This window comes from Mytilus galloprovincialis, chromosome 3 (genome assembly GCF_965363235.1).
Source record: "Mytilus galloprovincialis chromosome 3, xbMytGall1.hap1.1, whole genome shotgun sequence".
NCBI lineage: Eukaryota > Metazoa > Mollusca > Bivalvia > Mytilida > Mytilidae > Mytilus > Mytilus galloprovincialis.
Genome location: NC_134840.1, coordinates 28,755,244 through 28,827,332, shown reverse-complemented (window position 1 = coordinate 28,827,332; position 72,089 = coordinate 28,755,244). Strand labels below are relative to the sequence as shown.

General features: G+C 31.9%; 2 long non-coding RNA genes across 4 annotated transcripts; one reads left to right on the top strand and one right to left on the bottom strand.

The window, feature by feature from the left end:
* The first annotated feature begins 8,588 nt into the window (after positions 1-8,588).
* On the top strand, positions 8,589-10,314 carry LOC143067628 (uncharacterized). Its single transcript, XR_012975991.1, has 3 exons — positions 8,589-8,728; positions 9,329-9,460; positions 9,921-10,314. It is a non-coding gene; the product is annotated as an uncharacterized LOC143067628 (long non-coding RNA).
* Positions 10,315-34,310: 23,996 nt separating this feature from the next.
* Positions 34,311-50,212, bottom strand: LOC143067627 (uncharacterized). 3 transcript variants are annotated; one of them, XR_012975990.1, is made up of 4 exons: positions 50,117-50,212; positions 46,703-48,703; positions 36,817-36,958; positions 34,311-36,139 (listed from the first exon to the last, which is right to left on the bottom strand). It is a non-coding gene; the product is annotated as an uncharacterized LOC143067627 (long non-coding RNA). The 3 variants fall into 3 exon arrangements; XR_012975988.1 differs by lacking the exon at positions 50,117-50,212 and having other exon boundaries at positions 46,703-49,860; XR_012975989.1 differs by lacking the exons at positions 46,703-48,703; positions 50,117-50,212 and adding an exon at positions 41,040-41,169.
* Between the last annotated feature and the right edge of the window lie 21,877 nt (positions 50,213-72,089).

The window sequence follows — 72,089 nt, the reverse complement described above, 5'->3', positions numbered from 1 at the left end:
CCTCGTTGCTCGAAGCTTATGGTTAAGCTTTTTGCTTGTAACACCTATACGAGTTAATGTTTTATGACATTTAAAACTGCATTATAAGTGTTCTTTTTGTGTTGAATAATGGTGCACATGCTTAGAATAATACAATACCATTATTGACCAAAAGTGTAATGGAGGTTGACAGTTACCTGATATGGAATCAAAAATGTACTGTATGCGTTTCGATAGCCGAGGATTATAAAGTGCTGTGAAAGTCTACATTTAGATATCTTATTTAAAAAAAAAAAACGAACCTATTATGAGAAATATTATTCATGTCTTTACTATTAAACTTTATATGTATTTCTACTGTTCATAAAGAAATGTTCAAGGTTTTTTGATCTCATACTAGATAATATTGAATTTGATCTCATTCTAGATAATATATATTCGATCGACCTTTATATTGTAATCCAAATGTGTTGTATGGTTGATAAACTACTGTGTGATATCATTTTATAAATGCTGAAAATTTTATTAATTTTAAACTTGTGACCATTAAAGTTATTAATGTATATATAACCGTATAATGTACTTCTAAAATGAAGTATAAGTATCACGTATTTATCTTTATTATTTGCTAAACTAGTAGATTTTAATCCGTTCGTTTTACAATCGATTTGGTTATATTTAGGCATGAGAAATGTTTTGTAAAAAACTTTACAGTGGATACCTTTGAAATTAACTGAAGGTGTTATTGCATTCAATATTTTTAAAATTATTGTTTTGTTGATAAAGTATGTATCAAATTACATTGTTGTGTAAATGTTCTTGTGTTATGTTATTATTTGTATATAAATTTTGAATATTTGAATTAAGCTGAAAGAAGTAGCCCATTTACTCAGTCTATCACTAGCCTGCCAAAACAGGGTGTGTGGTTTCTCCCCAGACACTTTTGCTTTCTCCGCCAATGAAAGATACCGACTGCCACGATATAGCAAATAGGGCTGAAAAGGCAGTGATCTGTTGTAGAGTTTTCACTGGCTCAGACGTACTTATAACTATAATTATTTTCTGTGACTGTATCTTGCATTAATTTGTAGGATTCTTTTCTATAGACAATTGAGCTGATCTGTAACAATAACATCTCCATGCCTTATCTATCATGTACTGTAGTACGACGCTAGATTAAAACTGACGAGGAAAGGTAACATACGGCCACCGAAAGCTTTATTATTGTGAAGCCCAGGTGGTCGTGTGGTCTAGCGGGACGGCTACAGTGCAGGCGATTTGGTGTCACGATATCTCAGTAGAATGGGTTCGAATCCGGGCGAGGGAAGAACAGAAATTTGCGAAAGCAAATTTACAGATCTAACATTGTTGGGTTGATGTTTAGACGAGTTGTATAAGTTATATATACAAATACAACAATGAAAGTCAAAGTCAGTCGTTATGTAAAACTCATCAGAGATATACCTTTATATTTTAGTAAGCCAGATGTGTATTTGTTATATCATGACACTCGAATTAAAACAATTGGTTTTTATTTTACGGATACGAAGTTGAATAGCTCTAAAACTTAAAGGCCGAAAAGTTTGGCCAAATGTGGTCAAGGTAATCTTTGCTTAGGGTAGAAAACCTTATATATAGCGCACCGAATAACTCGTCATTTTATGCACAGTACAAAAATGAAATGTCAATAATTTGTCCCAGTGTCAACACAGTGTTGACTAGTGGGCTGGTGATACCATGGAAGACGAACCCGTCCAACACCATTAATTGTAAAAATTCATATAAGATATACCAGTGCTTATATCTTAGTATGTAAGCTAAAATGTATGTGTGTTGTAACAATAAATGAACAAATGTATAATATCTTTTATTATACATTGTATTAGATAGATCTGCGATTGGAGGTTTCACAAAATGACTGACTTGTAGACACAGTTTACATAATAGTGCTTGTCTTTAGTTATATCTTATATTTATTTCTCATAAAGGGAACTGGTGTTGATGGTGGATCTTCGACTGTCTTATTTTGATATATTCACAATATTTTGACACTTGGGGCGCCAAGTGTAACTGTTTATTGTTAAATACTGTATATTGACACCTAAATGTCCTTTGGTTATTATTTTGTCTCATTGGCGTATACCACACATCTCCCTTTATTTATTAAATTGGTAACTTTTTTGTCAATTTTTACAGCGGTGTATAAAGTATGAACAACATTTCGCCGAGGCCACGCTTCATCCAATATGGCAAACATTCAGGCAAAACAGTGGTTTTGTATCAAACCCGAAACTATCCATAACATATTTATTTTCCTTTCTTATAATTTTAAAATTTAAAAATATTACAAAATAAATAGGGACAATAGAAGCACTCAAAATAATTTCCTCGGAGTTCAGAGGAACTCAAGGTTAAAATAACCTCTCCGCACTGATTAGCTGACCTTCATATATGTCGTCAAATTTGTTTACCGGGATTTAGTACTCTGAACAGAATAAACTTTCAAAATCAGCATATAAAAATTAATATAATCGTATGCCGATAGCTCATTCGGTCTAATACGTATGGTAATTTATACTTCGTAGGCCATAAAATCAAGTAATCGTGCGATTAGACAAATCAGTCATTACCATTGACGTTGTTTGTAATGCACCTCAGAAATAGATATTACGTACATCCAAAATTAATCTTATTCTAAAAAAATTAAAAACTTTTAAAAATGAATTCACTCAGTACGGTTAGCATTTCTCTCTGAACTGTAACAGTGGAGAAAAAAATATTTATGAGTCATTTAAATTATAATAATAACCCTTAACATGTCGGTTAAAAGCTGATGGACTCTTATAATATGAAAATTTTGAGATGTTAGAATATACGAATATCAGATATCGGAGAGGTTTGCATTGTGTGTGATGTAAAATGTTGACTAGTCAGAGATATCTTCAAGGCCGCCTTGTTTTGTTTGGCTATGTGAGACATACAGTTATACGCAATCAATTTTTGGTTGGATTTAAGCATATTTTTCAAAAAACTCACGAATACAATTCGTGTACATGTGTTATTATAATATTTAAAGGAGACAAAGTAAGACTTGTTCTCCTTGAAAGACCAGTTTTCAGTTTTACAAGCAATACTGAGCTACAGTACTGTAAAGTAGTGTAGAGATATTAAATTGACAATAGTATAGTAGAATCAGGCCCGTAGCCAGGAATTTCCAAAGGAAAAAAAGGGGGGTATTTGGATTCACGAACTCAACTTTAACAGTCACAATTCGAATAGAACGTTGACTTTAACAGTGCTTATTTGTTTTCAAAGGGCCCCGTGACTACGGGTATGAGATGAGAATAGAATAGAATAGAATAAAATATTTAGTTTTCCAAATTACAGGGCTCATAAAGAGCATATTAAATCAAGTTCAATGATTTAAGTAGTATACATAGACTGCAAAGCTAAACACATACAAATAAATTGAAACATTAATATTACAAATTATCCTTACTTTTTCTCTATAATTTCTATACTTAAGGAAAATAAAATGCAACATCTATGGACATAAGAAAGCAAACATGCAACTGGTCATCTAGGATATCATAGCATATGCATCGTTTTTGAAAAGACGATCAAACTCGACAATTAGAAACCTGTGTTCTCGGCAAAATTTGGTATTCCAAATTATCCATAAGCGACGTACAATCAAAACGTTAGTTAACGTTATGACCAAATACTTTTTTTCGTATGTTAAATTAAAAATCACATATTAAAAATTGTACATAGAATGAAAGCTAATTTCCTGTAATAAATGACTAGAATTGTGTTGATTAAAATATATGTGTGAGTAGTTTATGGTGAGGAAAAACAACAATCCCTCATTGTAACAAATTTTAAGACGAATCATCCTTTTATCCATCCTTCCTTGTGAAATCTACGGTTTATTTCTTCCTCTTAAGGGGCTCTCCAAATGACTAACACGTCTATTTTCGTTTCGGTGAATTAATTGCCTTATATGAATGTCGTAAACGTAGATCTAAAATATGAATAACTTATAATAATATAATAATTATCATATTATGTAGGTGGCTGAGTAATGTTTTAACGAGAAAAGGTGTACTTTTACATCAGCAAAATAAAATTAAAATCATTGATAAAACGGATATCATATAGCTTGAATAGTACATCTTATATTGCAACCGTTAAGTCCTTTAACCGGCACAAGTCGTGGTATTCACTCTCATTTATTTAAAGTTTAAAGAAAACGCTTTTCTCATATTTTGACCATTTACTTTTTTTATATAATTCAATATAATACCGTTATTGCCTTCGGAATAATTTAAAGCTAGTCGAGTCAGCAAATCTGAATTTCATAACCGATTCCTATCAAGTATCTTATATATCTTCAGGCTATATGGTTTAATAGTTATTTTAAAGTGTTTGATCTTTTTAATTCTTATTTGTAATTTATAGGTGAGGTGACCGTTTAAACACCTGTATTATGTTAAAAGTCAAAGTTTCTATAAATCTTTATTCGACGTATTCGAACGACAATTTTCAAGATCACACAATTACTGTCAACAGTTTGGCCTTGTATATTTTATTTACGTGAATTGTTATACTTGTTTATTTCAATAAACAGAAATAAACAACTGCATATGAACCCACGTATACCCTTTGTTTATCAAATATTTTGTTGATAGCATACCAAGTAGAACTGACATGATTTTGTTTTAATTTAAAATTTTAAAATCGAATGTAATTAGAATTTCGAGGTTATTTTAATTTTGTTCCATACAAAAACATAAAGCATAAAATTAGGATTTTTTTTCAAACCAAAAATTGAAATGATTATTGCATGCGTTGATAACATTTCAACTGAAAATACTCTATAAAACTTTATATATAATCAAACTTTAATTCATCTTTTGTTAATACCAAGGATGTGTATAGTAACTATACATATCCTTGTTAATACACACAATTTAAAAAAAAAATTTGAAGATAGAAAATATTGTAAATAACCTGTCACAGTCTCAACTTTTTAAGAAAGTAAAGAAACTCGAGCTCGCCTACAAAGAGTAGGGTTGAGGGTTACATTGGTGCGACATGTTTTCTAATATCACTTACATTTGTGCTGAAAGGCCGACAATACACTATCTATCGAACCTCATTTTAGTTCATCTTTCTTTCCCACAAACCATTTCTAGCCATTTCCATCATTTGGCACATGTCCGTCGTCCGTGAACTTTTACAGAATAAAAAGCTACAACCAAGCTTGGCCATAATAATCTTTATGTTATCAAGTTTTGAATTGCGTTTGATAAACCCACCTAACCAACAACCGTTATAGATAGAGAATACTAGTACCTGACTGGACAAACGTATTTGTTCTGGTAAGCTCTATCTACTGTGTGTTTTAACCCAAGAAAGAAGCAAAACGTATATAAAAAAAAAGATCAAGATCTACAAATAATTCAATTAAATTGAAATTGGCAATAGACTCCAGTAGTTGCGGCTCTTAAATCACAGGGTAAACCATTTTGTTTCATAATGGCTTGTTATTTGAAAACTTTCAAGGATAGACAATTCTCTGACCAGTCAAAATTATCAGGAACAAGATTTAGTTAGAATTCCTAAATGCATTGTACAAGTTTTATGCTAAATTGTCAGGTGTACGATAGATGCTCCGTAAGCTGTTGTTATGGCATGTTCTTTTATGCATATGACTACCCCTTTAATAAACATCTAAGGTTATATTTTATATCTGCAGTCTTAAGTGTGTGTGCACTGAATGATAAGACGGGTATTTTTTCAGATCTCTGAATATTTTATGAAGGATTTCCATTTATGTCTCTGATACTTTATTTCAATAAAATTTCAATTAAATTTTAAATACATGTATCATTACAGAGAGCCTTCTTAAACAAACATATTTACCTATTGACAATGTATTTGTTCAATATATTATTTTTCTTGCCTTTATTTTCATAATTTTGTTCCCGTTTCAAAGTCATGCGTCGCGCTTTCGCACTGAAGTTGTTGTTCGTATTCTATTTTTCTAGATTGACTGTAAATCAATTTATTTGATAAAATTGTTAATTAAACGACTGAATTAAACAGCAACTGAACATCATAAAATCAACAAGATAGCACTGAAAGTTTTCTAGGATAAAAGGCCGGCGCAATTATTTATTTTTTTGTATTATCGATATTACATTTCTTCTCTGTCAATATAGTGTACGAATTGCATTATAACTACAACTTTGAAACTACAAACGAAATTGTCTTCAAAAGAAGGCAACATAGAAGACATGTGCATGGATTTAAAATATTTTGCACCTACCCCATTATGCATATTTTTTGTGGGAGCAATATCCAAGAAACATAGAATTTGAATTGCTGGGTATAGGAATTAATTATTGCACTGAAAATTTTCGAAGAATTCTATATTACTATATTTGGTTATATGAAACCAATAATAAATTTTACCACAAACATCGGTTGTACTCTGTTTATATTACGAATTAAAGCTTTAAACTCACGATAAGCCCAGTTGTAATACATTGATCAGAGTTAAATCTTAACCAGTTTCATCTACCTTTAACCAGTTGCATTTCATTTACAATTAAACTGACATAACTCAAGACTGCGCTTTTTTACAGTGCAAACTTGTCTATTACGAGCTAAATATATCACTTAAATATCTTTTTTGGGGTCAAAAACGTGTGGTATTGTTACGTAATTTGCACATCTTATAATGACAAATGCACATCATATAATGTCGTTTCCATGCAAATCATATGACAAAAAGTGCACATCATATAATAGTGTTTCAATGCACATCATGTAATGTCGTGTCCATGCACATCATATAATGCCAAGTGCACATCATATAATTACAAGTGCACATCATATAAAGGCAAGTGTACATTATAAATGACAAGTGCACATCATATAATATCGTTTCCATGCACATCCTATGATATCGTTTCAATGTACATCATATAATGACAAATGTACATCATATAATGACAAATGCACATCATATAATGACAAGTGCACATCATATAATGACAAGTGCACATCACATAATATCGTTTCCATGCACATCATATGACATCGTTTCCATGCACATCATATAATTACAAGTTCACATCATATGACAACATTTCCATGCCGACATCGTATAATGACAAGTTCACATCATATAATGACAAAAGCACATTATACAATGTCGTTCCAGGCACAAAGTGTGCAGGAAAAGATACACCATATATTTGGAACATTACATATTATAGTCGTAAAAGAACATCTTAGTGTGATACTGGATATAATAAGGCACTTCTAGCGTAAAACATTACTAAGTCATCGATATGTAGCATGGGTCCAAATCTGCATCGCTATAAGTATAGACGAAAAAGATGCGGACGATAACAAAGGAACGTTCGAAATTCGTTAGTTGAATGGAAGTTTTAAACGACGAAACGACGATAGTCCACAAAACTCTACACAGAAAACTAAATACTGAGCAAAACGATCGCCACCAAAATCCTGGATGAGATCATGTACTCTAGAAGGATAAGCAGTTCCAGCACCACACATGGCACCCGTTGTGTTGCTCGTGCAAGTACATATCCAATGATAAGTCTTCGGTAATGTCACAATGGATGAAAAGAGGACAGGATTGTGGTTATAACAGTTGGCACGTATCCGTAGGCATATGCTACATAAATATGTCAGAACGGTCAATTAACTCGTGATGGCTTCCGTAAAACGAAGGGATTGACAATATGATACTATCAAAAATCTACCATCAACACCAAATTGTGATGGATAAAACACTAATTAACGATCATTAACCGGCTCATCAACAAGTGGCGAAGACGAACTAGTATTGTTGATCTGTTTGATTGTAGACAAGCATTGCGTGTTTTAAAATGAGACAAGCAACAAAACACGGATACAAAATAAACAACTGAACCAGTTTCTATCTAATAAAAATGTTTTAGCAAAACTTTTCTTCATAGTTTAACTTATGTCAGCATAGCAGAACTGAAGTTTAAATGCAAGAACATATGCTCAAAATACACGTTAGAGTTAAATGTTCATCAAAGATTTTGTATATATGTATTATAAATGTAAAACTGCGTTCTGCATAACTTGAAATGAAACCCAGTTACCGGGTGCATGCACATTTAAAATAAAACATGAATGAAAAAAGTAAGTGATATAATTTACTTAAAATGAGTCTATCAAATATCGTAAACTGTACGGTAAGTACAAGTATAATGGTAAATGTCACTAACTTTTCATCCTTGAATAAATCTTAAAAGGTGAAAAAGGTATTTTTTGACATTTTCTTTACATTATGTAAAGTTAAACAGCTGTTTCGGACAACAATCAGCTGATTGCCGCGGGTGTGTTCATTACCATTGTGAATAAACCAATCAAATTAAAGAAGGCTCATATATGGGCGAACATTAAAAGTTAATTCGGCGTAGTAAGTTTTAAAATTGTCAGCGTTTTGATACAATGGAAAGGTGTGCGACTATGATTGACTACCCATGGACGGACCCCACTTTGGTTAACCTCGTGGCCCGGCTTCGTAGTATATAAGCCATGTGGTTTCAGAAACAGCTGATCCGGCCAAGAACTAGCTGATCCAATGCGAAACGACAGCTCGCATATAAAACAAAAGGACTTACAATTTAATGAACTGTTTGAATTAAATTATACAAAAAGTGATTAAACATAAAAGGTACGTACATATTGTTTTAGTTTTCGATTTCGTCCGAAATTTGAAGCCGGTAAATATATTATTCTTCGATTTCTATATTTTCTTAAGTATTTCTTGCTTGATTTGAATCAGTTGATAGTTACTTTCAAAACCACTGTCTGCTTTTTAATGATATTCAGCTTTAACTTTACTGAAAATCTGATGTTTTAAGAATACATACGAGCTTTCTTATTTTTATGTTATTTGAATTCATATTCGTTGAGGTAACACAACATTGAAAAAGTTCCTCTATCTACTGTAACATATAACATTTATATTATACTTAACTATACTGTATTAAAACAATACAATGCACTTGTTGTCTGCTCTATGGTCGGGTTGTTGTCGCTTTGACACATTCCCCATTTCCTTCCTCAATTTTACTTGCCATTAATGATGCTTTTATAGCAGGTCAGTTTACTGTACTACTTCTTCAGACATTTACCGATAGTTGGAATGGAAATTAATTACGCAATTTATGCTTGTAGCACCATATATATTACCGTTTAAGCTTTATAATATGTGTATGTTTCTATATTTAGCCTTCAATGTGTTAATTTTGTATATATTTTTTAATTTCAGAAATGGAACTTATCAAATTTGTAACATGTTGCTGTCTTGCTTCCATCTTATTGACAGATGTCATACTGGCATCTCCAACTAGATCACGTGACATAATTGAAGCTGAACGTCTAGAATATGCTATCGAAGAAGGTAAATAATCTTTATATATATGTTTCATTATTGTACAATTTAAAATGTTGCAATAGAATTTTATTTCTCTTGAATAAAGACGGAAATAACCTAATTGATCATTGTCGTTTGTCATGCAACGTATTGTTACTGAAAAAACAAAAGATATAACATGCATTTGTCAATGAGATAGCAACCAAAAAATTTTATAAAACTAAATACGTCTGGTATGTACTTTGTGAACTGCTTTTTGTCTCCAAGTCGTTTCCCGAGTTTTGCCACGGTATTGTCGCTTGTATTCGACTTTGAGTTTGAATACTCGCTACATTCGCATCTCTTTTATACCAGTCGTGATGCCAGTTTTTACATACCAGTACGATTAAGTATGATTACAGGCAATTCAATGTTCATTAAGAATAACGCAAGCACAAATTCCGTATTGTTTCTATTAATCTTTATATATATACATACTTTTTTTTAGGTTTATCAGTATATAGGACTGAAAAGAAAAGACGACGAAGACACCGTCGCAGAACGAATTTACTCATTGAAGCAATGCGCATGTGCCGTAATTTCCGACATTACCCACGAAACAGAATACCTGAGCGATGCAGGGACATGATTTTTAGGCAAGACGACCGTCGGAGGGGTCACAATGGACCAACAATTGTCATTATAGAAAAATAGATAAATGCACTGACACTTTTTGGAATAAACTCAGGAATTTTATACCAAGTCGGCAAAAAGGATCAAACATCAAACTGTCGAAGATTTGCATCGGAATATTACAATGAACAAAAGTGCGATTAAAGCTGTATTATAACAATGATATATAAAACAAAACGTGGCAAAGGAACAATACATTTGTTTCAGTTCCTCTTGCTTGAATGCCTGTATGTATGAATGTATTTTTACGAATGAATGCAGGATCGAGATTTCTCTACTTTCTTATGTCCTCTTGTCGGACTTACTTTTGGGCCCAAAGTAAGTTCAATTAAAAACTCACCAAGTGATGAAAAAATCTCGATCAATGTATGAATGGGTTTGAGTTGTAATTTATTCAGGAACAGAGTTGATACGAGCATGTAAGTATATGTTTCAGGAGTTGGTACAAGAGATGTAGTGGTATGATGCATGAAATTGATACAAAGATTTGGTACAAAAATGTTCGGAATATTATACTTTTATTCCTTCAATGTAAAATAAGTAAACCTAAAAAAAAAATCATGACTTTTAATTGCTGATCTCGATCAATTTGAATGATAGAGAAGATAAAATGGTCAGATTTCAAGGATTGAGAATATTATCTGGTAGTTGGTGCAAATACGCACATCATTTTATATTCATAAACTTTCTGTCTCTCTAGCATTTTACATCAAACATTTGTGCAATATTTTTCTCATGTGAACTTTTGAGGAGTGTATTATATAATTGTAATTTCTGCAATATTTGCAGTGATAAAATGGCCAAATTTTATAGATTATTGATATTTTGATATCAAAAATCATATTTAATTTATTAATAAAAGTTTTTTGAAAACTGCTCTTGTGATTGTATTATTCCATTTTATACAAGCATCATTTCGACAGTGGGTAAACAGCAACAGCGAATTGCAATATCTTATCAATGTAAATATACGGAGATATAATTCACAATGAGACAGCTGTCGATCAGAGACCCGATGAATAGGATGTTACAATTATGGGTCAGGCTACAGATTTCAATATTGAGCAAAACCATCACCAAAGAGAAAACTATGAAATTTTCCCGGATGACAAATATTAACAAAACTTATAGAGAAAGACAACGGCTTTATTAATGCTAAAAGAAAACACATTAACTATCAACAACCACAGGCTCCTGATTGGCACCTGACCTTAAAACATATTGCGGAAAATAAGGCTCAGTTCTTACATGGAATACAGTTATAAAAGCACAACATAATAACTTTAAGAATCTGTTGGAAAAGAAAAAAAACACAAAAATCTTTTCTTTATTTACCGTGATTTATCGCGAACGCTCAAATACAAAATTCGGAAAACCAGGGATGTATAAATCCTCAACGAACTATACCAACCAAAAGGGACATAAAAAGACGAATGTGTGTGGTAGGAGCAAAAGAAATGACACCAACGTTCAAAAAAATACTTGGCTTCTATATATATATATATATATATGAATTTATATAAGGCAGATGTGGTGTATTAAGACGGCACTAAGACGGTACCCTAAACGAAACAAAAACAAAAGACATCTCAAAATCAACATAGGATCTTGAACTCGAAATGTCTCCATAGAAACATCAAGGTTCGATAATGAAATTAAACAGAAAATAATAATTATGTTTACTTATATATTATATATATTAAGAAAGAGAGAGAGAGATTGTGTATATATACATTCCGCATACATTTAAGCACCAGAAAATGAATTGGGAACGAAATAGTTTGCAATGTGTCAGGCAAAAGTTTGAATGTCCTTATATTACCTCCAATGTGTTTGTGAGTCTAGGCAGCCTTTTCAGTAACATACCATTGGACACAAGGGGGAGATTTGTTACAAATAAGCCATATCCACCAGTTTTTGTGATTTATTTTGTTTCATTATACAGTTATATATGTATAACAACTTGGTCATATCTTTTCTATTCGACAAGAAGATATATTATCATGGTATACTAGGACTACATAGATATGGGAAGATGTGGTATGAGTGCCAATGAGACAACTCTCCATCCAAATAACAATTTATAAAAGTAAACCATTATAGGTATTGATAGTATTTGCTCCAAAAAAACGAGTGAAGGACCTTTCAAACTTGAATCTCAATTTTGGTGGAAACATTGTTAGTGATGCTGAATGCGTAAAAAACCTAGGCATTTATTTTGAGAAAACTTTGGCAATGGACAAACAAATTAGTGCTGTTTCAAAATCATGTTTTAATCAGATTAAAAACATTGGACGAATTCGACCATATATTACCGAAGAAGCATGCAAAACGTTAGTATGCTCTCTGGTAACCTCTCGTTTGGATTATGGGAACGCATTACTTTATGGACTCCCAGCAACGTCTATTCAAAGATTACAAAGAGTCCAAAACACAGCAGCCAGGGTCATTACACGGAAGAGGAAGTACGACCACATAAGGTAGCAATACACAGTTAGGAGTTTAGTTTCGCATTATGGCCCCTGTGGATTTTTCAAACAGGAAAGTTAGTGTGTAATAAAATTCATTTTTAGACAGCTGAGTACTAATTTAGCCTTCAAAGATGGTTTATAAGAGCATCAAGATTGTTTTTAACATGTTTTATGGGCTATTTTCTGTTTGACAATCCGTATTTTCATAGCTTGACCGGCCATCGGTCCAGAAATTAATGTAATGTTTACAAACACTTTTTTTCTACACGAAGTTTTTGACGCAATTTTACAAAAAATTGAGACGAAAGACATATGATTTTCATTGGATCTACTGAATGCTATATGTACACAGTTTCAGAAAAGGCATCACTTCAAGCGATTGAAATTCTACTTTTAGCCAAATTTTGGGGAAATATGTGACATCTTTTCCCCCCTTTTTGCAATATTTTACAGCAAATAAGTGCAGATTGTTGTCATGGATACACCCCAAAGAAATTATATTTTACCATTTTATATACTGGATATAAAATCTATGGAAGATTCTGATTACATACATATGCACATATATGACACAAACAGTAAGCTTAGTATTGCAAAAAAGCAATGAAAAGGGGATGGTAAAATTTATGAGGGCAAATTTTAATATTTTTTCCTAACTGTTTATTGCTACCTAACACCGATCCTCAAGTCTCTCCATTGGCTGTCCGTAACATATCGATGTCAGTATAAACTTTTGTGTATGTGTTCAAAGCTTTGCACGAGGAGGCACCGGTCTACCTTCAAGAACTCGTTCAATTATATAAACCAATGCGAGCACTTAGATCTGAAAATTCCATGACTTTAACAACGCCACGGGTAAGAACTATAACATATGGGGAAAGAAGATTCGACAAAGCAGCAGCCGTTCTGTGGAATGTTTTACCAAGTGATCTACGGAACATCCATTGTGTGAACGTTTTTAAGAAAAGCCTGAAAACTCATTTATTCAGACATGCTTTTCATAGTTCTTAAAATATTTCTATATCATTGTAATTTTGTTTTGAATTTTTAAGCAATTACTTTGAAGTTTTAACTTACTTTTAATGGTTATTTTTGCAATTATTTTGAAGTTTTAACTTACTTTTATTGGTTATTTTTGCAAATATTTTGAAGTTTTAACTTACTTTTAATGGTTATTTTTGCAAATATTTTGAAGTTTTAACTTACTTTTATTGGTACGGATTCAATATCTCCTTTATTTTATCATGCCCGTTTTATATAAATCTTAATGTTTATCAGTGCTATATTTTTAAAATCTGTTTGTTTTAGAATTTTTAACATGGGCTTTCATATTTGATTGTAAATACTTATATATGTGAATTGATATATGTTGTAAAGCGCTTAGAGTAATTTTAGTTTTATATAATGCGCTGTTATAAATACTGTATAATAATAATAATAATAAATAATAGGTCAATGTACGGCCTTTAACGCGGAGACTAGGCTCACACCGAACAACAAGCTATAAAGGGCCCCAAAATTACTAGTGTAAAACCATCCAAACGGGAAAACCAACGGTCTAGTATGTATAAAAAACGAGAAACACGAATAAATTACATAATCAGACGACAACTACTGTCAGTGGCGTAGCCAGGGTTGAAATGATGTGGATGTTTTGCCGAGCGGACCGAGCCGAAAAATGTTTTACACCTTTTTGTGCAGAAAAATATTTTGTATTCAAGCACATGTACTCCCCCAGAACCCGACACTAGTTAGATGTTTGTTTAAATTCAAAATACCCACCAATTCATATATTTATATTTTTAACCAAATTTTATTGTTTCCTTGAAACTACCATCATTCAATTCATAAATATTTGATGTAAAGTTTCCCACCCAATCTTATATTTGACATATCAAAAATCGTTTAAACGGATCCCTTTACAGCGGCACTTCTGTATAATTTAGGAACTTCGGAATATAGGAACTGAAGTGACTTCTCTTTCCAGGAATTTGTGTCTACAACCTTGGGTTTTTTATTACTGAGCTAAACGCATGCAGCAGACATAAAAATACCGGTCGTCCGATCGTCCGGTCTTGTTAGCACTCTCATGTGTACAATTCTTGTCAGATTAAGTGAAACTCATATCATAAGCAATGTCTTTGACAATTTGGAAAATAAGTCGTAATCAAATATTTTTAACCAGTAACGACCCTTTGAAATATAAATTGTAATGGAAATCCCATTTTATTTGATGTGAAGCTTTTATTTCTCTTTAGATATTGAAAATAAAAAAGAAAAAGAAATAAAAGGTTTATTTTTAGTTATTCCCTTGTGCCTTGCCCTTTGTTAGATAAAATATGACATGTAATGTGCATGGCGGGGAACATAGGATCTTTGTTCTTTACTGATTGAAAATAAAATTAGTAGTTGAACCTAGATAGAAACGGGAATTTATAAGCCTAGGACTTATCACGATCTATATTACAAATATATTTTTTTATCACGTCGTTTACAATGTCGCAAGAAACGATATCAGATATGGTGTTTTAGTTGTTAGTTGCTATAGTCAAATGAGAAGCCATCACTCCACTAGGTTCAATTTTCAAATGAAACATGTCCACGGGTCAGCGTATCAGTCCTCTCCGCTTGCCTTAGCCGATGACATACACTATTTTTACGAACAAAAGTTAACTTGAAACACTATTCTGCGATTCAACTATCAAACTAAATGATCCTAAATGAAAGACCAGGCATACTGCTTCGAAAATGACTGGACGTTATCCTCATATCCTCAGCCTTGTTACATTTGGATACTTCAGAGTTAAACTGCTGCTTTTTTTTTTATTTTTTTTTTTTTGTTGTCAAAATGATGTGGATGCTTGAGCATCTGAGCATACATGCAAGCTACGCCTCTGACTGTACATTAGATTTCTGACTAAGAACAGGTGCAAACATTTGCAGCGGAATTAAACGTTTTAATGGTACCAAACCTTCTCCATTTTTCTTAAACAATAGTATATTAACATCACAACATAGAAAAACACACGATAAAATATCAATTGGAAGGCTACATGTACATATGTACAGGTTTTGGCTTCTGTACCTCTGTTCTAGCGTCTTCATTATTATGTAAAACAAACAATTAATAGTACCCCATTCCGGTATGGTGTCTGTGACAGCAACACACATGAAATCTGAACATACATGTAAGTTTCAAAGGCCATGATCTTTTAGGGCAAAATAGAAGATGCACAATTTCATTAAATGCTATAAGTATGCCTGAAAGTTTTTTTTGAAATTAGTTTCATTAGCTTCCAAAAAGCAATTCGGACGCACGAAATTTACAAAGTGTTTATATTCAATTAGAGGAGCTAACAAAACAAAGTGTGGACGGATGACAAAGCGATCACTGAAGGATCAAACTGATGGAAATAATATGACTATAAAGTATTCAAGTAACAATAATTTGTTGATTTAATATGCAATAAAACCGTCGACTCTGATATCAGTTTACGTCATAAGAACTGCCTATTAACCAGGTCAGATAATTCAAGTTCTTGGTAATTAATTTTAGATTAAATTTGTTACTCTATTTGAGAATTTAAAGAGGCTTAAAGTCAACGCATTAGCTTATTTTTTGTTTAATTACTAGATTTCAGGTGAGAGAAAAAGAATATGGCCCATACCTTAAATGGAGATTAAAGAATTTATTTCAGATTAGAAGTGTCTTGAAATAGGACCATACTATAATTGTTCTCCGATTGCAGAGATGATTTGCAATATAATGACATTTACATGTATTAAAAATAAGTTTAAGCTTTTCATACAAACATACGAATTCCTTGGCAAATAACATTGTATATCGTTGCTCTGGAGGTCAATTAAGTTAAAAGAAACCTATAAAAAAGAAGATGTGATATGATTGCCAATGAGACAACTATCCACAAAAGACCAAAATGACACAGACATTAACAGCTATAGGTCACCGTACGGCCTTCAACAATGAGCAAAGCCCATACCACATAGTCAGCTATAATAGGCCCCGATAAGACAATGTAAAACAATTCAAACGAGAAAACTAACGCCTTATTTATGTAAAAAAATGAACGAAAAACAAATATGTAACACATAAACAAACGACAACCACTGAATTACAGGCTCCTGACTTGGGACAGGCACATACATAAATAATGTGGCGGGGTTAAACATGTTAGCGGGATCCCAACCCTCCCCCTAATCTGGGACAGTGGTATAACAGTACAACATAAGAACGAACTATAAAAATCAATTGAAAAAGGCTTAACTCATCAGATGGACAAAAATACAAGTGGTGTGGCCGGGTACTTATACATCCCGACACAAAAAGACGCAATGAACAGATCTGAGAGTACTCGCAGTTATCTGACAGCTAGTTCAAAGCCACTAACAACTAATAAAAAAAATCTTGCATCTAAGACCAAACTATCAATCCGTACACATCCAACATCCAATGGATTTAGTGTAAAGACGTCATAAACAGTCAGAGAAAAACATGACCTTGTGCAATGCCAAGTTACAGGTATCGACAGATTGTAGATCCATGAATATGTATATAACATACTAGTAATATTTAGTTAGCTTTTAATTTACTGATAACAAAATCAATATTTATACCAATAAAAGCCGTTTACGGTCGCATAAGATTCTGGATAAAACTGATAGCCGATTTTACCCCGCTCACGATATAAGCGAACGTGAACCTTATGGAAAGGTGTAAAACATGTAAATCTGTGTAACACTTGTTTCAATCATATGATATAAACTCCCTTAATTTGTATAAAACGTTCTTTTAAATTGAAAATGTATAATGGATATTCTTAATAAAAAAAAAAGTTCCTTGTTTTAGATTTTCATCTTTAGAAACAACGAAATTATTAAACAAACAAAAAAGATTTTCTAATCAAATTTATCAAGTATTCTAGTAGGATAAGTACATTAGAGCAATAGACAGACCTTAAACTTGAAGACATATTTCTCCGCTGAAATTAACCTAAAAAGTTTTTTTTTGTTTTTCTTGGCATTTGTAAGTTGAAAATGTATTTTACCTTTTCTCTGCTAAAGGTTGATTATTAATTTGTGAAAACATTTAAAGACAAGAGATGAATACAAGTAGTTGTTGGTTGGTATACGGGGATTTTCTTTCTCTGTAACTAACTACATGCATAAAAAAAGAGGCGATACCAAATGGAAATTCTAACTCATAACTGAGACGCATGCCGTCTTTTATTAGTTGTTATTGGCCTGAACTAGCTGTAAGTAACTGCAAGTTCTCTTGGATCTGTCTTTAAAATTGTTGTTTTTGTTGTGGGGATATATAAGTACCCATCCATTTTTAGATGTATTTCTATTTGTATCAATCTAATGATTTACAACCTTTTTCAACTGATGTTTATAGTTTGTTCTTATGCTGTACTGTTACGCCACTGTCCCATGTTTGCGAGAAAGGTTGCTACCTTCAAACTACTTTAACCCCGCCACAGTGTGTATGTGTCTGTCCCAAGTCAGTATTGTTTCTTACATTTCTTTTTCGTTTATTATTTGGCAGTTTTGTACCGTAAAACCAATTTCAAATGTTAGAGGGAGAGTTTTAGCACCAAAAAATACACGTCATTTATTCAAAAATAGAATCTTATATTGGTTAAAGAAGTTTGTTCCGGTTAACATTTTAATATTTGATTAATTGTTTTAAAACAATTATAGATTATAAGCCACGTGATATAAAAAAAATAAAATATGATTTTTTTTTTTGTTCAATCATTACTGAAAGTTACGTAGTGAAATGATATTTCACTATAAGTTGTCAGTTAAGTTAAATTTTGACGCGGGAATGCCATGCGATAATGTTACGAAAAGGAATGCCATACCAGCTGGAAGCAGTTGATTATGTTTTCACATCAACCCGCAAAGCACCATTTCGTAAAATATTGAACTCTCATAAACTTGATGCTACTAGTATTATCATACTGTAAACATTTATAAGCTTTTTGCTCTAAGTATTATCTCACTAAATAATTAAAAGTTTGGGGACTTTGTATTTGGAGGTGAAACAAATGAAACAACAGACACAATTAAGTCTATCCCATAAATTGACTTACGCTTACAAATTGATTGCACCTGTCAATTGTGAACTTTCCATTTTTATGCAGCAATTTTCCAGAAGCGCCGGCATAGGGAATATATATATTAACGTTGATATGATATTTCAGAGCTTGCGTTTCCAATCATGATTTTAATGATACCTGAATTTTTCCCTTGTGCTCTTTGAGATTCCATCATCTACACGCAAATGTCTGATGGTGCAACAGTGAATGCATAGTTTAGATCTGCGAAACATGCAAGTCTTGTAACGAAGTCAGTTTCATGCTATGTTAAAGGCATAACAAGACAATAACCACTACGAGAAGATAATGTTTCAAAAGTCTTCTAATTGTTGTGTAAACGAAATTAATGTTTGTTAAAGGAAGTTAAAGGATAATATCAGCTTCTTTCTAAAACGTCTGAGTTTCAGCATGAGGGGCAATACACATTTGTTTCTTTTTTCCTGTGTACAGTAGTAAAAGCTTTACATACTTGACCTTGGTGAGGTAAACACTTGTGATATGCCTTTAGATAGTGTTCTTTCCTGTGTTTAAGAACAGGTACTCGAAACAATTATGTTCGAAATTGGTGTCTTATAGAAATATAATGATGATTTACGAACTGCTGCCAGATACATCAAAAGGTAAAACAGCTATTGGCTGAAGGTAAATCCGTAGCTGTTACTAGTGCTGCGCTATACTGGTCTTATCCGAATAATACATGTGCATTGTAAACTATCCTATAATCATTGTTCCATAACGGCATTATCAACCTCCAATTCTCCAAATACTTTTTGATCCGAAATTTTCTTGAGGTTTTATGGAGCAAATGTGACCTTACTCCAATGTAGAAGCGGGGCTGATTTTGAGTATAATCAGTGATAAATTATTATTTTTTATCGTAACATTTTAGTAAAGCACTTTTCACTGTATTTTGGAAAGGCTCTATTACTATTCACTAATATAACCCATTTGTTCAAATATATGTGTCGGGGTGGGGGTTAAGGACATAAAACATATTTTGTCGGCTATGTAAATATATAACAGTGTCGTTCCCTTTTTCAAGACTTTTTTATAGACATAATTATCCATACAAAAGAGGATAGAATAGTACATGCAATGGTCAAATGAAGGAAAAAGTAATTATCAAGCCACATTCTTATGAAATTTTGAAAATCTAAATAAAAAGAATTAATGACCTTTCTCTCATGTGAACATGTATCACAAGATATTTTTTTTTATCACCAAACAATTAAAATAGAAAATACCGAATAATGATATATAGTTTGCCTTTATATGGTAAATGACAAAACTGGAATTCAGACAGATTATAACGCAACAGAATAAAATTATCGTCACAGAAATTCTTTGAAAATGTAGTACAGAACAGATTAAAAAAAAATGTTAATGTGGCGAATCCAGATCTAGTTCTACATTTGATACATAATGGTAATTACTGTCGCAAAGGCTATATGTAGTTCTCAAAAGGTAGAAGATGTTACATGAACAAGATGCTTCCTCGATTGTCATCACAAGGTTAGACTGTTTGAAACTGTCATAACCTAAGATACATAAGATATACACTGTTAAATAAATACATACATACAGATATGTTTGAGCATTTATTTGTAAAATCTAGTTGTAAGACCGCTAACCTTGCTTCAATGCTAATCAATAGAAGTTTGGTTGAATGGTAACTATGATCTCTTGTTTTCAGACGGGCGATTAAGCGGGAAATGATGCTTGATAGCTCGAGTGAAAAGGAGTTTTACATCTTGTGTTATCTATTATAACTGTAACCGCATGGGGTGTCTGGGTTAAACATACATGTATATGTATGAATAGAATTAACCGAAATTTCATTCACAAGATTCATTGATGAAATATCTTATTTTCAAAAAAATAATATTAAGTGAATAAGTAAACCATTAAAGATAAGATTAATGATACATTTATATGATTATATGATTGATTGTCTGACATTAGGCCAGTGATCCCGAATATTGCACTTTCACCAAGGGTTGACTAGGATATAAAAATAGTGTCATCTAGATTTATATAGCGCGCCGGACATAGTGCAAGGTGATTTGAAGCCACTCTGAACCATGAGTTCGAAAACCGGACAGGGGAGAACAAAAATTTGCTTCCGAAAATTTACAAATCTAACTTTGCTGTGCTGTTTAATGAAGATTACAACGGATTAAGCAAAAACAATAAAAGATTTGCCATCTGTCAACAACACTCAATTCTCCAAAATTACAAACAATTGTATGGTACGACATAAGCCATCAACTGGCGTGGTATATGACTTAGGACAAGTACATCATGCTTTCTACGCCGCCTAGAATCATACCACATCTTATTGTTATAGGAATAGGAGCGGGGTTAAAAAATATCAACCTTCGTCCTGTTATATTCTCGTCAGTAAATTAACAAAACAAACCTAAAAGAAACGAGTAAATGTTGACAATGTAGTATAAATCGTTAACTAAAAATAATAGGGAGTGAGAGCATATTGGTTATTTATAAATCATAACATGTTATCACTCTGATTAGTCGTGATATGAAGGAACTACGTGATCACCGACTTATTCCAAAGAGACCCAAATTTCACCTTTGGTCGTTGTACTTAGACTTCATTTGAACAATTCACTCAAGTGTAATCGCATTAAATGTCATTTATCCATATTCATTAAATTGTTATCCATATTTTAAATTTTAAATAAATTTGCAAAAGTTAACTGCCTTAGTGCTCTAGTGCTGGAGGACATGATGCCTGGCTGAATCAATTCAAACTTTCAAATGGGTATTTCTGGCTTCTTCGCACGAGACATGAGCGATAAGAGATAAGACTTGCTTGATCGGAGTGATGCGCAGCCGTCAGTATTCACTCTGTAATCTACTTCGATCAAACCGCACACATACAGGGAAAACGGTACTATTTATTCTGTCATAGGCGACAATACTAACATTTTCTAATTTTACCACTTTTTATAACAAAAACATGGATAAAACAGTTATGTGTTGTGTTAGTACTTTATTACTCTATTTTAAAAATTGAAGCCAAATAGTATCATGACCAATTTCCAACGGAGCTTGTTTATGTTATCCATGCCCACTGTCATTTTGCAGTAAATTTATAAAATTTTGAAAGCCTTTTCGAATAATTCTCTAGAAAATATTTCAATAGGTTTTAAAATTTATATTGTAAATATAAACACTGCAGTTATTCATAGATAAATAAAAAAATATATTGTACCCTTACATCCAATCACGGCGCTCCTATTTTGACTTCCTTCACCTGTCTTGGGTACACAAAAGGCCAACCTAATGCTAGGAAAATGTAATACTACTGTTTTCCCTACATTAGTAAGGCTTGTTTGTCGTAAACTAAGTTTATTTTGGGAATCAGTATTTTACCTACAAATAAAATATCCAAAATAAATTTTAATCATATAGAAGCTATTTTTTTTCGTGATTATTTATTCAGATTTCCCTTCTAAGTAAATTTGGATTCGAAAGGAACCACAAGTAAGATGTCATACAGACAGACATCTGAAATGATGGGGGAAAAAGTTGATTTTGAGAAAATTCAAATGAGTGTAACTGATGAAGGTCATTGCATACACATGTGCTCATTGAAAAAAAGAATCAACGCTTCACTTAACACGTACTCACGTTTTGGCACGAGTTACGGAAGTTGGGTGATGAATTCACAGGACTTAGAAACCAAAATTTCCCTATTGAGGACTATAATTGATACAAATGCATTTTCGTAGAAACACTTGAAAAGTAAACTAATTGGATTTTTCGATTTCTTGTGAAATAAACCAATTATCATAAACAATGCTCTTCTGTACTGGGAATTTCCACATATTTGTAGGATTAAAAAAAAATCAAAATCAAAAAGACACGCATACAAACATGGGAGTAGGGTGGTCTTCTTATAAAAAGGTAGATATATATTCCTGCCGAGTGTATTTAGCCACTATTTTGGGATGTCTAATATAAAAATTAGTTGCAATTTCACGGAGGTACTATAACAATGAAATGAAATTGCGCCACATTTACCTGTTAATATTGTTTACCTATATCATACCTGTACATGTTTTACCTATCAAGACAAGACAAGACAAGACACCGTGACTTGTTACATGTACATATGAAATATACAGCTTTTTAAAACACAAGTTAACAACAAGAGCCACTCTACAAAGAGTTTTGAGAGACTATAAAACAATTTTTCTTAAAATTATAATACAAATACAAGTCAACTATCATGAGTATAAAATACATTTTCGCTTTATTAAAATTTCATAGCATATTTTGGCAGTATAAAATACCATATTTTCATTTGTAAAAAGAAAGAAAGAATTTCGTGCAAAACAAAAGCAACCGATATGTTGTCAGGGCGACCTTCAAAAATAATAAATTCAGAGCTCTTCAAAATTAAAAAAGAAAATTTAGAAAAGAAAGATTTAAAATATGTGCGTCAGTCAATGTATATAGAGAGAAGAAAACTGCATCCGGCTCAACCTAAAAATCAAGAAGAATTTCACACAATATTGGATGTTATTCCATATTGGTATTATCTTAGTAGGTTTCTCTATATGAATTGGATTTTGAATAAAAAACCATATTCACCTGAGAAAGTGTTATTCACCGCGCTAAACGTCACGCGCTTTTACATGCAACGTTATGGTAAAATGTTTCATGTAAAAAAAAAAAATTGGTATATGTTTGTCATTAGATACATTTTCTTCTCTCGGACTATGGAATAAAACAATTACTGTCCTTTGTTTCGATAAATATGGGGTTTTATTGACTTTTGAAAAAACTGATATTCACTTCGGCCGTCGGCCTCAGTGAATATCAGTTTTTCAAAAGTCAATAAAACCGCATATTTACCTCATCAAAAGACAGTAATTGTATATTATTCCATATTGATTAAATTTTAGTAGGTTTTTCTATATGAATGGGATTTTGAATAAAAAAGCATATTCACCTGAGAAAGTGTTATTCACCGCGCTAAACGTCAAGCGCTTTTACATGCAACGTTATGGTAAAAAATTTCATGTACAATTTGTTTTGGACACATGTTTGTCATCAAATACATTTTCTTCTCCCGGAATATGGAATAAAACAATTACTGTCTTTTGTTTCGGTAAATATGGGGTTTAATTGACTTTTGAAAAACTGATATTCACTTCGGCCGTCGGCCTCAGTGAATATCATTTTTCAAAAGTCAACAAAACTGCATATTTACCTCATCAAAAGACAGTAATTGTATAACATTGGTGTTGTTACAAACAAAGATGATGACTTTGTATTGTGTAACGATCCAGAAAGCGGGATGATTTTATTAGGATGCGAGGCTAATTTAAAATTTCTTTGTACAATGTAAGAGGATTGTTTGCAGTTGCTGATGGTACCTAGTCAATGATTTAGTTGTTATATATGAATAAAAATAAATAGAATTGGTGCCATTAGATGATTATTTTATTGGCGCAAATGATACCTATGGTTTTGAAAATTAGTTGGCGCAAAAGAAGTATTGGCGCAAATAAGTTGTGGCGCAAATGAGTTACTTTTTGGCGCAAAAAGATATCGCCCATAAGAACAACCCCTCATTAAATGTTACAAATTTTATGTCTGATAGCTGCGTTATTTGTTTCCTATGAAATATATAAAAATACGGGCCGAGGTGGAGTAAAAAGTATACCTTTTTCCTTGGTAGTATCTTATTCACAAAATATGATTACTAGTATACCCAAATTTACCCTAACTTTACAATATGCTTTATGCTCAATTTTCCCAGCTCGTTCTGTGCGTGTTTTCCCCTGTATTTTGTACATATGTGCTGTCATGTTGCAAAACTGTTTGAGCTCTATATTCTTTCTTCAAGACAGTTCGGTGACCTGTAGTTATCATAGGTTATTTAATGCTACTCAGCCTCACTAGATTGATTCCAATTCATGTTATTATGATAAATAACACTTGAAATAATTCTAATTATTGTATAGCAATATAATATTTCCCACAGAACGTAACCAAAAGTTAGCGTGCAATAAATTCTAATATTGCACTAGTGCAATAAATCTTCAAAATTCATGACGTCATCAACGACAAAATTAAACCAATTTTTACTTTTAAATATTATATTGCTATACAATAAAAGGGTTATTGCATGAATATTGGGGAATATTGTCCCTCGTAGAACATATATTGCACTCGCAAGCTCATGCAATATAAAATTCTACTCGGGACAATATTCCCCAATATTCATGCAATAACCCTATATTATAACAACCTTCTATATAACATTCACCGTATATCAAGCTTTATGTACCCGTATTTGGTGATGTCAAGCTATTTACAAATTCGACATCATGACATGAAAATAAAAAAAAATAATATTACTAATATGGAGGCATAGTGTCCTGCGCAGTTATATCATATAGCACGAGCTTGTGAGTGCAATACGATATACTGCAGAGGACAATACTCCTTAATATTAGCACAATAGCACTATTATAATATAGCACCAAATATTTTATCACCATTTATGATACTTCGTCCATTATCTGCTGCTTTGATGCCTGCAATAAGGACATAATGTCAAGTTCTGTTATCGTGCATGTCTTTCTCTTGTTTGCTTCCATGCAAATGCCTTTCTAGATCATACACTTAAGTTAATAAATAAAGCATAGAATGCAATATGCTCCACTTTTTATATAGTTTTTATATTTTAAAAGATAACCCAGTAAAAAAGAGACTGCAAATATTACATTTTTTATTTTAAAAGCAATCTGCCAGAGATATATGATATCTCAAAATTTTCATTGAAATTGTCACGTTGTTCTAATCTATGAATTTTCTCGAAATTAATATGGATTATTGTTGAGCCATCAAATCAGTTTCTGTTGCAATAAATATATATTTCACCATTGCAAACGTAACCTTCTGAAGTTTATGAAGACGAAACTTGCACTCAAGTGACCAATGGATTTGTGATGAACCTAAAAATTACTCATATTTTTTATTTCAGGCTAAAGTTAAACACATAATGCTATAAAAAGTTACTTGATCATCAGTTTGTCCTTCAAATGATGTCATTATACTACTGATTATACAATAACAGCATCTCAACATCATCTTCAGACATTTAATCTCAACAGAAAACATAGTTATCTGTCAATTGCGTCAGAAATAAGAGCCATTAATCATCATTGTTCTTGATAATCAAGTTCTTTTGTTTTAGGACAGACGATATTTTTTGTGTGTAAATTTATTTTCAATATAACTTTTAAAAATTAATACAAGATATCCTGAAAATAATCAAAGTAAAAGTAAAAAATACAAGTACGTAAATAGGAAATTCGAAGTAGAAAAAAAAAACTAAGTAAACAATCTAAGCCAAAGTATAAAAAAAAACAAGCAAATAATAAAAATAAAAGTTAACTAGATGTGTCCGGACAACACGCGGAATGGCCCCGTCTCAAAAAGTTGAAAATTTTGCAATTCCAACAACACATGTGAACACAAACATGATGGTTGTCTTACATTTAAAAAATCAGCTAAAATCTGAAGGCGTATAGAAAAAAAAGTACGTATAACTGTGATTTTCAACAATTTTCCAAAAAGTCTTAAACCCTTAATTTCGGTAAAAACAAGCGGAACGGAACGAAACTTAAACTTGATCTGGAACTCATCATGGTTAACTCACATACCAAAAATCAGCCAAATATCTAAAGGCGTTTAGGAAAAAAAGTCTGTATAAAGGTTTTTTTTGCGGAATGATGGAATGTCGAACGAGGGTAAAACTTAGCGCCACACATTTCTTATTTTTATTTTTCTTCCTATCTTTGAGTTTTAACGCAAACCTTTGCGTTATGTAACGCAAACTTTTGCGTAGTAACGTAAACCTTTGCGTTATAACGCAAACATTTGCGAAAGGTTTGCGTTATAACGCAAATATTTGTTTTATCTTATTGCTTATTTAAGATTCAAAGGAAACAGCAGTTATTAATGGAGGAGGCTGTATATATTAAAATTTATCATCTTTGTAGTCATTGCAAAGTAAATTGCTTGAATAATTAGAACATATCGTTGACTAATAATGAGCAGAATAATATAAGAACAGGCGGTGATGAGTGTCATTTTATTGTAGATTACTAAATATACGGAAAGGAAACGAGCGCTGTACGGAGATTGATCCATGTCGTAATTACAACATCGCTATGTCGTAATAACGACATCCTTATGTCGTTTAACGACATCGCTATATATATAAAAAATAGTATGTATTATGATTGCAAGTCGAAATTACGACATTACGTCATATTATTTTTTTAATGGACCTTATCGGCTTCCGTAGAATCTTAAAACTTATTCTGAGATTTAAAAATATTAATAAAAATGTTTCCTTATCAATAATTCATTTTAAAGCAGAAAGATCATTTTGTCTATTTGACTTTGAAGTTTCACAATTGTATTACATTATTTTTGATCTTTCAATTTAAATATGCCTATATTCTATACTATATCTATTTTCTTGTTAAATTATATACCTTTCTGATGCACAAATCAGTCTTAATTTATGTATGATTGCACTTCATCGGAAGGTACCAAGACCTTGTTGATAAATATTCCGTATCAACTTCACAAATAATACATGATGGTCTTGATGTATAGATGCTGCGTACTGATGTTGTTTATCATCTTAACAATGTGTTATATTATTCTTTCATTTGTCTTTGTTCTATTATTAAATGATTACTTTTACTGTTGGATTGTTTTATGTGATATCCATTTAACGTGGCTCGGTACTCACGGCCGACACTCGGCTAACCGAGAGATTGGTCGGTTAATCTATATTGAGTATGTGGCTATATCGGCGGTGGGTCTGTTAATCGGGTTGGCTAAAGTCTGTTAATCAGGTGTTATCGAGGAAATCATTGGAAATTCTGCATGTTTCATTGTATAACTTTTTAATTATATGTTTATCATAAAAATTATTCATGTCTAACAAAACAATTCAATGTACTGAATCCAGTGGTGTAATTATTATTTTTCTAGCTTCGATGTACGATCTATAAAATGAAAAGGCGTGTTACTCATCAATAAATTTATACACATTTTACACACACAGAATGTACACAAAAAGACACGTTGGTTGAATTTACTTGCATGCGATATTTTGAACATCGAACAAAGACAGGCATTATGTTTGTCAACCAAATTGATATCATTGTGTGAAAAATCTACACAAAAATCTGTATTTTGGTGACATAAATCAATCTTTATTTAAAACCTGGTCTGTTAATGGGTCGGATGTATAAAACCCGGTCTGTTAATTGGTCTGTTAAGAGTTATGAATGGCAATAAAAGTATAATTTTATTGCTGTATGGGGTGTTATCGTATCAAATGGGTAGGCTTAAGACGAGTGGCTAAAATATACGGAAACAACACATGAGCAATGAAACAAAATATATACGGAAACACTGACATGAACAATAAATTTAGGCCATGAATATTGAAAACTGATATAAAAAAGTGTAATATTAAAGTATTATTATACATCATGTTAAAATGCCAAATTTTGATTGCCTAATACGAAGGTGTTAATTTACTCTATCACATGGCTGAGCGGGTGACAATTTTTTGGAATGTCACCCTCTCGGCTAGACCAATCCAAAATCGGCAGTTTAAACGACAATGAATTGAATCTACATCAAGTTATTTTATAGACAATGCTTAAAGTTCTAATTTACTATACAACGAAGCGTGGAACGACTCAAACTTAGTTCTTTTACAATTGTTGGAAAAACGTATTTCACTTGTTAATATTTTTACTTTAAAACCTATAAATCATTGTGTGTTATGCTTATTGTTGATATTACACGCATTCGTTCACCATCGATGGGTTTCAACTGGTGATGTACTGTGTAACATTTCATCATGTTCATTGTGATGTATATTTCTCAGCCAGATATGAGGCCTTTTGAAAGGGGTATTTACCCAAAATTTAAATAAAATAAATAACAATAACAAAATAACAACAATTGAAAATATTTTTTTTCTTGATAGCAGAGCTTTTTTCCCGTTTTGGGTTAATCCTTGTATCGTTTATATGTCAAGTCAATGCACTACTATTGTCTATTTACTTCACTTCTGGTGATTTTTTAAATACCCGTTACGCTGTCAAGTACGTGACTACATAGAACATACTTTATAATAAAACTCATCTGGTAAAGAAAATGATGATAGGACATTCATTATAATAAATCAAATATCACATAGCTGAGAGGGTGATAGAGCAGATCGGTATCCCTCGAAAAAACATTGTCAACCTTGGCTTCGCCGCGGTTGACAATGTTTTCTCGGGACCCAATCTGCTCTATCACCCTCTCAGCTATGTGTCACTTATATCTTATCACATATTTGTTACGGATACGGATAAATTTTTAAGATTTACCTGTTATGTTTCAATAGATTGTTATAATTGAACTTTTTTTCCCTCTTTTCTGCAACACTTAAATATGTGATAAAGAGCTTAAAGATTATATTATATTTTTTTTCCATATTTGCCCTGGTATCATCACTCGACCCATATCGGCCCTCGACTAAAGCCTCGAGGCCGATATGGGAGTCTCGGGATGATACAAGGGCTAATATAGAAAAGGGCATGTTATAATCTATACATATTGATTTCATCCAAGAATGGTCGCATATATCATGTGGATTCTTTTTAGGTTGTCATGAATGACCCTTATTTGTATCTAAATTGGTATTAACCAGTATATAAATCAGAGATAAACGTCGTAATGTAACTAAACATCAGTAAGTAAAATATATTGGGATGCTAGAATATATAAAGAATAAAGAAATAATAATGAGTAAGATAAAATAAAATGTAGAGAAAAGTAACAGACAATTTAAAGAATATAGAAATAAACAACACTCCCAATCCGGACCCTCATTGTATACACGAGAATCTGGATGGAAACACAGAATATATAGAATAATAGATAAGGACAGTAGGAAGTGATTAATAAAAAAAGATAGAAAAAAAATAATAACTGTTTGAGAATAAAGACATGAAACACCCCTGGGTGTTGAAACAGTAACGGATTGCTATGTACTCATACTGGTAATAAATGCTAAAAGTTTACATGAGGACAACTGCAGTTCTCCTCTGCACTTATGTAGAAAGGAACTAAACGGAATAAAATGAATTAAAACTTAAAATAACCAAATGTAGCTGCATTCGCTCCTTTCCGTTTACTTCTTTAGACTGATTTGTAAACAACAGATGATTCAGTAATAGAAGAAAAGAACCAATCGGATGATGTTGACGATTTAGAGTTTAACGTCCAGTGACAAATATCATGTGCATATGAGAACGACAACACGTTATATGTACCCTATGTTGTATTAGAAAGACACTTTCGGACGGATTTGAGAACGTGCTACTTTGAACAGACACAAAAATTAAGGCTGAAGAAAACGTTAATAATAGATTCATGCATATTCCAGCTGGCAATCCATATCCATATATTGAAGTGACACACCCCTTAATAAAATGTAAAGGAAGTCAAAATAAAAATGTTCTTACTAGAAGTATACTGTTGCAGCGTATTGTCATTTTTTTTTACTCAAGAGCATCTCATTCTTAACTTTTTCAAAGGGAAAATGTAAAGGTAGCACAACTATTGTCGTGGCTAAATAACTCTTAACTGACACAATTTCAATTGTCCAACCCATTAACAGACTTTATTCCCATAATGTTCACTAAAACGTGGTATTACTCACGTAATATTACAATTATGAAATATTTACTAATTTCAATTTATATTTTAGAACCAAAGTACGATTTTGTGTCCTTTAAATGATATCTAAAATTGTTTTTTTCGCCTTTCATTACAAAAATTGCTATGCGTATAAGCATAAATACTACATACTTGCGCGACGCCTTTTAGTTTTACTGAAAACTGCGCAGACTATGAAATGTTTTTACAGTTGGAAAATGTTCTATGATATATATCATTTTGTCAGACACTTTTCTTTTTTTGATTTGATTCTTATAATGTACCTAAAATCTGTATATTAAATAGATTTTAATATTAAAATTGTGCGTTTTACTCTTAACAGACGTATAACCAACCCGATTAACAGACCAACCGCCGATATAGCCGCATACTCAATATAGATTAACCGACTATCTCTCGGTTAGCCGAGTGTCGGCCGTGGTACTTAAACATCCCGTCAATTTGTTTGTATTATCTTTCATTTTTTGCTGGTGTGTTTTGTATATGCGACTTTTTGTGTTTCTTTGGTTCTTATAACGTGACTCTGTACTTTAAAAGATCCCGTCAATTATATGATATTGTTCTATTATATGTCATTATGATATATTTCTATTATGAATTAGAAAATACGTTGAACCACAAACGTAAAAATTATTCAATCGCGTAGTGGAATGAACTATTTGTGGATTCTTATAAATTCTTTATAACTTTTGGACTATTTTAAATCTCGGCCCACTTCTCAAATTAATTCTTACATACTTTGATTTTTTAACCCTGTATGCTAACATTGCCCATGTGAAATTTTTAAATTGTTCGTATATACATTGAACGTCACTTTTTTCACTTTTTGCGTTGAGGCCTTGACTAAGTCGGGTGTGTCTATTTTATGTGTTGGTCTATGTAATGTATCCGGGTTTTGTTTTCTGTAATTAGTTAGCACTTCAGTTTTATCATGTATATCTTTTATATTCATTTGATAAAATTTACTGTTTGCAATAGCATAAATTGTTCTAAATAATAAGGATGTTCTTATCCTAAGCAGAAAACCCTAGCCATTTTTGGCACAACCTTTTTGAACTTTTGATCCTCAGTGCTGCACAACTTTGTACTTGTTTTGACTTTCGAACTTTTCTGGGCGTCACTGGTAAGTCTTGTGTGGACGAGGCGCGTTTCTGGCGGTATTGAATTTTAAACCTGATGCCTTTTGTTAGCTATTATTCATGTGTTTCTTTGTCTAATAGGTTCTCCTATTTGTTTGTATTATAGTCCTGTAATATTATGTTGTCATTTTAATGTTATATGTAACACTGCCATTAAAGTGCGAGGTTTGGCATGCCAAAAAAACAGGTTCAACACACCATTTTTTTCTTTAAAAATGTCCTGTACCAAGTCAGGAATATGGCCATTGTTATATTATAGTTCGATCTGTGTGTGTTACATTTTAACGTTGTGTGTTCCGTTGTGTCGTTTGTTTTCTCTTATATTTCAGTGTGAATTCACACTACTATAAGACATGTCACGGTACTTTTCTATCCCAAATTCATGTATTTGGTTTTGATGTTATATTTGTTATTCTCATTGGATTTTGTCTAATGCTTAGTCCGTTTCTGTGTGTGTTACATTTTAATGTTGTGTCGTTGTTCTCCTCTTATATTTTATGCGTTTTCCTAAGTTTTAGTTTGTTACCCCGATTTTGTTTTTTGTCCATGGATTTACGAGTTGCCTTTATTTATGTGACGTATAAAATTTTCTGACGTCAGATGATGTTACACGATGATGTCTGCTGTACCCATATTTTGACTATTTTATTTATTATGTCTGTTTAGTTCACGCATCATTGTAAATATAACGGAATTTGATGAGACTTTCATCAAAGTGAGAGGTTTAGGGCTTTAAACCCAGGTTTAATCCACCATTTTCTACATTTGAAAATGCCTGTACCAAGTCAGGAATATGACAGTTATTGTCCATTCATTTTTTATGTGTTTTGTCATTTGATTTGGCCATGTGATTATGGACTTTCCGATGGATTCTCCTCTGAGTTCAGTATTTTTGTGATTTTACTTTTTTCAAGTATTCCATTATTCCTATGCATATTTATTATTATGATTCGGCATGGTGTGTATGTTTCTTTTTTTTTTCTACTAGTAAATCACAACCAAAATGAATGACATAAAACTATATGGTCCCGACAACTTTGTAGCGAGGCTATCAAAATACCAAGTAAATAATCAAAATCAAAGTGAAAAAATACCGGTATATCATCAAAATCAGAGTTCCAAGTAAATTATCAATATCGAGGTAAAAAACACCAAATAAATTATCAAATCGAGTAACAGATATACCAAGTAAATAATCAAAATCAAGGTTAAAAATGAAAATTTAAATCAAGTCAACATGAAAAGACTAAACATGATTTTTTTTAAATAGGTATGTTTGTGGTTTCGATTAATGTGCATATATCAATTGGAGTTGTATGTTATTCAAGTGGAAGGTTCGGCACGTCGTTAAAAACAAACGCTTCCCGTTTTGAGGATAGTTGAGCACGCCCTTCTATGTAATCTTTTGTGATGACTATTTGATATTTGTAAGAGACAGGCAGGAGGATTTTGAAAATCTGCTGGTATTCTGACATGGTAATAACTGATAACAAATAACTACTTCCTAAGTGTGTGTGGGGCGGGGGATACAAGTAAATAGGACATTGACCATTGACTATATATACCCATGAGGAAAACTAAAAATGTTTGCCCATCATAGAGAATATTCATTGATGTTCAGGAAACGTCGCTTGTACCTCCATTGCTCTTTTGATGTATTTAGGTAATTGTTATTGAGAAATAATCGTATTCTTTTGAAAAGAATTATACTATGTAGTTATCATGTCATACTTTTGGTATTCTAATTATTTACGATGTGATACTTATAAGAACCATTTCAGATTATTTTAAGCCTTGCACTTGGTAAGCAATTACAATGTTTTAGTGCGAAAGACAATTATGAAAAAGCGGGACAGGAGATGTGTAATAATTTCCTACGCAGTGTGAGACAACTATCCACCAAAATCCAACGGTGGAAAAGTTGTGAACACTTACAGGTCAACGTTGGGCCTTTAATAATGTTTGTGTGATAGCTTGTTTAAAAAGCTTGATTTCGCAGAGAAAACCATCGACCGTCGGCAACAAAAACAGAGAATAAATATCAATTAACCTTTAAGAAAAATGTAGCATGCTTAAATTTCTCAAAAAACTACAGATACTTAGTTATAATACAAAATCTATTTAAAAATAGATATGCAGTGAAATGCCTACATACATGTGTGAACAATTCTCAAACAAGACCATAAATAACGAATCAGTACAAGTCAAGGTTTTATACTTTGCCCGGACAGCCCACGACAACACCAATTAGAACCGGTCAAGATTTTACTCTTTCTCGGACTATCCACAGGCACTTGTCTCAATCTTTTTTTTATCCTATACACCCTAATTTATTGGGGAAAAAATTCTAAGACAAGTTCCTGTGGGACCATCAATGAACATACAAATCAGCACAGTCAAGGTTTTACCCTTTGCCAAGACTGTCCATGAAGATACAAACCAGTAGCCGTCAAGGATTTACTTTGTCCGGGCTATCCATGATAATACAACTCAATACTAGTTAAGTTTAAACTTTGTACGGAAAGTCGATGAAAATACAAATCAGTGCCTGTCAAGGATTACACTTTCCCGGACTGTCAATGAAATGATATTTAGATGTGTCTGATTTGTAAAATGTTTGGTAGTTTTAATAATTTACAACACCGGCAAAGCAATCAATGAAAGGTAAAAAAAATCAAAAAGTTTATTAAAATTACAATATGAAAAAAATAATACAATTGAGCTGTGTCATTATGTACGGTTACTTGATTGATAATAATTATTGACAAGCTCTTTGGTGCTTATAGGTTTCAGAATTAAGTATGTACAGTATTAGTAATTCTAATACCGTTTGATACTAGTACCATCAAGAGCTTAAATGACCCTCTTCTAATTATGTAACATTAAAATAGCTATAAAATAAAGAAAAACATGTCATAGCTTATATCAAGCGTAGACCCCAGTTCAGAACTTTGGAAAGAATTTTCATATAAGATGGAGATAATTCTGGATTTGGGAATTAATTTTCACAACAAAAGTTTTGAAATGTTTTACAGCAAAAAAGGATGAAGTCGTAGGTTTCTTATAAGGTGTTGCTTTGTAAAAAAAAACTGTTTTAAAACAACAGATATATCATGTTAAGGAGGGGTATTTTTCGCAAATACCCCTCAAGAACATGATATATCTGTTTAATTACACCGAATGTTAATGTTCAAAAACGCATTGATGATCGTGACGTTGCAAGCGTCCAGTCGGATAGAGTATTTTTTGGCAAATACCACGGCAGAGAGGGTAAAAAAGGCATATCCTTTTGGCAAATACCCCGGCGGCGTTAAAAAATGAACCATATTCATTTGATAACAGTAAATTGGTGAAAAATACGCTGGCTATCAACCAATCAAAATCCAGGATTCTTACATAAGGTGTAATTACTGCATAGAATGTATTGGTTAAATAAACTAAATTTAAGCGATAGTAAGACACATGCTTTAACATGAAGTGATAATACACACATATATCTTCAATAAATATTCAACTGTCATGCAATCAGACTTTGAACAATCTAAATCATTTAGATGCTAATAAACCCTAAGACTGAAATATACCCAAATACCGATGTATGGTAAAAAGAGTCCGTTATTTTTTATGCAATAAAGTAAGAAATATATTTCACCTTTAATCAAACAAGGGAATAAAATTGAGAATGGAAATGGGGAATGTGTCAAAGAGACAACAACCCGACCATAGAAAAAACAACAGCAGAAGGCCACTAACAGGTCTTCAATGTAGCGAGACATTCCCGCACCCGGAGAAAGCTTCCATTTCTATTTCTGGGACTACGAAATTTGTATTTGGGGTAAAAAATACAAAATGATAATTTATAATTTTCTTGAACAGTTGAATCGGGTATAATTATTTACGAGATTCCGGAATTACAAATGTTAAACATGACCAAACGTAACCTTGTGATAGAACCACAAAGATATTCCATTCATAAGATATTTTTTGAATTAACACTCTCATACAGTTACATCATACCATCAAATGTTATATTTGACAAAGAATACACAGCTTTCATTCTGATAAATACAGTTATCCAAGGCCACAAGTCATACACATACACAGTATGAACACAATATCACTTTAGTCCCGTTTGTACTGTCTTAATGTCTTTTAACCAATACCATAAAAAAAAGACAGATGATCCATCGGTTTATGTATCGATCCATCGGTTCATGCATCGATCCATCGGTTCATGTATCGATCCGTTGGATTATGAATCGGGAGAATCAATAATATCTGTGTTGTCGCCAGCAGAATTTCCAAGAATACGCTCACAAAATGATGGCCATTGTCCACTCGCCTTTAAGCGTTGACATCTTAAGACAAGAAGAGTTTTTCTATTTGGATAGTTCCGTCTGGTTCTGGCATTCGAATTGCCGTTGTTTTCTGAATGGCGCCTGCTACGCTTCACTTTATTTCTGATATGTTTTATTTCCCGTAAAACTTCAAAGGCTAAAATACAAAAATACAATATAAAATAAATTTAAACAATTTACCCAACGTATAGCTACTTAGTTGAGACGCTTTGCATCACACATTAGATAACTGTAATAATATAAATGTCTCTTGTTGTAAGCAGATAATACAAGTTAGTTTTCGTTTAGTTTTGATGTATAAATCAGGCCGTTAGTTTTCTCTCTTGAATTAGTCCCTATGTTTCATCATATTACCTTTTATTTTTTATAGTACGGTGTTAGTTTTGCTTTTTGTTGAATGAGGTACTTTGTCCTGTGATTATTCACATGTTTTTCATTGTCTATAGTTGATACTGGCCCGATATTTATTTTATTGGTAATCATACCACATCTCCATGTGTTATAACGTTGGAGCCTCAAGTTTCCTGAATGAAATTCAAACATTTTGCAACATTAAGGCGAAAGCCTTGTACAACTGTCACATATCTATTACACGTTAACCAAGAGACAGAGAATTTTCAGAGGCAATTACCTAAGACTGGCAATGCAATGTGAAATAATGGCGAAATTACCGAGTTGTTGCAGCCGATAGTCTAAAAATCATATTTGTTGTTGTAGTCTAAAAAGGCGACACGTAGTGGTTTCTTATTTTCATCAAAGCGAACGATATTATCTAATAAAAATCTTAGCTTAAAAAAAGATTAAAATACATACCATCATCAATTTCGGTTTCCAATGCTGTCTCTAGCTTTTCCAAGTCTCGGTTCGAAATAATGGACCTTGCTTTCACCACAGTCTGAGTAATGACAACCAACAAATACAAACATAATATGTTTCTATACACATCCATCGTATGCTGAAAATAAATACAAATGGCGTAATGAAACTAGCAGTCTTTTTGGTAAAAAGATAAAATTTCAATTGAAATTAATGTTACTTATATGAAGTACTGACTCATAAACAAAAACAAACGTCATAGATATTAAAGTGCTATGTCCTTCCATGTTTATAATTAAATATTTTCAACTAATAATAAACAATTATAGTAAAAATAACAGTTAACCTAAATTAAAGGGCACTTAACTTTATTCAATAGTAGTATATTTACAGAAATTTTGTTATAAAGTGTTTACTTGAAAATTCAAGTATAACAAAAGTGCAGAAGAGGCAGGAGCCTTAGACTTTGGATTTAATTTATTTCATGGCCGACATCAAATTTTTTTTTCAATTTCTAACAAAATTCACAGCAACACTGCCGCGTCTACTTTGACATTCAAACAATATAATGAACTATTTCTAAACCTATGACCACGTTATAAATGATAGTAAGAACAATACTGCATTTTTAATGGTTAATATATCTACATTTTTTTATTCTAATTATCCAACAAAATGTATGAGAATGACATTTTATAACCAAAAGGAATTAACCAAATTGAGAATGGAAATGGGTAATGTGTCAAAGAGACAAAAACCGACCAAAGAGCAGAAAACTGTTTGATTGTGATAAGATGCAAATAATTTGTTTTTATAAAAGACTCCCTTCACATCAAAGTTTACATGTAAAATTTCCAATAGTCTTCAACAGCAATAGGTAGCGCCGAATAACATGTAAAGGCAATAGACTGTTCAAACACTCAAATTCAAGTATTTGATAAGTTTCTGATTAGGACCCGTTGACACTAAGGGTTAAACAAGTACAGGAAAACATATATGGATAATCAAAAAGTACTAAAGTTGTAAGAGGTGCATTTTCCTCGAATGATCTGCCTACACACCTACAGGAAAATAACACTCAGTCATGCAATAATACAGGACGATGATCGCTAGATGACTGCGCTCTTATTTTGGAACAAACGTCAAACTCAATGGTTTGTCTTAATGATAATAGCATTATCCTTCCTAAATGTTTAATAAAGTGTTAGATAAATTAAGTACCAGCTGCGTAAAGTTAATGATCATAGTAAAGATCAATTTTAATGAAAATTGGTGGATTTATATCTAATGATATTGTTAGACGGTGTACATAATAACTATAATGCAACGCTTTTATAAGGGAAATGGGAAAAATGATGACATTGCTTTTTTCGTCAGTTAGAAGTAAGACTTTTCAGCTTTCATACAGATTGAAGTGCTGTGTAATTGTTTATTAATATGGTCAACAAGTTACATATACAATATTTTTACTTTTTCGGAAAAAAAATCACGGTACATTTGTATATAAGCTTTAAAAACGGACGAAAAGCGAGGGTTTATACGAGCTTTTTCCCTGTTTCGTAGCTAGTACAAATACATTTTACATTTCCGACAATGCATATATATTGTTTTTATCTAGTTGTTAAATTCACACGCGGCACTTTAAGGTTTAGTTGTTTACATCCAAGATATTTTATTTGAACACTTTCAAATAGAAACAAAATTATTCATGTATGTGATATTTGTACATACGTTCGCTGTTTGCAGGTTCAAGTGAATTAGTGTGTTAAGTTAATACAAATAAGGCCATATACGTATAACATTAGGAATATGAATATTGCATTTCCCGAAGGACTTGAATAAAAGCGCAAATCAGTCCCTTAATGATTTCAAATTATCATGGAATTAGTATAATAACTTATTACTTTGAGTTTAAAAGTTGCTTCCATAAATAATTTGATATCGCATTTCCACTAATACAATTTTCATCTTAAATGAACGCCGTACACAAATCTTTTTGTGCTGACTTGCTTTAATATCTTTATATTGGACCATATTTTTTTTTCCCTAACAAGTGCTTAAACTTATAAAATTTAAATTTCTATTATATTTTTGTGTATTCATATGCAATCAAAGTTTTAATTGCTTTGTATAAAACATTAATAAATAATACATATATATAAAACTTTTAATTTAGAACTATTTAATATATACACTTAACAGAAGAAATGGTCGTCTTTACAATTTCAAACATAACTGCGAACTATTGGTAAAAGATTTTTTTATATGACTATTGAAATCATCAATAATGTTTGTATGACATGTACTGAATTACCAAAAGTTGAACCTAAACGACTCTTTCAAAAGATATTCTAGAGAATTCATTTATATGCCGTTATAAACAGAACCTTTGCATTTAGGTAGTCGAGTACGAACTACATGTATTAAATATTTTATAACATGTTATCGTCCTGAATTTAATTACCTACGCACGCCTTCAGAGTCTAATCTATCAAAGTCATTGTTTTTCGCTCGTACTTTAAAAAAAAACAATTTTAAGGAAAGCAACCATTTTATCTTTTTCTTAAACATGACTAACAAGTCGACTTTTAAAGGAAGAATTGTAAAATGTTGCTATTTTTTAGATGAGACTATTGCGCAATTATATATCGAATCGAAAATACTGTGATAAAAACTGTGAGATGCGTACACAATTTGACGTTTCCAACGCAGTATTTAGTATACTGGTTCATCTATATGTTACGGAGTTTAGTGAGCAACCATTTAAAAAAACCTAGTACTCAATTTATTTAGGGGCCATGTGAAGTGTTGAAGACCCATTGGTAATATTGGGCTGTTTTCTGCTCTATGGTCGATTGTTATCTCTTTGACACTTTCCCCGTTTCCATTTTATATGCAATAATCTCTTAGACACTTTCATCGTTTCCATTTTATATGCAATAATAATCTCTTTGACACTTTCCCCGTTTCCATTTTATATGCAATAATAATCTCTTTGACACTTTCCCCGTTTCCATTTTATATGCAGATACGCCTATTTATTAAATTACGTTCTTCTATTTAATTAACCGTTTATTTTTCCATATTCTTAGTTTTTAGATAAGAAGATGTGGCAAGATTGCAATTGAGTCAACTAACTACCAAAGTCCAAATGACGTGATGTAAGCAACTTAATGGAATACGATGCAGTTTTTATTTTATTGTTTTACTACCACTATACCTTAAATTTGAATAAATTTATGAGCACGTACATGTACAACATAAGATAGTTCATAACATTGGCTCATCCCAAGCAGCTATAGTTGAATATATGTAATAACAAATACACCCATAGGGGGAAAAATATACCCCAAGAATATACGAAATAGAAAAAAAATATGGAAAACTTCCCAAAAAACTAACAGAAAATACCGAGTAACATCTGAACCTGGAAATTCGCGGTTGCACTTGCATGAGTTAGATATAAATTGTCAAAAATTGCAAAGGAGTAGGTTCAGTAAGACCCCTTTTTGGCCCCAAAATATAGCAGTTTTACAAAATTGCTAAAATGTTAACTTTTAGTTATTCATTGGACAGTAGAATGCTTCTGCTGCATAAATATGAGCTGTTTTTGACAATACAATGCACATATATCGGGTACTAGCACCATAAAGTCATGCAAAATTACTGAAATCTTCACAATTCTAGCATTTTAGCTAAATTTTAGACGGTTTTCGTGTAAAACGAAAGTGGACGCATTCGTGTTCATTCATAATTTTGAAACGCTAGTTGTATTTTATGATAATACATAACATATATAAAGTTTGAGAATGAACACGGATGCGGCCACTTTCATTTTTGACAAAAAACATCTGAAAATTGACATTTTTCGGCATATTTGGTAGATTTTTCATATTTGAGCTTGAATCGGATCGTTTTTAAAGACTAAATCACTTAGAATATTTCACATAAACTTTGATTCAAATGAAATAGACACTTAAGTGTTTAAAAAGTGGTCACAATCTTTCGTCAGATGAACCTGAAATATGAGGCCAAAATTGGTCCTTACCGGGCCTACTCCTTTCTAGTTAATATTTTTTTTTTAAATTAATTTGAAGTTTAGTTCAACGTTTGTATAATCAAATTCAAATAAAGATATAAATAAATAAAACCGATTTTCAGTATGCTTTGCAGAATTATTTTCTTATGTTATAAATTCAAATTAAATAAAATATACTTACTTTTTATTGAAATAAAGTTTGGCAACCATACAGTAACACAGTTTTGATGAAATGCAACACAGCACGAACAGCTGATCGTATATGATATATTCATATAAATCTCAAGTGACCTTAACATACTGTATCATTCATTGGTCTCCTTAGAATATCCTTGACTAGTCATCAACGATTGGGCGACAATTTATTCAATGATGGTAAATTATTTGATAAATATGCTATTGTCATTGATAGGATCAATAACGTAAAACCATTTCAAAATTATTGTCTGAAACGACTTTTTGATAAGTTGACAATTTTGATAGTATTGTTTAATAATTTGCAAGTTTGATTTGTAAGAAAGATTTGAACATCTGTATGGCTGATTTATTATATTAGAACAACAAGGTGTACGTTGACACTACGAAATAATGTTTAAACTTAAAGTAGAATATTTTTTAAAAGACAGACTGATTAAATTTGATAAATCTTTGTCAAATTATTTGGAAAGTCATTATACCAGATTGACTAACTTATGAGTTTCTACTTTTAAGAAATGAATTGTTGTGGATGGAAAAGAGTTTTCTTATCATTTAACCTTTATAAACTTTGGTTTTGTTTCGGTTTGAAAAATGACATGCATTTATTTGCATTTTTTAGGACAATTTGAAAGATGAAGGCTACCATTAAAAGAATAATTGCTTTGTTTTTATACTATGCATGTGTCCCATTTTCCAAAACATACAGTGTATATAGTCTTTTATGTAATGAAATTCTAACATAAATACTTTTTTATTTAAATTAAGGACCTCAAGAATCGTTAATGTCGCAAGGATATTGGTGTTATCGATGTTTAATGAACAAGAGCATGCTTTAAGAGAATCGGAACATAGTGATTGGTCGTGGCAACTGTATTGTTTTTGGAGACCCAAAAGACGTAATGTGTCGTTGTTATCGTTTATGAATGACAGGAAAGACGCTGATATGTATTATGGGTGGCAAAAAGAGTTGATTGGTCGTGGGAACTGTTTTTGGTCGACAAGATTTTCGTGATTGGTCGTGACAGTCTTAAATAGTCGACAAGAAATATGTGATTGGCCGTGTTATTAATTATGGTGACATGATTGGCGTTTTGGAGACAACACATATGTGATTAGTCGGGGTTATTTTTCAAGAATGACAAGGTGGATATTCTTTATGGATTCCAGGAAAGACGTAAATGGTCGTGTTAAGGTAGCACAATACAAAGATTTTAAGCCTCCAATTCCCCAGTTTTAAAATGCTGTAACTTTCGTTTTAATGCTTGAAAATTTATAATAGTGGTATCCATGGATAGCTAACAGACTACTCTTTCAAATTAATGCAATGTTAGTATTATACAACAATTATGTAATCAATTATAATGATAACTGTGTCTACAAAATTTTACAACAAATTTCCACTTTTAATTGAAATTAGCTTTTTTATAGATCCCCCTAGAGGGTTGATTTTATTATATGTTGTTCCTTGGGTCATTATCAAAAAAAGAGTGTCTCAGATTTTGGATAGAATGTATAGATCAAATTTTACACCTAATCATACATTAGCTTCTTTTATGTGGTAAGGATGTTTACACTAATTACAAATTTATGAGAGAATGGAATACGATAGCGATAATTTGAGACACCTTTTTGAAGCTCTTGCTGTGCTGATTAAGATAACGTTCAAATTTCTTGTGTAGCTGCTATAGAGATGAAAGAGCTAAATTCATTTAAGTGACCTGACCAAGATTTTGCCACTAATTGCATAATAATTGATTACATAATGATTGCATAACAAAAATGTTGCATTCATTTAAAAGATTATTCTTTTATCAATCTACATATACCTCTTTTATTAATTTATATGCAATTTTAAGAAAGTTACAGCATTTTAAAGGTTGGGGATTGGAAGTAAAAAAATCTTTGTATTGTGCTACCTTAATTGGAAATGGATGACAGGAAGGATGGTACATGCATTGGTAGTCGTTTGTGTTTTTTTTTGTATTGATTTCGTTGCTCATATAGACACGTTTTCTATTAAGAATTTAGATAAATGTATATACCTTTTTGTTCCTTATTTAAGCAAGAACTACTCAGACAATACATATTTTAATCCATGTAATGAAAGCTTTTATGTGGTACCAGAACAGTCTTGTGATATAATGTGTATATTTAAAGCGAGTGTATGTAAACCGTACTTGACAACGGTATCTCATTTGAAGGTGGACGACCTTCAACTGTTAACAATTCTTAATTTTTATTTATGTATAATGATTATCATTTGTTTTATTTATTTTTCATTTTCAGGAATCTGCAATATAGTAAATTTTATTCAAGCGGCAACCAAACGATTGACAATGAATTCACCGTAAAATATGAAAACAACACGTTATAGATTTAATGCTTCCGATGAGTTTTCTGGATTTACCTTCAATAGAAACGGTCCAAGCTGTATATTTGAAAGAACCGAAACAGTAACTTATAGAGCTACATAACCAAAACGGATCTAAAAATAGCCAAATATATCAGAACAACTTTGGCTGTGGTAGTTGAAACCTAAGTTTTTAACAATTTTAAAATTCATAAACAGACAATTTTAGAAAGGTTTGTTATAAATCCTGTCAGTACCAAACTGACTACTGGTAAATTGCACCGCAGATATATAGTATGTATTTTTTTTCATATATCCTATGTATATGTGACAAAATTACTTTTACAACAATTTGTATCGTTATCAGATTTCAGGTAACCAATTGGACCATTAAATGACAGGATCATTTGATGAACGATATTATTTAGACCGATTAAATACCGGGATTAAGTGGAGTTACATCATGCATATAATTTGGTATTTCAATGCACTGACCTATAGCAATGCTACGTGAATTGTTTTAAAATAGTCACAAAGCAATCAATGCAAATAAAGTTGCGTGTTGTCAAATATTCGTACGGTTCAATTTCTGATAAATAAGGTATAAGGTATTCACGTTTTATATAATAAGAAAAACAAAACAAACTAGATTTGCTATTGCAAGCAATAGCGGAGGATGGCACCCCGTACTGGACATTGTCACAGTAGCATCAACAATTATAAGTGTACAAAAGTCAAATGGCATATCTATTATACATGTCGGAATCAGCATTTCTGAACCTCCCCCCCTTTTTTTTCTCTAATAGAATACGTTTCAGTTCTATACATAGATTGGGAATCCTTTTAAATGTAAAATTAGACACGCGTGCAAGTAGGAAGGTGGTGTCACGTGATACTCAAGTATATTATCGTGGACTTAGCATCACGGGGAGGGGGGGGGGTAACTTCCTATTATTGGGTATACGGGGATGTGCCAAAATATGGGTCATAATTTTGCGAAATTTTATATAAAAATGACCCTCCTTTTTAATGACATCCTATATTAAAATGCATTTACGTTTGATAACTGTATATTGATTTGGGGTATGATCTACATATCATTCTCGACTCCTAGGAGTCGAGATTAAGAATTGAACGATGGACAGTTAGTGCGTGAATTTTTCTTGCTACCTGATTGGAAGATATTACGAGACGTGAATAATCAAAGTTTATTGATTGGTTAGGACAATCCAAACCAAGTAAATGTCCTTCAATCCCGTAGAGTATCGGATTTGTCCTCTCTATTTTAGCAATTAGATTTTACACGGGTAACCTTTATCTATAAATAGTCGAATCTTCTGGAGTAAACAAAAACGTTAAACGATACTACTTCATAGCGTGTGACTAGCTCACGTGTGTGGTAAAATCCGGGGGTAAAATTTGTTGATTGATGCACGTGGCTATATTCTAGTAAATGAATTAATCTACAAAGCGAGAGCACTTTCCATTTTCATCAGCTAAGAGTCGAATAGCGGCTTTTTGAAAGGCTAACGCTTGTATATAGATATGCTATTGATATGTGCACCAAACGATGTCAATTCAGATATAAAAACTTAAGGGTAGCTGGTATATGGTGATGATGAGTTAGTGCTTATATATAATATAAGCATGGGTCATATTTTAAATATGATATAAATTGTTATAATAGCTATTCATTCACGGAAGTGAAAACAATTGTTTAAGATGTTTTAAGTATTTACATCATCAGGTTCTTTACTTTATAAGTATTTACTTCAAGGTCAAGTATGAAAAGTTTTACTTAATGTACTACAAGGACGCAATTTCACCTTCAATAACGCCACTATTTGTCCACCCATTCACTTGAACAAAGTTCATTGAGAAAATCAAAATTCTTTCTTATTTCCTTCTCCAGTGAAAAGATTACAATCTTTATGTTACTCATATTTCAATCAATAGTTATTATTCTTTTTTATTTGAAAGCAATATATAGTGACTTGTATTAAATTGGAAAAAAAACCCCGATTATTTGATATTGATAAAATGTTTTAACTTTACAATATAATTCAATGACGTAGATGCTTTAGTAATTAACAAAAGAGAATTGATGCAGTATTCCTATATAGATATCCTCAACAACCAAGATAACATATATAGACACAATCTATCAACTTCGTACTTTATTTGGCCTTTTTTTAAAATCTTTTTTTTTATTCGAGTGTCACTGTTGAGTCTTTTGTAGACGAAACGCGCGTATGGCGTAAAAACTAAATCTAATCCTGGTTTCTATGATGAGATATTTACAACCACTGGGTAGATGCTACTGCTGGTGGAGTTTTAACTCCAAGAATGTATCACCAGCCCAGTAGTCAGCACTTCTGTGCTGGCATGAATTTATTATCATTGATATGGTCATATTTATAAATTAACTTTATAAAATTTTTGAATTTTTGAAATACTATGGCTTTTCTACCTCAGGAATAGATAACCTCAGTTTTATTTGGCAAATTTTTAGGAATTTTGGTCCTCAATACTCTTCAACTTCGTACTTTATTTGGCCTTTTTAACTATTTTTTTTAATCGAGCGTCACTGATGAGTCTTTTGTAGACGAAACGCGCGTCTAGCGTAAAAACCAAACTTTAATCCTGGTATCTATGATGAGTTTATTTAAATCTAAATAAGTTAATGCTCATACAATTGTTTGATATTTCCCCAATTGTATGACGTTTTTTTCGCCAGTTAACAATCCATATTCCGCTATATATGTTTAACTACCTATATACATATTGGCCGTAAAACTCTCCGGCATTTAAAAGATTTAAAATGTCAAGTGTTAAAAGAAAACGTGAAAGGTCTTTCATTTTCCATTTGTAGAATTTACTCTGATAGATTAAGAGTGCAATACAACCCTTAAAATAGGACAATATTTTTTTTAATTTATGACAAGAACTGCTGTCGTTAGTAAAACGATGTCATTGCAATTGACCCCATAAGTCCAAAGAGTTGTAGCTAATAATGTTTATAGAAACCGTAAATGGTGATTATGCCTAAACAGAAATAGAATCTCTTCGGTAAAAGTATAACAAAGTTGTTCCTTGAAGACCTACCATTTTTCACTATTCACTATTCAAGACTTCCGTTACTATCACGGATTTTGAGATTATTCCCTTACAAGGTGTAATGTCAAAGGTCAAAGCTAACCTTAAAATTTTACCCCGAGATTTATAACTGAATCTTAGGACTAAGGTGAAACTGATTAACCTTTTTTATATTACAAAACGTCAGTTAAGTGACTTACTTTACTTGAATAATTGCTTATATCTGATGAGGTCCACGACGCATTAAGGCATCACTGGTATGTATCATCTATGATATTCACGTTAGTATCTAACACTATTCACAATGAATCACTGGTAATAGTAGAATCACAACCGATCATCATAGTATTAAATCAATTCACAACGTATCACTTCAAGTCTTGAATCTAGTGAGATCTTTAACGCATCACTTGCGTCTAGTGAGATCTTTAACGCATCACTTGCATCCAGTGAGATCCACAACGCATCACTTGCATCTAGTGCGATCCACAACGCATCACTTGCGTCTAGTGAGATCCACAACGCATCACTTTAGTATATAATGCGATTTGCAACGCATCTCTATCGTATCTAGTGATATCAGCAACGCACAAATGTAGTATCTGATGAGATCCACAACATTTCACTTTATTATGTGTGATCCACAACGCATCACTTTATTATCTTATGAGATCCACATAATACCACTATAGTATCTAATGAGACCAATAACAGATTACTTTTCTATCAAAAAGATAAATAGCGCATCACTTTTGTATCTAAAAGATTCACAACGCATTAGTTTTTTTTTATCTAACGCGGTTCACAACACAGCACTGGTATCTTATGAAATCCTCATCGCATCACTCTAGTATCGAATGAGATTTACAACTCATCGCTGTATTTTGGTTAGATCCACAACGCAATATTACGTATCTAATAAGATTCACAACGAATCACTATAGTATCTAAGGAAATAAAGAACGCACCACTATATTATCTTATGAGATCTACAACGCATCACTATATCGAATGAAATTCATAACACATTAGTACATTATCTAATGAGATCCTCGGCGTATCACTATATTGTATGATGACATACAAAACAAATCTCTATAGTATCTTATGCGATTCACAAAGCATCACTGGTATCTAATGAGATCTACAACGCATCACTTTATATCATTTAATGAGATCCACAATGCATCAATATATTAATCCATTAGATCCATAGCGTTTCACTTTATTTATTAAATGATGAGATCTACAGCACATCACTATAGTATCTTTTGAGATTCACAACGAATCACTAGTATCTTATGATATCTTCAACGCATCACTATATTACCTTATGAGATCTAAAACGTATCACTATTATATTTGATGAGATGTTCAACGCACCATTTGAGTATCTAATGATATCTTTTCCACATCACTATATTGTCTAATGATCTCTACACCACATCCCTTTATTATCTAACGATATCTTCACCACATCCATATATTATCTAATGATATCTACAGCACATCACTATGTTATCTAATGATATCTACACAACATCACTATATTATCCAATAATATCTACACCACATCTACACCACATCCCTATATTATCTAATGATATCTACACCACATCCCTATATTATATAATGATATCTACACCACATCCCTATATTATCTAATGATATCTACACCACATCACTATATTATCTAATAATATCTGTACCATATCCATATATAATCTAATAATATCTACATCACATCCCTATATTATCTAATAATATCTACACCAAAGACCTATATTACCTACTTAGATTCGCAAACCATCACTCTATTATCTAATGAGATCCACAACGCATTTCTATAGCATCTTAAGAGATCTACAACGCATCACTACAGTATCTAATTAGATCCACATCGCATCACTTTATTTTCTCATAAGATAAACAACGCATTTATATGGAACGCCATGACTGTCTTCTGATGTTGATTGTTGAATATGTTCGGTGCTTAATCCTTTATGTTCAGTAGTATTTATATTATGTTCAGTAGTTTTCAAATTATGTTCAGTAGTTTTGACATTATGTTCGGTGCTTTGGTCATTTATATTGTAAATAATGCGATGCACAGCCCATTGCTACTATCTCATGAAATCCACAACAGTTTTGATTGTACGATTTATATATGTTTAAATTCAAATGCATTCGAAAACAATCATCTAAAACAAATATGATATACAGCAACATACGGCTACTATCAAATTAATATATACTGGATATACCACATGTGAAAACTACACAGTTTGCTAAGAAAAGTTTAACAGCCAACCTGACCATTTCAGAACTGAAAACAGTTTTTTCTCGATTTAAAAGCCTTATACAATCCTGGAATGGTTCAAAGTGCTGTTGTTCTGCATGTAGATAAGCTTTCTCATATTTTAGAAGTTGCTCTAACATGTTATGTGCTTAAATTTTGGTTTTACTTCAGTTATGGTTTGCTTAGATATGTATTTTAGTAGTGATTTTCCATGTAATATGCCTGTGCTGTTATATATCTTGTTTGCATGTTGTGTGTTTTAATGTTTGTTTATGTTATTTTATTTTCGGTAAAAAGCTCTTCAGAGCTTATGTTTGTATTGTTATATGGAGACCGAATCAAAATTAAAACCTTCGTATTGTATGGTAACACTCATTTATAGGTTTCTGACATGACTAAGGCACATACAGAATGTGGCGGATTACAAATGTTTGCAGACACCCCCTCCTAGTATGGAACAGTGGTGTAACAACACAACATAAGAACTAACTATATAAATCGGGAAAAGAACATACAATAAGTAAAAAATAATAAAATATAGTTGTGATATTACATTATATAACGAAATGTCGCATGTCAAGTGGATATCACAAGATGCCAAGTGCCCATCAAATAACGACAAGTCCTCGTCATATAATGATAATTCCACATAATATAATGATAATTCCATAAAGAATAATGGCAAAATAGCGCACATTATATAGTGATAAGTGACGTCATATAATTGTGATTACATATGATATGAGTGAACATCATATATCATGTTTATTATTGAAGGATTTTGTTATTAAATAGTTCGTTTATATGTGTGTTGGTGTTTGTTTTCGTTGCACTTGGGTGTTCCTGTTGTTTCCGTTTGTTTTCTTTGTATAGTTGATATGTTTCCTTCGGTTTCATCGATTTATGACTTTCGAATAAAGGTAATCTAATTAAAATGTAGATCTCTGATTTCGTTATTGTAGTATCTATATTTTAATTAGATTTCGTTTTACTGCAGTATAACGAAATCAGAGATCTATATTTTAATTATATTATACTACAGTATAACGAAATCAAAGATCTATATTTTAATTAGATTGGAACAACGGTATACTACTACTGTTGTTCTTATAATAATATTTCATCATCGAAATACGTTATTATATCATTTATTTTAAATATCCTATCGATGTGATTCTAGGTGATAATGACATTGTTTTTGTAGCTTAAAGTAGGCTATATGTACTCTATGTATATGTATGTATGAATAAATCAACTTATGTAAGATAATATGATTTTGTAAACATTTTATATTGAAATAAAAAATCGCATTTACCTTTCATTGTGTGATAGAATGATCCGAACAAAATATAATTTAGAATAACATATACAATCCATGTTTATTTAATATCAGTGAATCTTTAACTTAAATGAAAATATCTATCCGAACAATTATTCTTATATTAATGTTTTAAATTATGAACTTTGGATGATGAAATACCATGCATTGGTTGGGTGGACAGCGTATGCTAAAGCGTATGAAGTAATGAATGGAATATTTACATTGAGTTTCGTCGTGCATATATAATTATTTATAAATTAATTTTCCATTTACATGAAAACTGAGATATTATAAAAAAATCAATATAAAAATAACGATTGTGAAAATAATAATAAAATTTATAATTCAAAATATAGCTACAAAAAATTGATTGTTGTTAAAGGTAAAAAATTACAAACGACACTTATATATCAAGCTAAGTAAGGGTGCATTTCTTTCTAACACAAACGATGCAAACGACTAAGCACGCACATGTTTTGATTGAAAGTTCAAACAGGGTCAGGAAAGACTTATAAAACGTTGTATTTGTTTCTACTGTCGTAGCGTTTAGAAAACAACAACAAACGCAAATACAACATTTACAAAATTTTGGTTAGAAAGAAATGCAGCCTTAAATAATGTAACATAAAATTGTCTTTTGGAAGAGGGGCAAAAAACAGCAATAGAACATTCAAACTCACAAGTCGAAAACAAACTGAAAATGCCTTCGCAAAAAACAACAACACCGAAATGACAAACAATACATACAACGCAACAAAAAAACCTAAAGACTGAACACCATAAACCCATCTAAATACCAGGGGTATCTCAAGTGGTCTGGAAGGTCTAGCTGATCCTGATACACATGTGGCACCCGTCGTGTTGTTCATGGATGTACAGATCCGTTGACAAGTTTTTCGGTATATCATATTCGAGAAAATGAAAACTGGTATATGGTTACGACAATTGGAACATATCCGGCGTCATCTGTGCAACAGATATTTCATAATGGCCAATCAAATCGTGATGGCGTCCGTAAATTTGCGAAGAGATGATTTCAACTTCATCACTTGAAACTCTCGGTTTCATAGCTTCTTTGTACTCAGCAGCCCTATATCAAGGAAATCGTCGTAGGAAATATAAGCAGGCTCTGGAATACTGGTTTAATTGGGAGATATGTATTCCATATGCAGGTGCTGCTTGAGTATTACTTCCAAGAAATGGAAAGTTCATTCTTGAAATTATCCCTTTTGTCGTATATGTGTGTTATCAACCGATCTTCTTTGTCAATTTCTAGTGCAAGTCAAGATAAGAGGCAAACATAGACAATAACTGTTTAGTGTCTTTAAATATCAGCTGTATTTGTACGAGGCTAGGAAACAAGGTGTATGCGAGCTTTTAGCGAGCTATAACACCTGTTTCGAGCCGAGTACAAATAGAGCTGATATTAAAAGACACTAAACCGTTATTGTCTTTATCGTGCAATTAATTATGTATATTATTTGTGTTTTGAAAGACACAAAAAAGCATGTTTTGCATTTATTTTCGATTTGAAATCCCTTGAAGCCCGTGTAGTAATACGATACAGTAATCACACAGCTGAAGACGGGTTCGCAAAAAAAGAATCTTGAATTGTCAACAATAATACATTGCTCAAGGTGAATAATTATCTATCTTAACATTAAAAACAAATAACGAAACATTGTCCAATTTGAAACAGGAGTGTAAGAGTTGTTCTACGCTTCAGACTCGACATTCTCTAAACATGCATGCTGAAATTGACATGGTTGTTTTTGTTACACAAACATGCACATTCAAGTTTTGAAATCGGTAGTTGTCATCGTAGAAAAGGCTGTTGTTCATGTGTGTATGTTATCAGAAAATTGGTGTGATTATTATTGCTCTTAAGAAATGTTTCAAACAAACAGAACGTATAAAACACGTAAAAGTAATCGTTAATTCGCAATTAATATGTCATTGGAATGCGAGTTGCAATACACATTCTGAGGTCACGCAGGTTCATACAATACTCAGTCCGGCAGTGGGCGGAGCTTTAAAGCGATATCTGTATAGTATACAGATACAGTATAGCGATATCTGTAGGACTGTATCTGTAAAGTAGAGCACCCAATTGCAGGATAAATAACTGTATCTGTTGTAACTGTTATATTATTTGTTTCAAGTTCGTTAAGAAAGATATGTTAAATATAGTAACAGCTCTTTGAACTGTTTATATTGAGATGACATCATCTTATTTAATAGCAAAAGATTAAAAGGGAAAATGCTAGCTTTTTTTGAAAGAATCCAAACTCAAACGATCCATTTATTTGACTATTCCTCAGACAAAAACAAGCATATATATATATAGTCACAAATGTTGCACCCCTGATCCGAAAAGAGATGGTTCCATACTTTGATTGATCGTCGCAAATGTGACTAAGGGTCTTTTCAGAACCCCTTAGAACAGTTACCAGTCATCGGGGAATCTTGACCTTGTCATTCCATTCAACATTTTTGTTTTCGAAATAACTGAGAAAGATCTTCATAATTATTAATCTTATTGTAAAAACGGATGACCAAAACACAACACTTAACTGTACATGGTGCCAATTCTAAGCATGACATGTATGCAATAAACCGTGTAATGTGGTTAAGTTATGACGAGTCTTTTCGTGTACGAAACGCACGTCTGGAAAGCACAATTTAATTCAAGGTATCTATGATAAGTATATTTATATGGTAAAACTTTGCTTAAATTCCAAATATACTCTTTATTTAGAAAATGCATTAAAAGTGTGCTTGTAATTTAGTTTTGTATCGATGGCAACTGAACAGTTGATTAATCTTTTTTGTTTCATATATCAAAGCTATCTATTTTTCTGGATTGTTTTATCTCGCTTAAGGATGCTAGTTCTCTGATTGTGTACTACTGGAACTGATAAATTCAGTCAATAATTTCATTTTTCAAATATCAACATACTGTGCTTTTAATTGTGTATTGTGTTGCGTTGTCTAACTGAGTACCAGGGGATGAATAAATTCCATTATACGCTTTGAACTTCGAGATGTAATATATGAAACGTTCGATAGATTCTGAATATATTGTATATATAAAACCGAAAGGTCTTTGTCAATATTACTCCAAGAGCTAGATGGTTCGTGTGCTTTTCTCAGTTGCAATACCAATTCCCCTGGTCCCATGTAAGCATTTGTTTTACACTAGATGAATTTACTGATTTGTTGAGTAAATTGACCAAATTCATATATTCGCCTTTCAATATTTTTCTTTTATTGATTATGAAACATTTATTCAAGAATTCTAGTTAACTCTATCGGGAATGTGTAACTAATCAATTATGGGCATATTACCTGTTTGTCCAACCCATTCAAATTAGCTGCATGCTGTCTGGGCTCTACTTTCTGTGTTACACTGCTACCTGATTTGCTTTGATATCCACCCACTAAACTAGGTTGCGAACCATCAACTATTGTTTACTGTAGACATAGATTGACATGGAGATGCTTCAGATGACATATCATATATGTGAACCACGTTCTCTTGTGTTGCCATTCTCACCTTTGAAAGCAATTTTCACATATCAATAAATAATCTTGCTTGATGTTCAAATTAGATTTGCATTGTCAGATATATTTTGAACGACGCTTTGGATCAAAATGAATATCAGCGTGAGTTGCTCGGCATAAAAATTATTTTTAAATATAAATCATATCCATATTGAAAAGTGCATAACGTATGTGACTTATGTTTTTCCTTAGTGACACAATAAAATTAACGGTACCAATTTTCTTGCACCAGATGCGCATTTCGACAATACATGTCTCTTCAGTGATGCTCGTGGCCAAAATATTTGAAATCCAAAGCTTATATAAAAGATGAAGAGCTATAATCCAAAAGGTCCAAAAAAGTAAGTGTGCTCATCACAAACGTGAATGATGCAAATAGTTTTGTCTCCATTTTCCTCAATTTTTTCATCTCATTTGTGTTTACTTCAGAAACGGTGCCATAACAAAAAAAAAAAAAAAAAACCCAGAGCAGTCGGAAAACTCTTTTATTATAAACAAAAATGAAAAGAATGAGTCTATTGACGATTTTATTCATATTTAGATTCATTATACTTAGATATTGTGTTGCTGATTATTTTTGTTATTTGATGTTTTAATCAGAACCTTCTTAAAGACAAAAAGAAAAGGCACCTTGCGAAATTCTTTAATTTTACTTTCCGATATATTGATGATGTTCTATCATTGAATAACCCATATTTCAGCCAATACTTACATCTCATATATCCCAGTGAACTTGAAATTAAGGATACTACTGATACTAGAAGGACTGCTTCATACCTTGATCTTTTCCTCAATATTGACGCACATGGACGACTTCACACGCAAATCTATGATAAACAGGACGATTTCAACTTCCCAATTATCAATTTCCCATTTCTCAGCAGTAACATACCCTCTACCCCATCGTATGGCGTTTACATATCTTAATTGATACGTTATTCTCGTGCTTGTGTACACTATACTGACTTCATATACAGGAGTGTGCTCCTTACGCAGAAAATGCTCCAACAAAGTTATGAGGAGAACAGATTAAAATTGACACTTCGTAATTTTACGGACACCATCACGAATTGGTTGATCCATACGATGTGACTTTGTTTGGCATGCCACAAAACCAAGTTCAACCCACCATTTTTTTCTTTAAAAATGTCCTGTACCAAGTCAGGAAAATGGCCATTGTTATATCATAGTTCATTTCTGTGTATGTAACATTTTTACGTTGTGTCGTTTGTTTTCTCTTATATTTTAGTGTGAATTCACATTACTATTAGACGTGTCACGGTACTTTTCTATCCCAAATTCATGTATTTGGTTTTGATGTTATATTTGTTATTCTCATCGGATTTTGTCTAATGCTTAGTCCGTTTCTGTGTGTGTTACATTTTAATGTTGTGTCGTTGTTCTCCTCTTATATTTAATACGTTTCCCTCAGTTTTGGTTTGTTACCCCGATTTTTTTTTTTGTCCATAGATTTACGAGTTTTGGACAGCAGAATATTACTGTTGCCTTTATTTGTCCCAACTAGCTAAGGACATTTTTACCACATATTAGATTGTGGTTTGTCATTACGTCGTCTAATCTTTTTATTACCGAACGTGACTTATTCCCGATCGTGACTGTTTTGCTGAGTGTGAATTCGCATTGCTATAAGACGTTTTACGGTACTTTTCTATCCCAAATTCATGTACATGTATTTAGTTTTGATGTTATATTTGTAATTCTCATCGTATTTTTTCAAATGTCTTGGCGTCTTTTCTGTTATATTCATGTGTTATGGTAAAGAAAATTAATCATCGCCTTCATTTATTAGATTTGATCCGGTTCAACGTAATGTGTATGATGTTTTACGTTTTCAGTTTGATTCAAAATAAACCGGACATAGCTATATAATATATTTAATTGTCTAATTGCTACCTCAGTTTGATATTAATAAGTATTGCAATTTTCATTGTTATTAAATGTTATATCAGTATTTAGTACAAATATAATCTTAAATCAATTCTTATTCTATTTTATTTTTGAGAAATAGTTTTAGTCATTCAAATATGACGTCATTTTTTGAGTGTGCTGTTTTAGAATTTCAAATGTGACGTATTTTTTTGGTGCTTTTTTACCATTTCAAATGTGATGTCACTTTTTGCGTTGAGGCTTTGACTAACTCGGGTGTGTATTTTTTGTGTTGGATTATTCTGGTTTATATAATGTATCCGGTTTTTTTTTCTGTAATTAGTTAATACTTCATTTTTATCATTTATATCTATTATATAGTCATTTCATATAATTTACTGTTTACAAAAGTATAAATTATTCTAAATAATAAGGATGTTTTTATCCCAAGCAGAAAACCCTGGCCGAATTGGGCACAACTTTTTTGAACTTCCGGTCCTCGGTGCTGTTTGGCTCTGTGCTTGTTTTGGCTTTCAAACTTTTGTATCTGGGCGTCACTAGTTAGTCTTGTGTGGACGAAACGAACTTCTGGCGTTTTAAATCTTAAACCTGGTACCTTTTGTTAGCTATTATACGTGTGTTTCTTTGTCCAATATGTTCTATTTATTTGCATTGTCCTGTAATGTTATGTTGTCATTTTAAAGTTATTTTAACATTAGTTTAAACATATTTATTTATAGTGGATTGGGAAACAAATTTTGCAACTTATATTAATCCCTTTCCACTTTGCGGGTGCGAGTGTTGCCTTGTAGCGGCATTAGCCTGCTCGTTTTCGAAATCTACAAGGGTGTCTTTAACGTCCAAGAGATATGGCTCTCTCTTAACACGGGTCAGCCATTTATCGTCCCCTTCCGAGGGACTATCATCGTTTCCTCAAGACCATACTCGCAAATGGTGTCAAGGGAGATACTTAACATTGCCATTAAAGCGGGAGGTTTGTCATGCTACATAACCAGGTTCAGCCCACCCTTTGTGTCTTTAAAAATTGTCCTGTACCGAGTCAGGAATATGACCATTGTTATTTAATAGTTCATTTCTGTGTTTCTGTTGTGTCGTTTGTTTCCTCTTATATTTCAGTGTGAATTCACATTACTATAAGACGTGTCACGGTACTTTTCTATCCCAAATTCATGTATTTAGTTTTTATATTTGTTATTGTCATCGGATTTTGTCTAATGCTTAGTTCGTTTCTGTGTGTGTTACATTTTAATGTTGTGTCGTTGTTCTCTTATTTTTGATGCGTTTCCCTCAGTTTTAGTTTGTATCCCGGATTTTTTTTTCTATCGATTATGAGTTTCGAACAGCGGTATTCTACTGTTGCCTTTATTAATCGATATATTTTAGTTTTTTTTTATGAATATTAGGTTAAACACTAAAATTAGCATAAAATCAGCATTCAACTATTCAATAAGGAGTCAACCGATAATTAAGGTGAATTTTACAATGTTAAAGATATTGTGTTGTTGGTGATTTTTGCAATAACCAGTTTCTTTCTCTCTATTATAGTTCAAGATAAAACCAAACTTGATGGTGTTTAACGGAATTCTGCACTTTTGGTTGTATCATGGGGTCGTTTTTCATTAGGCTATGAAGCCCGAGACCCAGACATAACCACTGACTTTCGGCAGGGTTGGCTACTATTATGTTAAAACGTAGAGAGTCATTCTGGTAGATGTTAGTTTATTTGAACATATGAAATTATCAAATGAATTGACCCGGCTGTTAGAGGTCTTGTGTTTTGTGATTTGATATTCTTTGAATTTATAAGGTTACTTATCTTATAGTTAAGACACAAATGTTTATATTCAGCCTATTTTGTATTCATCCTGCATGCAAACAGAAAGAAAAGAATCAAAACTAATAATGTCAACCTTAAAATACACTGATTCGTACTAAATATGATAATCAAAATAAACAAATGAGTATGATCCCCGTTCAGTATAATTTCAAAGATATCAGGTATCATAACGTTAAAATCGAATTATTATTCGTTTGTTTAAAAGATGACTTAAAAATCGTTTAAAACCACCAATTTTGACAAAAACATCCCACCTAGTCGTTTCAAAATTATTGCCTTATACATTTGAATGTTATCACTTTTGTAATATATCTCCTGAATTAAGAAAAAATATGTTTTTAGTTCTTTGGTCAATATATATAACTTTTAAAAGATATTTATTTAAAGTGATTGTGAAGAAGCGTGACAGAATCAATGATCAGATTCACCAAAACATCTAACGACTAAAATTGATCTTAAGTAAGCTGAATTGTTTGTCATGACTTGCGATCACCTTATAGATACCATAGACACCATATATATAATGACATGTGCACATCATTTAATGAATGGCTATTATTTATTTTGTGAATTTATTGAACCATAAAATTAATGTTTGACTCTTCACATTGAATAATCCGCGAAGCCATTATTGCCATTCATTATAAATAAATTTCTATCAAAAATAAAGCTCAAAGAACTTTTTATATTATTTATATTAACAATAACAACGTACACATATGATGGCGTATGAATACACAACGTCAGAGTGGGCGTGTCGCCATAAAAATTGACAACGTTGAAAATAAAACTAATAATTTTTACCAATCAGAAGACAGTAAATACACCAAATTTATTTATATTATGACAATTGAATATCATATAATGACAACTGCATCTTATATAATGAAAATTCGAATTCATATAATGACACTTACACATCATATTATAACAATTGCACATCATATCATGACGAGTGCACATCATATAATGATAATTGCACATCATATAATGACAATTACACATCATATTAAGACGAGTGCATAACATACAATGACAATTGAATATCATATGACAATTGCACATCATATAATTACAATTCACATCATCTAATGACAATTGCATATCATATAATGGCAATTGAACTTCATAAAATGACAATTGCACATCATATAAAGACAAGTGCATTCCTAATGCTGTGACGTTTCGAATTTTAATGAACGTAATGATGTATTCCTGGTTAATTATTAAGTCAGGGGTTTCGTTACCAATTTCAATATCTTTATATTCTCATAATCATTGCAGATAGGTATAGAGAGAGTGCAAAATGTGTACATGAATATGCATCTATTTACAAAACATATGAAAAATACATCAGATTCAAAATAATATACATTTTAGCCAGGATTACCCACATGTTTATCTATACACTTTATTAACTTACATAATCTTTTTAATTCTGACTTTTTGTTTAATTTGTTCATCAATTTACTTAAAACCTTTACTAAATTCTTCTACAGATATAAAGATTTTGTTTTGAGGTTTGACTGTTCCTGCAGATTTCAAACGGGATATCACATCCTCATTTCTACGGAGATGTTGTTTACCGTGCCTGGAAATTAAGAAACAATCCTGGTTAACTCATCGATCCTTTAAATAAACTTATGCTTAAAGGTTACCAACTCAACTCTGTACTTAGATCTTAGATTATTGTTTTATTGGTATTAATATGAATGTTTTAACAAGTAAATTAAAAGCAAACTAAATATTATTGTTATATATACATATGCACATTCATGGATCTACAATCTGTCGATACCTGTATCTTGGCATTGAACAATGTCATGTTTTCTCTGACTGTTCATGAAGTCTTTACACTCAATCCATTGGATGTTGAATGTGTAATGATTGATCATTTAGTCTTAAATGCATGATGATGTTTTTAATAGTTGTTATTTGCTTTAAACTAGATGTCAGTAACTGTGAGTAACATAAGATCTGTACTTAGTGTCTTTTTGTTGTAGGATGTACAAGTACACGGACACTCTGTGTTTTTATTTGTATCCATCTGCTGAGTTGAACCTTTCTCAACTGGTTTTTATACTTCGGTCTTATGATGTATTGTTTTACTAATTTCCCAGGTAAGGGGAAGGTTTGGGATCCCGCAAGCATGTTAAACCCCGCCACATTCTGTATATATGTGACTGTCCCAATGGCAGAAGCCTGTCGTTTGTTGCTTTGTTACATAATTGTTTTTCTTCCATTTTTTTGTTCGTACATAAATTAGGCCGTTAGTTATCTCGTTTGAATTATTTTACATTTTTTTCATTTCATGTCCTTTTATAGGTGACTATGAGTTATGGGCTTTGCTCTTTGTTGAAAGTCGTACGGTGACCTATAGTTGTTGATTTCTGTTTCATTTTGGTCTCTTGTGAAGAGATGTCTCATTGGCAATTATATCACATCTTCCTTTTTCCTATATAAAGTCGATTCCACCTCATTAAATGATAAAATCACATTATATTGTTGAATAATCAAAAATGATGAAAATGGACATAAGAAGAAAGTTTTGGCGTTCCGTATTCCAGGCATGGATTATATTGGTGTAGGGTCAGTATGTTTGTATTTTCAACACATTTACTTACATTTTAATTAAAATAACAGATTACACCTACTTTACGACATAAATGTGGCTTCTTGAAATCAGTTGACAAATGACCTAAACCTGCATTGTAATAATAGGTATCAAGCTGTAGTTATGTAAAAAAAATAATCAATTAGCTTTACAGTTTCATCAGTGCCGAACCGAAGGACTTCAGGAATTTCACGATAATTTTTTCTTTAGGTCTCTGTGTACTCATTGGTGGTGGTTTTTTTTTGGGGGGGGGGGAGCTTCTATGTACTCAGGGAGGGTTATTACAAAATAACACGTCTTGTCTGATGTTAGTTGATTTTGATATCATGCATCTATATCTTATCAAATCCAATCATTAGTATGATATCCAATTGTCAGAGTGTCACTAACACATGAAATCCTATAAGATCATACATATATATGTAAAAGTTCAAAGTTATACAAAAATCACATTAATTTGCAATATAATGTCATAAATTTTGGAATGTCAGAGGAGGTGATATTCATGCCAAAGTTATATATATAAAATATGCATTCAAAATACTCATTTACAGAAAATTATCATAAACTTGTGAAATATTATATAATCACTTTACTTCGTATTTTCAGCTAATATTTGTGAGTTCATTAGTCCTTAACAACTTGAGCAATAATATGTATGTGCTTTAGTCAAGTCAAGTCAAATACCCAAATGTAAAAAAGAAGATGTGGTATGATTGCCAATGAGACAGCTCTCGTCAAGAGACCAAATGACACAGAAATTAACCGCCCAAAACTTATAGTCAGCCATCAAAGGCCCCAGATAAATAAATGCGTACATAAATACAATTCCAATCCATAGTATTGTATTTATGTACTCATTTATTTATCTGTTTCTGAATAAAATAGTGTTTACACTAAAGGCCCCGAATTGAAAAATGTAAACGAGTAAACTAACGGCATAATTAATGTACAAAAAATGAATGAAAAGCAAGTATCAAACAAAATCTATAAACAATAACCACTGAATTACAGACTCCTGACTTGGGAAAGGCACACACATAAAATGGAGAATGGAAATTGGGAATGTGTCAAAGAGACAACAACCCGACCACAGAGCAGACATACATAATGTGGCTGGGTTAAACATGTAAGCGGCATCCCAACCCTCCCCTAACCTTGGATAGTGGTGTAACATAAGAAAGAACTATAAAAATCAGTTGAAAAAAGGCTTAACTCATCAGATGGATACAATAGAAATGTATCTAACATTATCACAGAGTGGACGTGGTCGGGTACTTGTATATCCCTGTGATCTGAGAGTACTCGTAGTTACTGACAGCTAGTTCAAAGCAACAAACAACTAATATTGAAAATCATGCATCTAAGACTCAATTATCAATCAGTACACATCCAACATGCAATGAATTTAGTGTAAAGACGTAATAATAAGTCGCAGAAAAAACATGACCTTGTGCAATGCCAAGATACAGGTACATACATATTGTAGATTCATGAATGTGTATATAACAATAATATTTAGTTTGCTTTTGATTTACTGATAATAAAATCAATATCAATACAAATAAAAACAATATTCAATAAGCTAATTATAGTGTTGCATTGATAACCTATAAGAATAAGTTTATGTAAACGATCGATAAGTTTACCAGGATTGTTTCTTAATTTCCGGGCAAGGTAAACAATATTTCCGTTAAAATGAGAATGTGCTCATTTTTACTTTAAAATCAAATCTTTATACCTATAGAAAATTTTAGTAAAGGTTTTAAGGAATTTGTGGTAACAAAATCCCTGACTTAATAATTTACCAGTAATACATAGAAGAGGAACGAAAGATACCAAAGGGACAGTCAAACTCATAAGTCTAAAACAAACTGACAACGCCATGACTAAAAATGAAAAAGACAAACAAACAACAGCACACATGACACAACATAGAAAACTAAAGAATAAACAACACGAACCCCACCAAAAAACTAGGGGTGATCTCAGGTGCTCCGGAAGGGTAAGCAGATCCTGCTCCACATGTGGATAACGCTCTTTAAAATCAAAACCGTCATAACAAACAAGGGCATAGCGAATTCATTATGAAATATAAACACCGTAGGATGGTGCTAATTTAAAAGGAACAACACGTTCCAAAAAGGTAAAATTAACAATAGGGAACGAAAACATGTCGCTTATGTCGTAAATTTATTTGTGGACTTCCTGTGTAAAACTGAAATATCTAAATCTAGGAAAAGACAGTTATTGTGTATATGTTCAATTTCCCATTTCTTAGCATTGATATACCCTCTGCCCCATCGTATGGTGTTTACATATCTCAGTTGATACCTTATGCTCGTGCATATTCACACTATACGGAGTGTGCTCCTTACGCAGAAACTGCTCCAACAAAGTTATGACATAGATAGATAATACAATTAGTTATCTAACTACAAACACAATTCTATATTAATATCGTTGTAATTGTTATAAAATACATCAAGTAACATAATAACAAACCTAATCTTGAATGATATCCAATTTTTAGAAATTTACCTGTGACGTCATTTTTTGTGGCGTTGATACAGTCGTGTTGAGGACAGTTCGTGGTTCTGTTGCGCTATTTTTTGTGTGCTGTCCTAGGTTGATTTACGTGTTCGTTATAATGTTGTCGAACGTACTATAATCGTATTGTTTATTTATGTTTTCCTCTGTCCTGAATGTTCTTGAATTTATTTGTACTGTATTCCTGACATGTAATGTTGGCATTTTAGTGATATATTAAACATTAACATTTCCATTAAAGCGCGAGGTCTAGCTAGCTACAAAAGCAGGTTCAAACCACTATATTTTCCTTTAAAATGTCCTGTACCAAGGCAGGAAAATGGCAGTTGTAATAATATAGTTCGTTTCTGTGTGTCTTGCATTGTCGATTGTTTTTTGTTGTACAGTGTGTCTGTTCTTTTGTTGTTTTCCTCTTATAGTTGATGTGTTTCCTTCGGTTTTTGTTTGTAACCCAGATTTGTTTTCTTACAATTGATTTATGACTTTTGAACAGCAATAAAATTGAGAAAGGAAATGGAGAATGTGTCAAAGCGACAATAACCCGACCATAGAGCAGACAACAACCGAAGGCCACCAATGGGTCTTCAATATAGCGAGAATTCCCGCACCCGTAGGTGTCCTTCAACTGGCCCCTAAAAAAATATGTATACTAGTATAGTGATAATGGACGTCATACTAAACTCCGAATTATCATACTTCTGTTGCCTTTATTTAGTCCATTAGTCAAGTAAAACAATATACCCAAATATGTATTGTCTTTAATTAAGTCCAAAAAAAAAATACCTAGATTGTGTATTCTCATGTCAAGTCAACTTAATATATGATTAGTAAATTTAAATTTGTAACTTTTAGAATATTTCTGACATTTTATAAATCATAGCATCTATATATATCGTATATATTGATACTCCATTGTAATATATGCGTCAAAAAATAAAAGCATTATGAACTTCTCTTGTTCCCAGTTCTCTGTCGGGATTAAAAGTACTGTAGTTCACATACCTCCAACAGTTTAAAATATTTATCATGAAACTGTTTTAGCATCTATTAAACAGGCCTTATTTCGTGTCTTACTTTAACTTGACCTTGGTTTTAAAATCGAATGATTTTAAATTTTGTTTAAATAATTGAAAAAGATTTGAGTACTTGAACTCTTGTTCCTATTTGAAATGTTATAATCTAAGATGATCCGGTATTAACTTTTGAATGGTGTTGTGCTAGGTTAACCAATTTTGTTGGTATTTTTGTTAAATACTTACAAAAGGTGTTTACAAAGTTTTCGCAGGTATTAGGTCACCTTCTCTGAAATTATGCTCTATGGTTTTGATAATTTTATCCAATGAAATAATATTAATTTAATCAAATACATCCGCCAATCATGATACAATTGGATTATGTTTTCGTACCAGATATACATCTCACATTTAAATACTTTTTATTCCAAATATTATTATAGTCTATGAATTAGAAAATGCACTGTACTATCGCATTTAAAATGAAAATCAAATCGTTCTTCACAATTGTCCGTAAGTCAGCATATTATTCAATTTGCAATATCTCTGTCACCCGAATAGACTCGTTAAGTATTGTATGTTTTTGAAATATTGCATGCTCTTGTTTATGATGTATTGTTATAATTATATTTCTAAGTGGATTTCAACAGAATGGTCTTAAATAAATGAAATTAACTTCAATAAAACAAAATTTTAAATTACTGCCAACAATAAGTGCTCATCTACTCTATCAGCATAATGCCAATTGAGGTCAACACCAATTGTGCCAGATGAAATCATCAAAGAAACCTATATATATAATTTCCCTGAAAAAATAAAGCACGGTAAATTAACCTTCTATATGGTGAATAGATTGATAGACAATTTTACGTCAAGTGGTAAAATTACATGTTATTAGCATCACCGACGCCGTCCAGAATTTTAACAGTCCCGCTGGAAAACTTTCAACCTATTCATGCTACGACAGTCTCCAGAGATATTTCGAACGTCAGTTTTAAAAGTTGTTGACTTGACCTGTCAATGATAAAACTCACAGCCTATAACACTCGACACGTGCAAGCTACTGGGAGGCAACCGTCCGAGGTGTTTGTATGCTCAGTTTGGGTAGACTTTATTTCTATTTACTAGAAAAAACACCAAACTAAGCTGAGTGTCGAGGTTAAAAGTATTAATGCTATTAGTATTAATAATAATTATTAGACCTTACAATACAGGTGTTGAGGGTAAGAGGTTTACCTACCACACGTAACAGAAAATTATTAAATTTATTTAAGAATGTGTTAACCAATTTAATACAGCTTAAAAGGTGTTATAATATTTATCATGAGTATGAAACGTGACCAAAAAGGGAAACTTTATTTATTTTGAAATATAACTTACTTTTGGCGTCTGGAATCCAGCCCAACAAAATCATAACTGTATTTTCAGTTGGAAAGTTATTCAGGTTTACTACATATACATTTTTACATTGCAGGTTGCATTTCTGTAAATATTGACAATGCAATTTCCCATAGGAACTCCTTTTACGGCAAAAACTGTACCACTTTTACTATGAAGTTTTGAAAAAAATCTTATCCTAGAATTGAAAGTTCATATGCACCACAATTTTTTTCAAAGGTCAAAATATAGGGCTGTGCGGCATATTTTCAACGTTTATATGCCCTGAACTTCTCTGAGTTTAAACTTACACTAATTTTCTTAACTACCCCTACCTCGAATGAAAGGTTACCACAGATTTCAATGTAAACAATATGCACGTGTTTATTTACTGGTAACATTCCCAAGTTCTGTCTCTGCGATATGGAACACAGAGAGCATAACTGGGAACCAGTATGTAAACAAAATGAATTTTCTATGAATATTCAATTACTCCCCAAAAGAGGCGTGTTTTGAGAAACAGCTGTATTTACAAAGTGCAACCTATACAGACATTTATTCAAATAGAAAACTCTCTAAAATCAGTTTTTCTCACATTAATACTCATTTATCAGAATTAAAGTCTTAAAGAAATCACTGTGTATACTCTAAGTTTTTCTTTACTATACATTTTATACCCCCTCCCCTGTTTCAATTTTTTAAAGAATTTGAAAACAAGACTTTAATTATTGCCAGCTTTCCCTATTTGCATATTTTCTGATAAAAAATGCCTAGAACCTGTTAAAAACTGTTTTGATAACATATTGAAAGCATATCAGAATATCATAAATGTAATGTTTAGCAGTCAATCATTACAACATTCAAGATTATATAAAGTATCCAATCCAGCCTCTATCTCCAGTCCACATCTTACTGTATGCCTATTTGTCAATTAAAGAACACATTTTCTGCCTCAAATGGTCAATTTAGAATTCTTGTCACAACAGTATCATCTTTAACCATATATCTGACACAATTTAGCTACTATATATACTAGAAGTGTTCAAACAAAGCCATATTTGCAATAGTTGTATGTATGCAGATACCAGTCTGAGATATAAATTTACTTAAAATGTTGTAGAGATGACTGCTAACATTTGATTTTTGCATAACTTCCAAGCATAATTATTGTTTTCTATATCAAGAACTTTAAAATCATAAAATCATAGCATTTACAAGTTAAATTATTTGTTTTATGACCCAGGGGGTAGGCAATTTTCTATGTTTCTTGCCCTTGGGGCCTCAAATTTCCAAAATAATTCTGCTGTTTCTAGCAATTTGGAATATTTAGTACATATTCAGGATAGAACACACTATTGTAAGTTTTCTTGAGATATTTTTGTTTTTCTAGCTTGTATATATTATGCCGTGGTGACAAAAAGGCAGATTTAGGTGTTGCGGCTTACTTTTGGGTTATCGAAAGGACACAAATACCCCATAAATAATATTCAGGAAGGATCTATGAGTTTCAATGACTGCGAAGAGTAAATATAAGCACTTCTTAACAATTTAACTTACAAATATGCAAATATCATGATTTAATTTTGTATCCAGGACTTTAAGTAAACTATGCATACTGTAAACTGTGAATTTATGCCGAGTCATCATATTTAAGGCCCAGGATTCTATAAATCTTCATTAAATATTTATAAAACTTCTTATTTGAGTTAATTTCTTTAAAATCTGTGAAATAAAGCAAATTTGGTTAAATTCTGAATGTTCCCCTTTTTCACCCTATATAGGTTGCATTTCTGTAAATATTGACAATGCAATTTCCCATAGGAACTCCTTTTACGGCAAAAACTGTACCACTTTTACTATGAAGTTTTGAAAAAAATCTTATCCTAGAATTGAAAGTTCATATGCACCACAATTTTTTTCAAAGGTCAAAATATAGGGCTGTGCGGCATATTTTCAACGTTTATATGCCCTGAACTTCTCTGAGTTTAAACTTACACTAATTTTCTTAACTACCCCTACCTCGAATGAAAGGTTACCACAGATTTCAATGTAAACAATATGCACGTGTTTATTTACTGGTAACATTCCCAAGTTCTGTCTCTGCGATATGGAACACAGAGAGCATAACTGGGAACCAGTATGTAAACAAAATGAATTTTCTATGAATATTCAATTACTCCCCAAAAGAGGCGTGTTTTGAGAAACAGCTGTATTTACAAAGTGCAACCTATACAGACATTTATTCAAATAGAAAACTCTCTAAAATCAGTTTTTCTCACATTAATACTCATTTATCAGAATTAAAGTCTTAAAGAAATCACTGTGTATACTCTAAGTTTTTCTTTACTATACATTTTATACCCCCTCCCCTGTTTCAATTTTTTAAAGAATTTGAAAACAAGACTTTAATTATTGCCAGCTTTCCCTATTTGCATATTTTCTGATAAAAAATGCCTAGAACCTGTTAAAAACTGTTTTGATAACATATTGAAAGCATATCAGAATATCATAAATGTAATGTTTAGCAGTCAATCATTACAACATTCAAGATTATATAAAGTATCCAATCCAGCCTCTATCTCCAGTCCACATCTTACTGTATGCCTATTTGTCAATTAAAGAACACATTTTCTGCCTCAAATGGTCAATTTAGAATTCTTGTCACAACAGTATCATCTTTAACCATATATCTGACACAATTTAGCTACTATATATACTAGAAGTGTTCAAACAAAGCCATATTTGCAATAGTTGTATGTATGCAGATACCAGTCTGAGATATAAATTTACTTAAAATGTTGTAGAGATGACTGCTAACATTTGATTTTTGCATAACTTCCAAGCATAATTATTGTTTTCTATATCAAGAACTTTAAAATCATAAAATCATAGCATTTACAAGTTAAATTATTTGTTTTATGACCCAGGGGGTAGGCAATTTTCTATGTTTCTTGCCCTTGGGGCCTCAAATTTCCAAAATAATTCTGCTGTTTCTAGCAATTTGGAATATTTAGTACATATTCAGGATAGAACACACTATTGTAAGTTTTCTTGAGATATTTTTGTTTTTCTAGCTTGTATATATTATGCCGTGGTGACAAAAAGGCAGATTTAGGTGTTGCGGCTTACTTTTGGGTTATCGAAAGGACACAAATACCCCATAAATAATATTCAGGAAGGATCTATGAGTTTCAATGACTGCGAAGAGTAAATATAAGCACTTCTTAACAATTTAACTTACAAATATGCAAATATCATGATTTAATTTTGTATCCAGGACTTTAAGTAAACTATGCATACTGTAAACTGTGAATTTATGCCGAGTCATCATATTTAAGGCCCAGGATTCTATAAATCTTCATTAAATATTTATAAAACTTCTTATTTGAGTTAATTTCTTTAAAATCTGTGAAATAAAGCAAATTTGGTTAAATTCTGAATGTTCCCCTTTTTCACCCTATATAGGTTGCATTTCTGTAAATATTGACAATGCAATTTCCCATAGGAACTCCTTTTACGGCAAAAACTGTACCACTTTTACTATGAAGTTTTGAAAAAAATCTTATCCTAGAATTGAAAGTTCATATGCACCACAATTTTTTTCAAAGGTCAAAATATAGGGCTGTGCGGCATATTTTCAACGTTTATATGCCCTGAACTTCTCTGAGTTTAAACTTACACTAATTTTCTTAACTACCCCTACCTCGAATGAAAGGTTACCACAGATTTCAATGTAAACAATATGCACGTGTTTATTTACTGGTAACATTCCCAAGTTCTGTCTCTGCGATATGGAACACAGAGAGCATAACTGGGAACCAGTATGTAAACAAAATGAATTTTCTATGAATATTCAATTACTCCCCAAAAGAGGCGTGTTTTGAGAAACAGCTGTATTTACAAAGTGCAACCTATACAGACATTTATTCAAATAGAAAACTCTCTAAAATCAGTTTTTCTCACATTAATACTCATTTATCAGAATTAAAGTCTTAAAGAAATCACTGTGTATACTCTAAGTTTTTCTTTACTATACATTTTATACCCCCTCCCCTGTTTCAATTTTTTAAAGAATTTGAAAACAAGACTTTGATTATTGCCAGCTTTCCCTATTTGCATATTTTCTGATAAAAAATGCCTAGAACCTGTTAAAAACTGTTTTGATAACATATTGAAAGCATATCAGAATATCATAAATGTAATGTTTAGCAGTCAATCATTACAACATTCAAGATTATATAAAGTATCCAATCCAGCCTCTATCTCCAGTCCACATCTTACTGTATGCCTATTTGTCAATTAAAGAACACATTTTCTGCCTCAAATGGTCAATTTAGAATTCTTGTCACAACAGTATCATCTTTAACCATATATCTGACACAATTTAGCTACTATATATACTAGAAGTGTTCAAACAAAGCCATATTTGCAATAGTTGTATGTATGCAGATACCAGTCTGAGATATAAATTTACTTAAAATGTTGTAGAGATGACTGCTAACATTTGATTTTTGCATAACTTCCAAGCATAATTATTGTTTTCTATATCAAGAACTTTAAAATCATAAAATCATAGCATTTACAAGTTAAATTATTTGTTTTATGACCCAGGGGGTAGGCAATTTTCTATGTTTCTTGCCCTTGGGGCCTCAAATTTCCAAAATAATTCTGCTGTTTCTAGCAATTTGGAATATTTAGTACATATTCAGGATAGAACACACTATTGTAAGTTTTCTTGAGATATTTTTGTTTTTCTAGCTTGTATATATTATGCCGTGGTGACAAAAAGGCAGATTTAGGTGTTGCGGCTTACTTTTGGGTTATCGAAAGGACACAAATACCCCATAAATAATATTCAGGAAGGATCTATGAGTTTCAATGACTGCGAAGAGTAAATATAAGCACTTCTTAACAATTTAACTTACAAATATGCAAATATCATGATTTAATTTTGTATCCAGGACTTTAAGTAAACTATGCATACTGTAAACTGTGAATTTATGCCGAGTCATCATATTTAAGGCCCAGGATTCTATAAATCTTCATTAAATATTTATAAAACTTCTTATTTGAGTTAATTTCTTTAAAATCTGTGAAATAAAGCAAATTTGGTTAAATTCTGAATGTTCCCCTTTTTCACCCTATATACAGACATTTATTCAAATAGAAAACTCTCTAAAATCAGTTTTTCTCACATTAATACTCATTTATCAGAATTAAAGTCTTAAAGAAATCACTGTGTATACTCTAAGTTTTTCTTTACTATACATTTTATACCCCCTCCCCTGTTTCAATTTTTTAAAGAATTTGAAAACAAGACTTTAATTATTGCCAGCTTTCCCTATTTGCATATTTTCTGATAAAAAATGCCTAGAACCTGTTAAAAACTGTTTTGATAACATATTGAAAGCATATCAGAATATCATAAATGTAATGTTTAGCAGTCAATCATTACAACATTCAAGATTATATAAAGTATCCAATCCAGCCTCTATCTCCAGTCCACATCTTACTGTATGCCTATTTGTCAATTAAAGAACACATTTTCTGCCTCAAATGGTCAATTTAGAATTCTTGTCACAACAGTATCATCTTTAACCATATATCTGACACAATTTAGCTACTATATATACTAGAAGTGTTCAAACAAAGCCATATTTGCAATAGTTGTATGTATGCAGATACCAGTCTGAGATATAAATTTACTTAAAATGTTGTAGAGATGACTGCTAACATTTGATTTTTGCATAACTTCCAAGCATAATTATTGTTTTCTATATCAAGAACTTTAAAATCATAAAATCATAGCATTTACAAGTTAAATTATTTGTTTTATGACCCAGGGGGTAGGCAATTTTCTATGTTTCTTGCCCTTGGGGCCTCAAATTTCCAAAATAATTCTGCTGTTTCTAGCAATTTGGAATATTTAGTACATATTCAGGATAGAACACACTATTGTAAGTTTTCTTGAGATATTTTTGTTTTTCTAGCTTGTATATATTATGCCGTGGTGACAAAAAGGCAGATTTAGGTGTTGCGGCTTACTTTTGGGTTATCGAAAGGACACAAATACCCCATAAATAATATTCAGGAAGGATCTATGAGTTTCAATGACTGCGAAGAGTAAATATAAGCACTTCTTAACAATTTAACTTACAAATATGCAAATATCATGATTTAATTTTGTATCCAGGACTTTAAGTAAACTATGCATACTGTAAACTGTGAATTTATGCCGAGTCATCATATTTAAGGCCCAGGATTCTATAAATCTTCATTAAATATTTATAAAACTTCTTATTTGAGTTAATTTCTTTAAAATCTGTGAAATAAAGCAAATTTGGTTAAATTCTGAATGTTCCCCTTTTTCACCCTATATAGGTTGCATTTCTGTAAATATTGACAATGCAATTTCCCATAGGAACTCCTTTTACGGCAAAAACTGTACCACTTTTACTATGAAGTTTTGAAAAAAATCTTATCCTAGAATTGAAAGTTCATATGCACCACAATTTTTTTCAAAGGTCAAAATATAGGGCTGTGCGGCATATTTTCAACGTTTATATGCCCTGAACTTCTCTGAGTTTAAACTTACACTAATTTTCTTAACTACCCCTACCTCGAATGAAAGGTTACCACAGATTTCAATGTAAACAATATGCACGTGTTTATTTACTGGTAACATTCCCAAGTTCTGTCTCTGCGATATGGAACACAGAGAGCATAACTGGGAACCAGTATGTAAACAAAATGAATTTTCTATGAATATTCAATTACTCCCCAAAAGAGGCGTGTTTTGAGAAACAGCTGTATTTACAAAGTGCAACCTATACAGACATTTATTCAAATAGAAAACTCTCTAAAATCAGTTTTTCTCACATTAATACTCATTTATCAGAATTAAAGTCTTAAAGAAATCACTGTGTATACTCTAAGTTTTTCTTTACTATACATTTTATACCCCCTCCCCTGTTTCAATTTTTTAAAGAATTTGAAAACAAGACTTTAATTATTGCCAGCTTTCCCTATTTGCATATTTTCTGATAAAAAATGCCTAGAACCTGTTAAAAACTGTTTTGATAACATATTGAAAGCATATCAGAA